General features: G+C 53.9%; 3 protein-coding genes across 6 annotated transcripts; all 3 read left to right on the top strand.

Moving 5' to 3' along the window:
* Positions 1-4819: 4819 nt before the first annotated feature.
* Positions 4820-19982, top strand: VEZF1 (vascular endothelial zinc finger 1). Of its 3 annotated transcripts, none has more exons than XM_048324646.1 (7): positions 4822-5024; positions 10336-11033; positions 11762-11825; positions 12808-12991; positions 14431-14655; positions 16733-16777; positions 17126-19982. In XM_048324646.1, the coding sequence occupies exons 1-7, from the start codon at positions 4992-4994 to the stop codon at positions 17551-17553; spliced, it is 1677 nt and encodes a 558-aa protein (XP_048180603.1). In that variant the 5' UTR covers positions 4822-4991; the 3' UTR covers positions 17554-19982. The 3 variants fall into 3 exon arrangements, with proteins under 3 accessions (XP_048180605.1, XP_048180603.1, XP_048180604.1); XM_048324647.1 differs by lacking the exon at positions 4822-5024 and adding an exon at positions 5981-6317; XM_048324648.1 differs by lacking the exon at positions 16733-16777 and having other exon boundaries at positions 4820-5024.
* A 4134-nt stretch (positions 19983-24116) lies between these two features.
* On the top strand, positions 24117-45959 carry CUEDC1 (CUE domain containing 1). 2 transcript variants are annotated; one of them, XR_007207718.1, is made up of 12 exons: positions 24117-24218; positions 36330-36792; positions 37299-37426; positions 38256-38382; positions 39776-39959; positions 40721-40804; positions 41465-41554; positions 42011-42104; positions 42273-42331; positions 42644-42714; positions 42936-43466; positions 44196-45959. XR_007207718.1 is itself a non-coding variant. In XM_048324667.1 (11 exons), the coding sequence occupies exons 2-10, from the start codon at positions 36502-36504 to the stop codon at positions 42709-42711; spliced, it is 1125 nt and encodes a 374-aa protein (XP_048180624.1). In that variant the 5' UTR covers positions 24117-24218; positions 36330-36501; the 3' UTR covers positions 42712-42714; positions 42936-45959. The 2 variants fall into 2 exon arrangements, 1 of the variants encoding a protein (XP_048180624.1); XM_048324667.1 differs by having other exon boundaries at positions 42936-45959.
* Positions 45960-47492: 1533 nt separating this feature from the next.
* MRPS23 (mitochondrial ribosomal protein S23) lies at positions 47493-49749 on the top strand. The gene is made up of 5 exons (XM_048324669.1): positions 47493-47631; positions 47742-47909; positions 48555-48632; positions 48742-48865; positions 49330-49749. Exons 1-5 carry the CDS (start codon positions 47588-47590, stop codon positions 49486-49488), a joined length of 573 nt encoding a protein of 190 aa, XP_048180626.1. The 5' UTR covers positions 47493-47587; the 3' UTR covers positions 49489-49749.
* Positions 49750-60586: the final 10837 nt, after the last annotated feature.

Here is a 60586-nt window from a genome sequence, read left to right as displayed (position 1 = left end):
GCCGCAGGGCTAAACATAGCCCAGGGCTCGCTGTCCCTCCCCGCCGGAAGCTCCGAGCGTCTCCTGCCCGGCCACGGCGTGTGCTGGGCCCCGACGGGGCGTCCGAGGCGCGGGGGAAGGCGGCCAGCCCCGTGCCCAGCCGGGGAAGGCGAAGCTCAGGCTGCCGGGAAGCGGGAATCCGCCTGCTGCGGCACCCCGGGGACAGGAGACACTGATGGATTCGCAGGGGTGGCAACGATTAGGGAGGATGAGGAAATCCCAGGAAGGCAGGAAGGGTTTCCCATGGCAGGTGCGGCAGCGTGGCCGAGGGGGGACAGGGGGTGCAGGAGGTGCAGCAGGGAAGAAAGAGTTCGGGAGCACTGCAGGGAAGGGAGTGACCATTGCCGGGCAGTTTGCCATGGGAGTGCTTTCACCAGGGGATGCTTAAAGCATGGAGTAACCGTGAGGCTTTTCCTGCCTGGAGGGAGCACGGGCATGGCCCGGCCCTCGGGGAGCCCTGGGATGGTGAGTGTGTGGTGGGAGCTGACACCCAGCTCCGGACAGACCCAGAAGTGTCCCTGCTGTCACAGCCGTGTGTGGCCCTGGCACCACAACCCCACTGCCCTGGGCATCCCTCTGGCTTCTCCAGCTTCCCTCCCTCCCTCCTCCTGACACATCACTGCAGCAAAGCACCTCAGAGTTGGGGGCTAAAACCAGGAAAGCAGAGCAGGGAGCAGCACTCAGCCATCCCTGCTCAGTCCCACTGACAACGCTCCTTCCCCTGCAGCAGCTCCTCGCTGCTTCCCCACTGATCGCAGTCCTGCCTCTCAGCGCTTCAGCCGAGCTGGCTGGTAATTTCCTGCATTCTATTTCCCTCCTTTGAAAAGTGGAGCGATCTTTCAGATGCACTAATTACGAGAAGGCTCCGGAGCTCTCGGCAGCGGCAGCGCACCCGCCGAGCCCCGGGGCCGGCTGGCGTGGTGGCCCTGGCATGGCACGGGCAGGGCAGGGCAGGGCATCACTGCCATCCACGAGGGTGGGATGGAGGCCGTGACTGTGGGCAGCCATCTGGCAAGAACTTTCCCTTTCCCTTTCCCTTTCCCTTTTCCTTTCCCTTTCCCTTTCCATTTCCCTTTCCCATTCCTTTTCCCTTTCCTTTTCTGTTCCCATTTCCATTTCCCTCTGCCTAGTAAATGGGTTGCCTGTCCCTGCAGCACCTTCCACCCTCATTTTCCTGCAGGTCAGAGATGCTCATCCAGCAGGTTCTGGGCAGTGGGAGACCGTGGGATGCTCTTCTGAGGCTGCTGGATCATCCCACGGTTCCTCCCAGCAGGAACACTCTGCTTGCACACCTGCTTCCCGCAATGCAATTCACTGTCTCTGTTTAGTGTCCCTGATCGCTTTGAGAGGGAATTGAGGCTGCAAAGAGAGAAACCAGAGAAGACAGAACTTGGGAAGCAGCTGAAGGGAAATTGCCTGTGGGGAGCACATTCTCAGTACCACCAGCGCAGCTTATTTACACTCTCGAGGGCTCTCCAGCCCCACAGAGCTGTGAGATTCAAAGCCCGCTGTGTCACTCAGAGCATGAACAGAAAGGGGTTCCTCTAAAGCTGCAATACTTGACCACAGTTTCTATTCTAAGTGATGCAAGCACACGCTGGCCCAGCAGAAGCGGAGCAGGGACTGTCAGCAGGGGCTGGGGCACGCGTCGTGCTGGCATTGGCAGAGCACGGCTGTGGCACCGAGGGGCAGCTCCGGTGCTGGCCTGTCCCTGGGAGGCTCCTCACAACCAGCCTCGGCACCGGCACTGGAGGCAGGAGACACCCAGCAGCATTCCCTTCTTTCCTAACAATGTGGGAAGTGCCAAGGCAGAAGGAGGGAAGATTTGAGCTTGAAAAGGCAGAAAAGCGCAGCCTCGGGACGGTGGTAAATGGGCCACACGGTTCCCAGTGCCCTAGAAATTCCCTGTGCGCCGCACAGCAGGGTGGCTGCTGATGCTATCGCTGTCCCAGCTCCATGACTAAGGGAGCTGGAAGGTATAAATTAAATAACACAACACTTCAAGCCGCCTGTTATGTGGGTTTGTCCTAAGCAGTGCTGCTTTAATTAAGATGGAGAGCTTACAAATCTAACCTTTGTTTATTCTGCTTTGGGGCATATATAATGTAAATATGTGTTTTCAAACACTGCGGCTTTTTAGACTTCCAGTTATAATTCTGGGTAAAGGAAAGTTCGTCAGGTTTGGCACAGACTTGCCCTTTCTAAATAGAGCTCCTGCGAGTCCTTCCCCCCGGGGACTCCCAGCGCCTCGGCTCGCTCTGCTCCCAACCCAGCTCTTGGCTGCGGGATGTGTCGGGGTAAGAGAGGGGCTGGGAGGGCCCAGCCGGGCACTGCCGAGAGGGAAGTGGGTTCCAACTCCATTTCCCTCTCGTCTGGCTTAGCTGTGAGTCTCGCAGGTTTTGTTCCTGTATCCCCTCTTGGTCCTTTAGCTGTGAAAACAAGAACAGAGTTTAGCCGGCTACGTGCTCGTCGGGATTTCTCCGATGAGTCAGTGATACGCTTGGGTAGTTTTCTTAGCCTTTAATTGAAGTGAGTGTGAGCCCTTAACAAAGAGCTCTCCCAAGTCTCCCTTAATAAGCGTTAACAAAAATAACTGAGCGACCGGGAGGGAAATAACCAGGGGCGGCAGTGGTGTCCCCTCTCCTCAAACGTGGGGTTCCTCCGGGCTCTCCTGGGGGCAGTGCCGGGGTCGGAACGCAGGGCAGCACAGGGACACCCTCCGGCTCAGCACACGGGGTGCCGTGGGGGTGATCCAGCTGGTCCCACACCACGGCTGGGAAAAACATTTGGGATGAGCAGAGACCATCTCCAGGCGAGCTGGGCTGGTGGAGTGCTGCACTGGCAACCCCCTTTGGCTCCTTTTTCTGGTCTGTTTTTCTCAGTTTGGAGCTTCTGCAGAGCAAGGGCAACGTTTTGCAGTTTCCAGTGCTGTGCATCAGCATAGAGCTCTACTGTGGTGCAGACAGGGGAGTCAAAACCAAGCAGGCTCCAAATTCCCTGAGGCAGATGGACCCTTGGAGCTGCAGGTGCTCCCAAGCAGGCTGGGCCACTCCAGGCAGCCAAGCCCCTGGGCACGTAGTCACAAACTTCCCTCTGGGGTCACAAGACTCAGAAACTTTTTTGTTTCAAATGCAAACACGTTTTGACATAACCACTTGACTCTGGCGCCGGAGTTTCAAGGAAAAAGCCTGAGAGGCGTGAAAGAACCGCAGGCATCTCTCAGAACAGAACAACGACTGTTTTGCAACGCTCTCGGAAGGTGAAGAAACGCCTCGGGAGGGCCGAGGACCAGCCCTGCAGGAGCCAGGTGACCTGCCCAACGCTGCTCAAAGCCACAGCTGAGCCGGCGGGCTGCGACCCCCGCTGAGTGTCCCCTGGTCCCTGCTCTGTCCCCACTGTCCCTCCTCCCTGCTGCGCTGGGTTTCCCCGAGCTGCGGCTTCAGGACCGGCCTTTGCATTATCTGTAACAGGAGACAAGAAAAACCACCCGGGTGTCCCACACGGGAGGAAGTCACAGGGGCCAAATTTAGCCCTGCACGCTGCAGCCAGGGCGCCTCGGCTGCTTCTTCCCACTCCCAGTGCCGCCGAGGCCTCGGATGCTCAGCAGGGATCTGAGCCTGAGCAAAGAGGATTGACCAGAGCTGGGAGAAAATAAAAAATAAAGTGCTGTAAGCCTGTTCTCATCTCCCGAGTGCCAGGGAAGGCGAGGGGAGGTCGGGATTAAAACCCCCCTCCTGTGACAGTGTTAAACCTGCCACACTCAGGTGTCAAAGAAATGCTGCGTGTCCCTCAGATACCCCCTGAGGCAGGGCACAGATGTCCCCTGCATCCTTTCCTGTCCTGGGAGCACCAGGGAGGTGCACGGAGCCGTCCCTGGGCCCCGTCCTGCTGCCTGTCAGGGACGTGCTTGATGTATGTAAACACATAATTAACGGTACGTATGTATTTAATTGCTCGTGGCTACGATTTGCATGCGTGTGCTGCGCCGAAGATGCCTCAGGTACGGGCGAATCCACTCAGCCGGACCGGTGGAGGTGTGCGGGGCTGCGCAGGGTCACCGCATCGCCCGAGACCCCGCGGGCGGCAGGGCCGGAGGACACGGCCCGGCCCGGGGGAGGCTGCTGGGGCCCCGGGCTGCGGGACGGTGACGGGCCCGGCCCTCCTGGAGCCCGGCCAGGCGGGGTGCGAAGCAGGGCCGGCCCGGGGAGGCGGTAGCAGCCCTGGAGGGATGAGGGTGAGCCCGGGTGGGCTGAGGGCGAGCCTGACTGTGCCGAGGCGGTGGCGGCGCCGGGCGACCCCTGGGGCGACCTCGAGTTCACACCCCCCCCCCTCCGCCTCCGGCGCTGCCGCCCGCCCGCACCCGCGGGCGAAGCCGCCCCCCGCCGCCCCCGCGGCTCCCTCCCTCCCTCCCGGCGCGGCAGGCGGGGGCGGCGGGCGGGCGGGGAGGGGAGAAGGGGCGGGCGGGCGGCTCGGCGGCCCCGGGGCCGGGCCGGGGCGGGCGGCGGCGGCGGCCCCGGACACCTCGGCCGCTCCTCCATCTTCTCTCGCCACAGCTCGGCTTCCCCAGCCCGGGACCGGCCCATTGCCAGCCCCGCGGGGGGGGCGGCCGGCCCGCCGCGCCGCCCCGGCCCCGCCGCCCGCGCCGCCGCCCCGCCGCGCCGCCCCGGGCCCGCCGCCCGCCCCGCGGCGAGGGGAGCGGCGGGGGCGGCGCCGCGGCCGCCCGGGCCATCGCCGCCCCGCCGGGGCGCCGCGCCGCCGCCTCCCCCCTCTGGGCCGCAGTGGTGCAGCCCGAGGTTAGCGGAAGCGGCCGCTCGGCGCTGCCATGTTGAGCCGCCGCCGCCGCCGCCGCTTTGTTGTCGGCTCCATGTAGCTGCGGCCCGGGGGAGGGAGCGACGGGGGGACCGCCCGCCGCAGCCGCCGCCGCCGCCGCCCGGGGCCGCGCCGCCCCCGCCATGGAGGCCAACTGGACCGCGTTCCTCTTTCAGGTGAGGCCCCCGCGGCGGCGGCGCTGCCCGCGCCCCCCCTCTCTCCCTCCCTCCCTCCCTCACGGCCGCGGCCCCGCCGGTCCCCGCCGGGCCGGGCTGTCACTCAGCGCGGCCGCCCGGCCCCCGCCCGCCCCCGGCCCGGCCCGGCCCGGCCCGACCCGGCCCGCCGGGCAGCGCCTCACCGGCCCCGCGGCTCCGCTTCTCCCTCCTTCCCTCCTGCACTTTCTCCCTCCGCCGCCGCCCCGCAGCGCGCTCCCTTCCCGCTTTCATTGCAAACCACCGATATTCATAGTTATATTTTATTTTTATTTTCCCACCGTAAAACATGAGCTCGCGCTTTTTGGGTTTTTTTGTTTGTATTTTTTTTTATGTTTGCTTGTTTTTCTCTCTCCCCCCCCCCCCCCCGCCCAAAAAGAAAAACAACAACAACAGAAAAAAAAACCCCAACCAAAAAAAAAAAAAAAAAAAGAGCAACCCCAAGCTTCCACCGGGCTCCAACAAAACCCCGATGGAACAAACGCCGTGTCTGGGAGAATAAATTAATCCCTCTTTAAACAGCCTGACTCAGGGCCGGCTGACGAGGGAGCTTGTTTTCTTTTAAAATAGGACGCGAGCGGGCCGGATTTCTGTAAAAACTGGCGAAATCCTAACGGGAATGGGGAGGAATAGGGACGGTGGAGCGTGCAACCCCTCCCTTTGCTAACTGAGTCACAATTTTCCCCCTTTCTGTCGGTGAAAGACTGACTTAAAAACACCGCTGTTTATGTAATTCCGAAGAAAATCCAATGTACCAGAAAAAAAACTAAAAAAAAAAAAAAAATTCCTCGCCTGGCTTTTGTGAGGCTCGCGAGCCCTTTCACGCCAGATTGTTTTCTCCTGCTTTTTTTTTGAGCTGGAAAGCATAAAATGTGTGATTGCAGCAGCAGCAGCGGGGGGGGGGGGGGGGAAAGAGCCCAGCACATCACCTTTCTCAAGGTAAAATAATCCTCTTTGCACATTCCCGGTCGCGGCCGCTCGCTTTCTCACTGTCCTCCTCGGAATTAAACCCGAACCCAACCCGTGACACGAGTTTGAAAACCTGAGTTGAATGAATAAATCCGCCAAGAGCGAGCACCATTCCTTTAGAGAGGAAAAATTCGTCCCTTGCAAGTACCAAGGGATGAGTCACTCGCTCGGGTTCTCTGCCTCCGAAAACACGCCGGGAATGTTCCGGGGAGCCGGTACCGGGAGCTGGGCTCTGGGTTTTCCGCCTTTTCGTGATGGATGCGGGTGATGCCATCGAGTTTGGCTGAGGTCTGGTGAATTATTTCTCACTCTAGTGGGCAGTTGTGATTCGCACGTAGGAAACTTCACGCTAAGAAGTTAATCTCCTTAGTTGAGGGCCATCTCCCTCCGAGCCGGGGCTGGTTTAGTGCCTTGCTGCCTCCCAGCTGAGTGTTTTCCAGGGGAAATTTTTCCTAGGCTGGCAGGACTGTATTGCAGCAGGCTGAGAAATGCCAAGTAATGCTTTCAAGTACGTGTCCAGCTCCTCGCTGTTCCTCCGTGTTTTTTTGAAGGTGCTGAGTTTTGAAGTAGTGATGTCACACGCTGATTTAGGAGTCGGCTTTGCTGCTTTTAATTAAGGAGTCAGCAGTTCACTTTCCGAACGTGCGACTCGGAAGCATCTTCATAAAACTGTGACGTGGAAATTTTCCTCTGATTTTTTTTTTTTCCTCCCTAAATAATAAAGCTTTCAGAGCTTATGATAAATGCTGAATATTGTTTCTTGAGTGGTTTTGTTAAAATCAGTGATGTGGGGTGTGAGCATGCCAATGCACCCAGCAGAAAGCAGCACTGAGGTAGTCCTGATGTGACTTTCGTTTTTCTTCTTCCCATTCCCACAGCAGCATGTCAGCCCTGATCCAGCTGATTAGTTAAAACTAGTTAAAAAGCGTGGATTTAAAAGCCTCTCCCTAGTGTCAGTTAAATAACAAATGGAAGTGGCTGAATATTCACACTCATTCTTCCTGGGGGGAGTGTTAAACCAAGTGTGTGTTCCAGCTGGGACAGGATTCCTAAGGGACAGCTTAATATGTGGAATATAAAGTTGTAATTTTTAGCCAAATGTTTTTAGAGGAGGGTTCAACGTTTTAATTTTAGTCCTGTAGCAGTGGGCTGTGCGACTGTAAATCGCTCCTTCCAAATAAAGTTGTTTGATTGTTTTTAGGTGGCATCTTGATGAACTGTATCCCTTTCTAAAGAAACAGTCATGCTACTGAATAAGCAGTTCTTGTTTGGATCTTCTTAGTCCCCAAAATGCATAGTTTGAAAACCACTTTTAGTATCTGCTTGGGAAGTGAAAGTTGTATCTGTTAATGTGAGGAGGACTCATCCATCAGACGGAGTGTTCAAGATATGACTCATGCTAATTTGTTGCTCTCACATTAAGGCTGGAGTACAAAAATATTTTAGCCTCTGGCATTGGAAGTTCACAATGCCACATCCTACACTCCGGGTCACGAATTGCAGGGTTTTTTTGTTTACTGCCCCCCCAGGAGAGAAGGAATTAGTGACAGAACAAGGGGATTTTGCACGAGAGCCTGTCCCAGGCCATCAAAATATCCCCAGATTGTTGACGTGACGTTAATGCTGGGTCAAGTAAAACCATGGTTGGAGCCTGGATAACTGCGCCTGCCAGAGGCGTGCAGCAGGTGCTGGCTTCCCTTCTCCAACAGGGAGTTAAAAAAAAATGCTGCCTGATCCTTTTTTAAAAGGCTTTAACGGCCCTTGGAAACTGAGGAACACGGCTCGTGGCAGAGGGGCTGCGAGGAGCACGGCACTGCTAATAACGCCGGCTCCCTGGGAACCAAGATAAGCAGACTTACATAAGCAGCAGCACCATAGCCTGTAGCTTTGTGGATATACATTGTTTTATGTCTGCTGTCTCCATCGGATCTGTAGGAATAAGTGCATCATTACCTTGAAGTGCTGACCATTCTTTGAGGCTTAAAAATATCCATAAACTGCCCAAGTTTGAACCTTGTCCAAAGGATTTGGGCTCTCCATTATCCGATCTGCTAGCTCTGCCTTTGAAATTGTATCTCTGGAACTATCATTAGGTGCTCTGCAGTGTCTTCTGGTGCAGTTTAACATTGTTTAACGCTGATTTGAAGTTGTAAAACATTTCAGGTTTTTTTTTAAGTTAAAATTGTGTTGAAGTGCACAACTTGCTCAGTATTGTGCTGTCAGTGTGTATCATGCAGACTCTATTTTCATGCAATGCAGAAGTGTCAAAACCTCTTTAAAAATATGGAAAATAAATAGTTTAAAAATCCACAATTGTCACTGAAGTCAGGGAAAAGTTTAATGGAGCTGCTGGAGCTTGTGCCATGCCCTGATTTAGTAGCGTCGCCTCCAGGAGAGTTCTGGATCCAGCTCTTCGGCAATCGCTCCCTAAAATAAACCAGCCCCTTGGGCTGTTGTTTGAGGTGGCTGCTGTGGCCAGGCAGGTGTGGTAATATCCAGCCTACCTGTTGCATCCCAAGCTTCGGCACAGATGGATCTAAAATGCAGATACTGATGGACAGCCTGGCCTGGCTCCTAATGATTCCCACAAGTTTTGTCTCCTGTTAATGTTCGGAGTCCAGGCTTTCTCCTGTAAACTGTTTTCCTGTCAGATAGACTTGGAGTGTTCGGGAGCTTGTATTCCTTCCCACGTGGGTTAGTGTTGGTATCCACCCATGGCTTTTATCCAAAGATCACCAGCATCACGCTCCCAAAAAGTGAGATTGGAGTGATGCAGGGCTTGTGTGGGGCAGGAGCTGCCCTGCAGCAAGGGAGAGATGCTCTGGGGGGGGCTGTAGTCCGTGCTGCAATCCAGACAGGCAAAGCATCCAGGGTACAACTAGGAAAAAGGCCCAAAGTGAGCTTCTAGAAATACTGGCTTGTCCAAAGGACGCGTTGAAATGGATCCCCAAGGGAAGAGCATTAGCCTGAGTGCACTTCCTAGCACTGTCATCCCCAACAGATGTAAAAGTAGATAGGTCGGGGTCGTGCACCAGCACAGTGTTTTATTCAGCTCTCGCAGCTTTGAGTCATGTTATTTTGTGAGGAAAGCCATAGGAAAGGAGTCCTGGAAGGCTGCAGTACTGATCTAATGGGAATGCAAGTTTCCCCAAACTCAGCTTCAGGCCTGGCACGCTGCGTTAATAACGAGCCTGATTTAAAACTGGTCTGATGAGACCAAGGCACATCTTGAATACAGATGCACTTAAACTGGCTTAAGGTGCTGGAGTGATTTATTTTAATGCTCCATTAGGCTGAATTGGTCTGTGTGGTTTCTAAACCACATTAAAATTGTATCTGCCAGGGTTTTGTCCCAGTCTGACTGGATGAGTTTTAATAACAGTGTTTCTGCCTTAGAATAACCACGCGTGGTGCAGCACAGCCCGTGGCAGGCAAGCTGCAGCTCAGCTGAGCGGTGCTGGCTGCAGGCCCCCCCTTCCCTTCCCTGTAGCTTCTGCCACTGATTCTGTAGTGCAAAGTTAGTTGGTATTGGCTGCTTTCAAACAGCTTTCAGGGTTTATCCCAAACACCCCCGAACCGTGTTCTCCAGCATCTCTAGACATCTCCCAGTGTGTATCGATCAGCTTCTCTTCCCAGCACAAAGTAGCTGCTGACAAAGAGAAAAAGGCCGTGCCGCTATTCTTGTTAGTTCCAGATGCAGAGAGCACAGTGGTCAGTGGATAAATGCATCAGGAACCTGCTAAATATAGAGATGTGGCTTTAGACAGCTCCCGATTCCAGTTGCTTTGGTTTCAGTGCTGGCACAGGGGTATGAACACACTGTTTAAATAAGACGCCTTATCACATCCTGGCTCTCTGTGGCTGCAGTTCAATTCACTAAGCTCGGCTTAAAGGTGAGGCATTATTTTGCAACTCCTGTCAGCACCTTCATCCTCTCCAGAGATAGTCCTGAGATGCCATCTGATACGATCATTAGCAAAATGAGTTATCTGTTATGTAAAGATGAAATGCTGTTACTAAAAGATCTGACAAGCACCTAGTCTTCCATGAAAAGTTGCCCTCCAGAAACTTAATAATTCTTAATAATTGTTGCACTGTGTCCTACACTTACCACAGGACCTGCACAGCCAGGGCATTTACAGCGTGAGCGGTTTATCTTGTCCAAAACCAGTGTTATGTAACCTTCTCCTGTTGTTCCTTCCATGGCTTTTGGTCTAGAATGTGCTTCCCTGTCGTTTGTAAATGTTCTCACCAGGCCAGAGTGAGCACCCATCCAGAGAATTTAAGTGTGAATGTTTGGTTTTAGGCACACGAAGCCTCCCATCACCAACAGCAGGCAGCACAGAACAGTTTGTTGCCTCTCCTGAGCTCTGCTGTTGAGCCGCCCGATCAGAAGCCGATTCTGCCCTTACCAATAACGCAGAAACCTCAGCCTGCACCAGAAACATTAAAGGATGCTATTGTTGGGATTAAAAAGGAAAAACCTAAAACCTCCTTTGTGTGCACTTACTGCAGCAAAGCTTTCAGGGACAGCTACCATTTGAGGCGTCACGAGTCCTGCCACACAGGGATAAAGTTAGTGTCACGGCCAAAGAAAACTCCCACCACAATGGTGCCCCTTATCTCGACCATCGCTGGTGACAACAGCCGGAGTTCACTGGTTTCGACTATCGCAGGCATCCTGTCCACAGTCACTACGTCTTCCTCTGCCACCAACCCCAGCAGCAGCGCCGGCGCCACGGCGATGGCAGTGACGCAGACAGTGAAGAAGCCCAGCAAGCCCGTGAAGAAGAACCATGCTTGTGAGATGTGTGGAAAGGCCTTCAGGGACGTCTACCACCTCAACCGGCACAAGCTGTCCCACTCCGATGAGAAACCCTTTGAATGTCCCATTTGCAATCAGCGCTTCAAGAGAAAGGATCGCATGACCTACCACGTGAGGTCTCACGAAGGTGGCATCACGAAACCCTACACCTGTGGTGTTTGTGGAAAAGGCTTCTCAAGGTACCATGTAGCAAATCCCAGGCATGCTCCACTGTTGGCTTTTCATGAGCAAGGAGAGGGTTAAGCTATCGTAGTGAGGGGCTGGGAGAACCAAACCTCTGAGGAGATTGGTGAGGAGATGAGGAGCCTTGTCTGCCTTTAGGGTGAGGGAATCTCCATCTGAGCAAGGTCAGCAGTGGCCAGAAGTGGTCCCTTTTTTACGAGAGTTGTTTGAAATGGTTTCTTGACCTCATCCAGGTCCCGTAAGACATGTGTCTGTGTCACTGGGGATGTGCACAGAGCCCCTTTACCAGCCTTTGCCATGGTCTGTGTCCGAATGCAGCAGGGCAGGTAAACTGTCACCTGATCTTACGGCAGGGTGGAGAGCACTGACAGAGCACAGGGGGGCTTGCATTGCTGCCGGCCCTGTTTGTACCTGTGCTTGCAACAGAGAAAACTTCAACCTTTAGAGCTGTTGCGCTCTCACCTTTACACAAGGTGTGACCAAACGTGCCATTTTCAGGTGTGTGAGGAGAACAGAGTTAAGTTTTAAACTGCAGGTTGTTTTTAAGCTGTGAGGTGTTGCAGGTGAAGCTCGTGGTAGGTGAGGGGAAGGGATTTATCCTGGCTGTCAGAGGGATGGGGGCTGCAGGGAGCAACCAGCGCGGTGTCAGCACTGCTAACCAAGGTGTCCTGACTTTGTGTTTGTAACTGTGTGCACTTTTCTCCTGTTCCTCTCTTTCTTGCAGGCCTGATCATTTAAGCTGTCACGTTAAACATGTTCACTCAACAGAGAGACCCTTCAAATGCCAAGTAAGGGCTAAAATGGTTTATTAAGAACAATACCTTATTGTGTCAGTACAGCTCAGGTGAATCTTTCCAGAACCATATTTGCTCCTGGACTTTTGAAAAGCAAGTTTAGGAATAAAGCCACATCCTCTACCTCACCACAGCGCTGGAGTTACGGTGGAACTTTAGAAAGATGCTGTGGCTGCTTTTTTAGGAAGATTAGAGGGTTTTTGTTTTCTTGGAGAACAGCGTAGTTGCTCTGTTTTACCATATGCTTAACTTAGTAGTAAATTGTAGCAGCATCCTCAGCTCAGTGCTCATTTCTGGGGTAGTGTGTGCAGTGTGTTTCTCAGCATGTTCAAATCAAATCTCTTTCTCAGCACATCTATTTAAAATGGGTGGGAATGGTTGATTCTGGATCTGTTATTTTGCTGGAAGGGGAAAGCAAGTTGTCATAAGTTGATGACTGAGTCTAGGAAAAATAATTTGATTGCCCTTGAACAATTAACTGTTTTGCTTGGAATATCCATGCTTATTCCAACCTGTGTTTTAGTGACTCATCTTATTAAACAAAAGCCTTGGGTAAAAAGAATAGCGTTAGGAAAAGGTTTTGTTTCCTTGTTCTGGATGGGAACAGAAGTACTTGAGCAGTGTAAGGTACCAAGTTCATATTTGTACAGTAAAATTATATTAGAAACCAACTTTGCCTGTTGTAGGCATTTTTTATAAGCTCCCTCTTGCATTGGTGGGTAAGGCAACCCGCTGTTTTTAGAAAGTTCAAATAGTACAGAGTATGATTTTTGTCCTGATTGCCTCAGAAATGAGTTCCATTCTCAGTCTCTGCTGAGCAGTTTGGTTTCTCTATAAATACGGGTAAAACTTAATGTTGTCAATGCACTTAGGATACCGTTAGGACCTGCAAGGTAACGTGGGCTCCCAGTGGGCCTGTAGGTGATGCTGTACTGCTCTGTCTGCACCTCAAGTGTAACTGTTGTCCTTCATCTAGACGTGCACTGCTGCCTTTGCCACCAAAGACAGACTGCGGACACACATGGTGCGCCATGAAGGAAAGGTATCGTGTAATATCTGTGGTAAACTTCTGAGTGCAGCATATATCACCAGCCACTTAAAGACACACGGGCAGAGCCAAAGTATCAACTGTAATACCTGTAAACAAGGCATCAATAAAAGTAGGTGAACGTTTTACAAACATTTCTAATAACAGTGTGTTTGCGAAGGGAATTGCCTTTGATGACATTAAAATTCAGCTATGTGTCTGTCAGTTTGGGTGACAAAAAAGTAGATATTTAGTAACAGAATCTGCTTCAGCTCAAGAATTGGCATGTGTGGAGTTGGTTTGCTGCTACACTGTGCTCTTATCCCTTAGGAATGCCCTGCAGTTCATGACAGTGACCAATCTCTTGAAGAAAAGAGTTCCAAAATTTTCTCACCTTTTAAGTTTAGTACTACCTCCTGAACTGTGCAGGCCTAAAAGTCCAACAGATAGTTTGGTGATTTTAGACTATTTAAGAACTGCTAAGACCTGCCAGGTTTCAGGTCTGAAGCCTCATCTAAAGCTCATCAAAATCAGGAGAAAGATTTCTCTTCTTTCTCTGGGTTTTGACCCTGGGGCTCAGTGTTTCCTCCCTCAAGCTGTAGCTGACAGGAAAAGGATTTAAATCCAGCCCTGATATGTTTTAGGCATCGATGGCATCTGACTGGTGGTGTGCAGGAGGTCAGATGAGATGTTTGTAATAGCTCCTTCTAGCCTTAAACTCTGTGGAAGTGCTGCGGTCTGGGCCTGGGAGTGCCTAGCAAGCAAATGAAGACTTGACTTTCAAATTTTCCCTATTAAAATACCTGTAACTTAAGTTAACCCACATGGTTAGTAATATAAAACGGGTTTTCAGAGGAATCAAGAGGCAGAAGTAAGGAATGTCTTTGGAAACTGTGTCCTTAAAGCCTTTTAAACTGTATTAATTTACAACATCTTTGCAGTTCCTGTTACTCCTGGATAATCTGAAGGTACTGGGAATGTCTGAAATGCCTGATTGTTGAGCTTAGTAAGAAATTTGGATGTGAAGTATTTTTCAAGGTATAAGGTTACAACTCTGGCTTCCCAAGCCAGTTTGGTGGTGCTAAGCCAGTTCACATGAGGCATTTAGAGCAGTTGTTAGACGTGGAAATGATGAGCTGTGCTGTGGCCAGAGAGTAGTGACAGGCTGTTCTGTGATGTAAAGGTAAACTGAAATTTTTAAGTCATACTTGCAATAAGAAGTAAAAAGGCTTTTCTATTTTTCATTTTTAAGCTGGAGCTAAAGTTTAGAGAAAGTAGAATCAGCTTGAGTTATAGAGGACTCATTGGAGTTTTTAACTTCATTCTTCCTAAATACAAATACATTTTTGGCAGTTAAAGTAGATGTTCTTGACTTACATTTGGGTTTTTAGCTCTTGGAAAAGTAGTTTTATAAAGCACAGAATTAATGATATTGTTTTAAACACCTCTGTGGTTTCGTTCTTGGAATCCTGTGAGATTCCACATGCTCTTTGTAGAAGTTGCCTTTGTTATCTCAGCAGAAAGCAGAGTAACTTTTCAAGGTGAATTTGTGTTCTTACTTGATTGGCATAGCATGCATGAGTGAAGAGACCAGCAACCAGAAACAGCAACAGCAGCAGCAGCAACAGCAACAACAACAGCAGCAGCAGCAGCAGCAGCAGCAACAACAACAACAACAGCAACAACAGCAGCAGCAGCAGCAACAGCAGCAGCAGCAGCAACACGTAACAAGTTGGCCTGGAAAGCAGGTAGAGACCCTGAGATTGTGGGAAGAGGCCGTCAAAGCAAGGAAGAAAGGTAAAACAAACCAATATTGACGCATTTGGGTTTGTGAGGTAGTGGAGTTTACAGTCATTTGGGGAGTTTAAGGTGTCAGGAGGGATGTCTTACATGACAGTTTCATTCTTAGAAGTCACAGCTAAGAAAGAACAGGAGGAAACAGGCCCCAGATCAGGCTGTTAAATGACTTGCTCATGACTTGCTCCCTTGGTCTCTGTGCTTGCCTGTGTCCTTGGAGCCATCAGTTACAGAGGGGAGCTTGTGTCTGCTCCAGGGCAGGAGTGTGGGCTTTGACTTGCATGTGGCTTTTAGCTGTCTTGGTGCATATTTGCCCTTGTTCACTTGTGTGCACACACATACACACACCCCCTGTCCTTGCATCAGCACCAGTGTGCACCTGTGTGCTTTCTGTGTCCTGTTCATCTTCTCTCTCCCAATTTATTCCATCTGCTCTATCATCATATAACTGTATAGTTTTCTAGACTTCAGATAAGTTTCTTTCTCTGTTGCTTTTTTTTTATTACAAAATGAGCTAATCGGTGATCCTTTTCTCATCAGTGCTGGCTCACTGCTCACCTCTACCTGTGCTGCTGTAATTGAAGTGGAATTGCTGTTGTTGGTCATTGTGTCAGTTTGTAGAGAACAGATTGCTTCCGTTCAGTGGTTTTAGGATATAGTAGTTTAAACTCTTCTGTTTCTGCTGCTTATTTGTTTCACAACAGTTTGATTACTAATGCCCATCATGTGACTTCATGGATTACATGTTTTAGAAGTTCTTAGTGACCACTGCTTATTGTTTTTCACTGGCTGTTTTTAGGAATGTTTTTGACTCACCTTATTTTTTTCTCTTCTCCTAACCTTCCTTTCAGTTTCTTCAATCTGTTTTTGTTTTCTAGGTTCTTGTTTGTGTTTTAGGCTGCTTGCTTCCTTTCCCCTTGTTATGCCAGTAATTGAATTCTGTGATCAGACAGTACAGAAACAGCTTATTCATGTTAAAATGTAGTGATAACAGAAACATTACGTATCATCAGGCCACTAAATAGATAAAGGAAATGGTGTCAGATTTAGGAAATCACTGAGAATTTTTTTCTGCTTGTTCTTCCCTGTGTCTTGTTTCCTTTTCCTTTCTTATTGAGAATGTTGAATATGCTTTAACTTAATAGTGTTTTGGGGCAGGATGGGGAGTGAGGGAGGTGGGTGGGTAGCAGTGGTGTCAGACTGGTGCTTTTAGCTTAACTGAATTGGGGAAGGAGCATGGGTGGGATGTGTCTTTGGGTGTGACTATGCTTGAAGGTGAAGTTAGACCAGTCAGTGCCATGCCTGAGCTGCTCTTTCCATGCTGGTTCTCCTGTGCTAGTTCCACTTGTGGTGGCTTTACAACACTAGATGGGATTTTTTTTAGTCTAGTACAATTTATTTTCACAATTTTTTTTTTTTTTTTTTTTTTACTCTTTCCCTTCCTCTCCACCCCTCCTAGCTATGGACTTTGAAGAACCAACAGTAACCCTTGAATGGGGCTAATGTTGCTTTCAAAGTTACATTTGCATTGCCCCAGTGGCAAAGTGGACTCTTTGCTCCTGGCTTACCTCTGACACGTGGGTGTAACTGAGCTTGGGGTCCTGCCCTGCAATTGTGGAATCGGACACGGCTTAGTAACGTTGTTGTAGAGCGTATTTTCCCCGGTTTCTTTAGCAGCCAGCCCTGCCCTGTTCCCTGTTTCCGGAGCCTCCCGGTGTGGGTAGCCGGCAGGTGGTGCTGATGGATGTGGAGTGATTCCCGTCCCCCCCGCGTCCCCCCGGCCGGCCCCGCTCCCCAGCCCCGGCCTCCTGGGTCTCCCTTGCTCTGCACTTCAGTCCTGCTTGCTGCAAACCCACCCCAAAACCCCCCAAACCAACATGGTGTGGAGCTGTAGCTTATGTGAAAGCTGAGGAGCTGATGGGGGTTGAGGGATGTGCTGCCGGGGTAGCCTTGAAGTAGAGGTACTGTGAGCAGTGGAGCAGTTTAGTAGCAATAATTAAGACTGAAATAAGCAGGTAAATATTGAAACGAGCTTTGCTTATCAGTCCCTAATAATGACTTTTTAAAACCTTCACAGAATGTCAGTTCACCTTTGAGAAGGCTATAGAGTACGTACCATTCGGTATGTACACTCTCTCCTCTATTTCTACTGTTCCTCTTGGGAGGATTTTTTTGATTGTACAATACTGTTTTTATGAACATGGAAAACCTCTTGCTAAGACAACCTCACTTGACTTCTCAGGAAAAAATACTGAATTGAAATGACCTGCATGAGAGTTTGTATTTCCTGTAGGCTATAGAATGTTAACAGTTTTAACTTACTAATAATACCTAAAGAAAATTATTCCAGAATTTGTACCTGTTCTTGTTTGGTTTTTGGGTTTTTTGTTTTGTTTTGTTTTGTTTAAATCTTGTCCATGGTTTTTTTATGTGTTAAAAACTTTTTGTCTTTTTTATGTCTCATTTTTAGAAGCTGCTAACTTGTGCCAAACCTCCACTGCTGCTACTACGCCTGTGACTCTTACTACTCCATTCAATATAACGTCCTCTGTGGCTTCTGGGACTATCACAAACCCAGTCACAGTGGCAGCTGCAATGAGCATGAGAAGTCCAGTAAATGTATCAAGTGCAGTTAATATATCCAGTCCGATGAACTTAGGGCATCCTGTAACTATAACCAGTCCTCTGTCCATGACCTCTCCATTAACGCTCACCACCCCGGTGAACCTGCCCACCCCGGTAACCGCTCCAGTGAACATAGCGCACCCCGTCACCATCACGTCCCCCATGAACCTGCCCACCCCCATGACGCTGGCTGGTCCCCTCAACATAGCCATGAGACCAGTGGAGAGCATGCCTTTCCTGCCCCAGGCCTTGCCCACCTCTCCTCCCTGGTAAACAAGTTCTAAACAGTATTAAAAAGGATTAAAATGGAATCCTTACCAGCAGTTCTTTTTTGGGTTTTGTTTGGTTGGGGTTTTTTTGTTTTGTTTTGTTTTGTTTTGTTCTGTTGGGTTTTTTGTTTTGTTTTGTTTTAGTTAATAATAAATTCAGACTAAGACACTGGGGCAACACCATCAGAGACCACAATAGCATCTTCCCCTTGATTTGGCTCACATGGTTCAGGCTTGAGTTTCACTGGAGCACTTCATTTAAATTAAGTTTTACCTTGTAGCTGACTGATGCTGAATTAGAACAGATACTTATTTGCCAGAGTTTAAAAAAAAAAAAAAAAAGAAAAAAAAAAAGAAAAAAAAGGTAATTAAAAAAAACAGTTTTATGTTTTATCCCCTCAAATTATAACTTAGAAAATTATTTTAATCTGAACACTAGCAAAGACCCCTCTGTATCTGTGACAGGGTGGATGGCTCATTTTAACCTGCCAGGCAAGTCCACTGTTTCTGAGCTAGTGTAGAACCTTTGTCTGTGTTGATGTTTTTTTTTTTTTTTATTTTTTTTAATGAGTAAATGCATTACAATGTTGTCATTAAAAAAAAAAATGCATTTTTGGAGAAAATATGCATTTTACCTTTGGGAATATGGTAATTTCAGGCAGCATTCCCTATGGGAAAGGTGATACCAGCTCTGATATGCAAAGCATATGATAACTTATCATTCTAACTTCAACATATAATAGGGATTGTGACCTGATATTTGGAGATGTAAATATTACCCAACATATTACCCTAAGGGAATAGAGCATTGTAGTCAACATTTTTTTAAAAAAACCTGTTATTGTTTGGTGAGAAACAGCCATGGCTGACAGAAGAGGAGTCGAAATGTATGTAAACATGGTCTCTGAACAGTCAGACCCCCATGGGACTCTTATCTAGGAGCAAAAGGAGTGCTTGGAAACTTAAGGAAAATTGCTTTAAGCTGGAAGATTCTGGAGGCCCTGGGTGTGATTTTTATGCCCTCTGCCTCCCAATCAGAGCCTGCTGGTGTTTCAGCAGGGGACAGACGTGTTAGTTGTTCACTAGAAGTTTTGTCTTATATTAAATTGTATACAGTTTTTATTCTAACCACTAACTAGGTAGGATGCCCCTCCAGGACAAGCAGAGAACGTCTTTTAATTTCTCCCCTATTTCTTAATCAAGTGTTGTGCAAATCTGTTCAACTTTGTAAATATTTGCAAACATCATCATTTTTACGTTATTCTTCTATTGTGTTAACACATTTCTATCAATTTGTGGGAGTTCTGGGGTGCTGAGCTGTCCAGCCCAGAACTGCTCATAAATGGTCACACATGTTTAAGCTACATGTGCTTTTTTTTCTTAACCTGTTTATCTGTACATAAAGTAGAAAGCAAAGTCTAGGGAAACAGATATACTTTTTAGACTATCATGTCACATATTCACATTTTTAAAACTTTGTTTAAAAAAAACAAACCACCCTAAACCCAAGACTCTACATTAAATAAAAAAAAAAAAAAAGAGGAAAAAAAAAAAAGAAATTACAGTTGAGATGTTTTTATCTTTATGAAGTTGAGAGCTCTGGAGATTAGCGTGTGCATTTTCACAGAGTGCTAGCAGGACTGACCAGTCACACTGGACTGCTTCCGTTCCTCCCCGGCCGTGTCCGTGCGAGCAGTGATTGCCAGGCTGCTGGCTCAGGTGACAGGTATCTGTATCCTTACGTGAAACTGTTCTAGGGGCTTGGACTACATAGTAAAACAAAAACAAACAAAAAAAAATAATAGAGCTTAGTGTAAAATAATTTTATAAATGATCTTTTGTACTTTAGGACATCAAATTGTACAACTTTTGTATATATAAAAGCTTAGGAACTTTCTGTTTAGCAGAAAGGAAACACATTCCTACACTTTTAATGTATATGTTTGTTATAATGTCCATGTAAACATATGCCCTATGTTTGTGCCTTTTAATTAGTTTGTCTCAATAAACAAAAATGTAGAGAAGAATATGTAGCTATGACTTTGTTACCACTGTTCTCACTCCAGGTGTGTAGAGGTCTTTGTTTTGGCCCTGTGTAGAGCCCGGCGTGCATGGCCGGCCCGCCAGCGCATGTCCCCAGCCCCGCTCCCCCGGCCCCGCTGCCACCACCACCACACCGTCCTGCATGTTGGGACCTGTAGTTCCCCAGCCATCTCTGTCACCCCTGGCCACCACACCACCTCGCACCAGTTTCCCAAAGTAGGTATAGCCTTCTGGGTCCGGGTAACCACAGTGATGACCCTTAGATGAAATTTGGGTATCCCTGAGCTTACAAAAAAAAAAAAAAGAGAAAAGCATTAAAAGCCAGTATGAAAATGTGTACTAGAAGTGGTTATCTATGAATTACTTACAATAAACAGGTGTGAGACTTAATTGTATGTTGTCAATTACTGCAGTATTGACAGTGGGTCCCTTGTACAGCCAGCTGTTATTTTTATCCCAGCAGTGTAGCAGTAGAATAAACACCGGCAAGGAAATTTTTCACCGTGACAGAGGCTTCCCAAACCACTAACCACGGTGCTCTTAGCGTGGCGTAGGAAAAGGGCTGTTTCCTTTCTATTTTATGTTGGTTCTGCTCGACTGTACCTGGTTTATGTCCACAAAGCTGCATTAGCTAATTGTCGACCTGTTTCATTTGTACTTGGGTAAACATTTGCTTTGTACCGTGTATTAATGGGTCCGAGGTGTGCTCCTCCGCTGTCTCAGTGCGGACATTGACTTCGCTCTGTAACGCCATCCTTCCAAATACATTAAGCTGTTTTTCTGACAAACAAAAGCTACCTGGTCAAGTGGTTTATACGACGTGCATGCTCCCTGCTAATCGATGTCCGTGCCGGTGCCGGCGCGGCCGGGGATCCGCTGGCACCTCGCAGCGCCGCCGAGTTAAGGCTCTAAGAAAATGGTGGATGTGAAGAACAGATGCTCCTGTTACACCGAGTTAGTTTCTATGCAGCTGATGCGCTTAGCCTAGTTTATTTCATGGAAACTTTTAAGCTGGATCAAATCCAACATCCAGGGAAGCCTATTGCTGCCGCTGGTTCGAGTGGGGTTTATATCGAGCCCATTCAGGTCTCCGATTGCAAGGAGTTCAATAGGGGGTTTATTTTTTTTCCTTCTGAAGTTTCCGTAAGCATTCAGTGTGAGGTGAATGGCTTAGCACCGGCTGAGAGTTTGAAAGTTGAATTTTGCCTTGGAAGGATATGTGCCGTGGAAAGTCAGAGCAGTCAGATGGAGGGCACGGGAAGGCGTCCTCCGGGCAAGGAGAGCCGCGGGGAAGCGGCCACGAGGACGTAAGTATTCCAGCACAGCCACCCATGCTGCCAGAAATGGTGCACATGGTATAAAGGGGCAGTTCTTCTCTTTATTTGGAACACCCCAGCACTTCCAGAGAGTATTTGAGGTGAAGGGAAATTTGGGATTCAACCTTTTTTCAAAGAGTTACACCTGAGTATTGTAAATTGGGCAGGTTCTGTTCAGTCAAGATGGATCAGAGAGAAACACGTTTTAGTCTCAGTATACGAGTTTAATTCTATTAGCCCTTGTTCACAAATAAAACATTTTTTTTCCCCTCTTACAACAATTTTTTTCCTTAGAGAGGCAGAAGAAAGAAGTATTTAATGTGTTTGCATTTGTCCACAAGAGGTTTAAAGAAAACCACCCAGACCCCAGTAAGCTGTTGAGCTGCAGCAATCCCAGGTTACATAAAGGGGCCGGGGCTGCCGAGGATTAGCCGGGGCATTCCGGGTGCTGATAAGCCTCCAAGTTCTCCTCGCTCTTCCCTCACTTTTATTTTACAAACAGCCACTCTGAGCCGTATCCTGAAAACTGCCTGGGGTTCATTTTCAAGGCTGTCGGGGTTAGATTCCCACCAAAGAGAGAAAATTGGAATTTAAAGGACCCTCAGGTTTTTAAAGCATCGAGCAGTGTGGTAGTTTTTATCTCAAGGTCCCTGTACAGGAGGTGAGTTTTTGAGAAATGAACGACAGTTTCTCACTGCTGGGCCCTTCCAAAAACTCCTGCCCTGCTTCACTGGTAGCTTAGTTTATCCATCTCAAAAATAGATTTAACAGTATTTTCAAAAGGCAGCTATTAAAAGCACTTCAAGTTTTTAAATGCCATTGAGGTTTCAGTGCTTAAGTGGACCTTTTAACCAGTGCTTTTTAGGAGAAAAAGTGTAAAAATAAATCTCTTTGTCCGTCAGAGAATAAAATAAATTAAACCTGATCCCCTTCTACGTATTTGTATAATTCAGCATGTTTATATTTCTTGCTTATCTTTGGATTGTTCGCTCACAGCTCCCAGCGCAGCAGCCAAGGGATGTCAGAGGAACTACATGCTAATTTTTATGTCAAGAATAGCTTTCACCTTTAAAGGCACACAGCTCAGTGGCTGTTTTCTAATTACAAAAGGAATGCCAAAGCTTCTCCCGCGAATCCATTTTACAGCTGTGTTCAGATTGGACTGTCAGCCCCTGGTTAAAATTGAGTGCTGAGGTCCTGACCTAGAAACAAACCTTTTTTGGTATTGGTTTGGAAAGAGTATTTCAGTGCTGGAGGAGCTGAGCTAGGCTGTCCAGCCAGCTCCCTCCACGCGCCTGGCCACAGCCTCGCACCGTTTCATCCGACTCTGCATCACCCCGAAGCCAAAACCAGGACCACTGGGCAAGCCAGGCTTATGATTCTTAAAAATAATAGATATTTTTGTTGTCGTTCTTCAGGTTTCTGGGCTAGTCTAGTGGAATGTGTCCCTGCTCTTGGTGAGGTCTTAGAATGAGATGAGCTTTGAGGTTCCCTTCCAGCCCAAACCATTCCATGTTTCTATGATTTTTAGAAGTCCCAGCTTTTCCTTTAGGGAAGCATCAGGGTTTTTTAGAAACCAGACGTTTGGCATCTGCAGTCACTGGTTGTGTCAGAGCACAGACGTGTGCTTTCCTTGCAGAGCCTTTACAATCACTGCCTCGCAAACCGACCCATTTAGTAAAAAATAGGGCATTTTCAGGATGCGTGAAACATTTTGTTTTCCAGAGAAGTCAGAAATATTCCATTCACCTTTTCACCCAGTTGTTCTCACCAGCTGTCATGACAAAACCATTTCTGTTCTGTGTTTTCTGTGCAAGGTTTGTTTTCCAGGGAATTACCAGTTTTGTTGGAATTGGCTGAATTAAATTCACTATTTTAATTCTTCATAGTTGTGTATTTCTATGCCCATTTCTTTTTACCTCCTAGCATCATTAGCAGCTAAGACCCATATCAAAGGGATGTAAAATTGCCTGTTTTCCCTGAAACAAGCCTGGATTAGGAGGAGATTGCAGCCACCAAAGCTCACTGCAAGGCGCTGTGCCTCGGAAGAGTCTGATCTGCGCTAACTTGGGGAAGAGAATGATGTGGCACATGTTCGGTACGTGCTGAAAACCGAAGGTTTGCCTCCAGTATTTCCACTCTTGCTCTGTTCCCTGTCAGAGCCTTCCAGATCTTTACCCAGGATCGCTCAGCTCCCAGACACAGATGAAACGATGGAATGGGACAAATCTCAGCACGAAGAGCTGTCCCGTGAGAGCTCTGGACCATTCCACACATGTGCTCAGGCTCCAGCACCCACAGCTGTGCACCCAAGCAGTCTCTGGCTGTGGCAGGGTGCTGGGGGAGGCCGTGGTGCCCAGAGGTGTGGAGTTCTTCCCGCAGCACGCCTGGAAGGTTTGGAGAGCCACGAGGGAAGTGGAGGCTCTGACCTGCTGCCGTTCGCGGTCTTTGGTCTCTGTGGAACGGGAAGTGTTTGCCCAGTGTAAACGGGCTCCTGTAATTTGTAAGACGAGATCGCTTCCCGTCCTGAGCTGTCAGCCAGAGCGTGCTGTACGGGGACGGCTGTTTTCTGTCTGCTCCAAGTGATGCTTGGTTATAACCCGTCTGGGATGTTCAGCTGTGGGGCAGCAGTGCTGTCTCCTCTTCCTTACCACGGGACTGGAGGTCCGGGCTCCAGGAGCCTGGGACACTCCAAAGGTGTGGAAGAGGCTGAGAGCCAGCCTGGAGAGCTGGGATCCGTCCGTCCGTCCATCCATCCATCCATCCATCCATCCAGGGGATGCTGCTCCCTCCACACTGGCCCCCAGGCCACTCAGGGCCGGAGGTGCCGACCCCAGGGCTGGAGGCGTTGGGGAAGCCTGGGGACAACGGGGGGACCCCGACCAGGGCTGTCTCACCTCGGCTGGCGGCGGGGCGCGGGCGGTGCCGCCCCTCGATGCCGCCGGCCGGGCCGAATCGAGCTCCGCGCGCCGCAAGGGGGGACTCCGGCCCGGGGGGGACACAGCAGTCCCGGGGGGGACACAGCAGTCCCGGGGGAGACACAGCAGTCCCGGGGGGACACAGCAGTCCCGCGGGGCCCCGCGCACCCCCGCCCCCTCAGCCTCTCGGCGCGGCCCCGCTCGGCCCCGCTCCCCGCGCCCCCCCGGCCCGGCCCGGCCCCGGCCCCGGCCCCGCCGCGCCGCCCCCCGCTGCCGGGCACGGCCGCCCCCGCCCGCCCGCCACGTACGTCTCCCGTCCCGGCTCCTTTCCATGGTTCCCGGCGTGACTGGAGCCGCCCGCCGCCGCCCCCGCAGCGCGGCGCCGACCGCCGGTAAGGGGGGGCGGGCCGGGGCTCTTTGTGCGCCGGGCCGGGCCGGGCCGAGCCGAGCCGGGCTGGGCTGAGCTGGGCTGGGGCGGGCGGTGCCGCTCGGCCTGCGCGGGTCGGGCCCGGAGCCGCGCGGGCCCCACCGGGGCTGGGGGGGAGCGGGGGCGCCGCCGGCTCGGCCTCCACCGGGGCCCGGGCGGAGCGGCGGCGGGGCCGGGGCCGGGGCCGGGGCCGGGGCCGGGGCCGGGGCCGGGGCCGCGCCTGTTGCGGCCGCTCGGCCGCCCCTCCGGAGCCGGGCCGGAGCGGAGCGCTGGGGGCCGCAGCCCCGGCACGGCCCCGCCGCTGCTCCGGCTGCTCGGCTCCGCCGCGGGCCTGCGCCGGGCTCGGGAGGGTCCCGCGTGCGAAGCCCGTGGGCCGGCGTGGGGCCAAGGGTGCCTTCCCCGCGTGGGGCCGGGCGCGGGCCGGCAGACTCGGCCGTGGGGCAGCACCCGCGTCCCGCTCAGCCCCGGAGCATCGCCGGTCCCCGAGCGTGACCCCTCCGTGCGCTGCGGGTTTGGTGGCTTCCTGCTGCTGGACATCGTCCCTGTCCCCTCCGCCGCCTTCATGGAGCAGCACACCTCACGCCCCACCATCCCCGCCATCCCTGCCATCCCTGCCGGATGGGTCATGGCTTGCTGCAGGAATTGGCGGGGCCCTGGGTTGCCACAGCAGTGGTGGTCACCTCCTGGGTGACCAGGGTCATTTGTGAGCCCCCGATCGGGTGCCCAGCTCAGCCACATATCACATCCTCCATAAGGATGGAGGGCACCATCCTGCCAGGCTGATCCTCGCCTGGGGTTCCCATCCAGCGCCAAAATTGCTGCCAGTGGGTTGTGGACAGACAGCAATGGAGAAGGAGTCAAGTGCAAGTCACCACTCAGAGCAGTGCTCTCCTGCACTGTCTCTCAGGCGGGTTGGAAAGGCTCTTTTTTTATTATTTTCTTAAAAAGCAGTGGAGTCGCACCTCCTCCTCACACCTCCTGCTGCTGCTGCCACTGACAACAAACACGGGGGCTGGAGCCGTAAGGATTTCCACGAGAGAACCACCATCCTGGGCTGACCCCGGAGGCTGCCGCTGGGGCTTTGCTGGCGGGGCTGCCCCGCGGCTGGGGAAGCTGTGGCTTTCCACACATCCTCCTCCTCCTCCTCCATCTCTAAGAACACAGGCTGAAGCGGCATCTGCTCCGCTGAGAAGCTTTTTGTGGTTTTCACAGAGGTTTTCCTGTGGAAGTGCTCAGCAGGAGTGCAGCACTGGGGCAATGAGACCCCAGGGGAGCCCTCTGGGAGTGGAGATTGGCTGGTGCTGGTGGTGGTGGTGGTAGTGGGAAGCTTTTGGTGGTTGTCATAGCAGAGGAGACCCTGCCATCACCTCCTGGTAGTTGTGCACTTGTGGCCTTACCCACAGGTGGGTGGTTGGTTATCCAACCACCCTGTGGTGAGGATGTGCCTCATGCTGGCAGAGCCTTGTGCACCAGTCCCTGGCTGTCAACAGCCCATCCCTGGTGTCAGAGCATCTGATAGCCAAAATTGTTTCCGTCAAAGGTGCCCATCCTCTTCCCAGCCACAGAGTTCCTGGGAAGGCTTTGACTTTTCCAGCATTTTATTGAAAATGAGCTTTCAAATGAGAAAAAAACGAACAAAGCACACCGACACCTGACCGTGTTGGTGGCGTGGCCGAGCAGCTTTGCCATGGCATCTGTGCTGTGGTTCCCTGAGCCCTGGGAACAGCAGCATGATAGTGAGTGCTGGTGCTTATCTGCCTGCAGCAACACCCTCTGTGGGGGCACAGATAACCAGACATGCTGTGGCTGCTGGCATTCAGAGTGGGATAGCCAGGAGGGGATCCGGAGGGCCATTCATGGTCAGGGTCTGTGCTGTGAGGGTAAAATCCTGGAGTGGGACCTGTGGGGAGGGGGCTGCTGCCCTAACCCTGTGGGTGCACTCGCCTGTGGGGTGCTTGTGGTCAGAGCCGGGAGGCTTTGGGGCAGCACAAGGTGATGGTGGGGATGGTAATTGATAACTGTAAAATACGGAAAAAAAATTGAAATAATAGCACAGAGCTCCTCACAGGTGTGTGAGGTAGAGATGGGTCCCTCTGTGCCGTGGCTGTGGTGGCAACATCTCTGTCACCATGGCCAGGGTGATGGAGGGACACTGGCTGGATCCTCACTGCTGCTCGGTGGCACTGGGCTTGCAGCAATGGTGTGGGGACCAGGGTTTGGCTATTCTGCCAGTTCCCTGGGGTCAGCACGGGCGCTGGGTGGGCACAGCAGCGAGCGAGACGGTCCCTGAATGGAGAGAGAAGTTGGAAGGACAAAGCCACCCACCCAGTTGGGTGGAAAGCTGGCTGAAAATAACAGGAAATGAGAACAGGGGGAACATCTGGGTCCAGCTCTTGCACCACTTCCGACGGGCGCGGAGCAGCTGCTGCCTCTGGGCGACAAGCGGCTGCGGCTCCACTCCTCCGTCAAGCAGCCTCACCAGCGGCGTGTCCCCACCGCTGGAACCGCGGGTGTCCCCGCGCGTCGGCCACCAGCCACCCGCTCGCCCTGCCCCGGGGTGCCCCGGTGCTGGCGGTGCCGGGGGGACAGGCTGCGGTGCCCCGTCCGCGGTGCCCCCGGCCCGCCCCGCCGGCCGCCTTTGATGCGGGTGAGTGGCAGGTCCATTGTGGCCCCTTTGTGCCTCCCTCGGTTCTCCAGGTCTGCACAAAACCTGCCATGGAAACCAGAGCCAGCCGCTGCCCCAGGAAACCCGCAGGCGCAATTAGGTAATGCAAATAGGAATGCAAATTCCTGCCTCGACTTCCAGGGCTCGCAGAGTTGTCCCTGGGCCACCGATGTCCCCAGGCCACTGATGTGCCCAGGCCACTCGAGTCCCCCCCATCTGTGGGGATGGGGAAGGTGTTGGGGCAGGGCCTGACAGGCAGAGAGAGGGGGAGTGAGCTGCTTTTGGGGTGCCTCACGCCCTTTTCCGTCTCCCCGTGCTCAGTGGCAGCAGAACCGGGGCATCTCGACCCGTGCTGAGCTGTGACTCATAGGTGACAATATGACATTGATATTTTTTCCATCCTCTCTGTTGCTCAGCGACAAACAAACAAACAAGTGTGTCTTAAAACCCAGAGTAACTGCCTTGCAGGAGCTGTCCCCCGGCTGGTCCCTGGGGTCTGCCGGGATCTCCGGGGGTTGTTTTGGGGAGGTAGAGCTGTCTCACACCCCTGCTCAGAGGGTGTGAGCCTGGCAGAGGGAAGGCAGGCTGCCTATGCAGTGATGAGGACCCTCCTCACCAAAGCACACCGAGAATAGATGGGAAAGGAGATGACATCCACCCACAATTAACTCCAGGAAGCACAAACTCTTCAGGTCTTCCTTTCTAGGTGGCATTTACAAGCACTGGAGACTCTGGCTCTTCCTCAGGTCCCCAGAGCAGTGTGTGTGTGGAGTGGGGATAATGGGGCTGAGGAAGATGGAGAGTGGAGCAGTTAAGGGCGGATGCTGATCTGAGCTATTCCCCTCCCTGGAAGGAAGCAGTAAGGTTTTCTTTTCCATCTGCTGGAGGAGCCATAACTCAGAGCCAGGAGCCAAGGTTGGCACGTGGAAGGCATCATCCACAGCAATAATCCTGTGTGGGGAATGGCAGATCCTTTATGCCCTGATCTGGGCCTAGTCTACAGCTGTGCTGCTTAAAACCGAGCCTTGTTGATGGCTTTTATTTTTCCAAGCTACAGCCCCTGGGTGCTTTGCTATCGGTGGCTGGAGTGGTGTGGGATGTGCATTCCCATTAGTGGTACTTTTTTGCAGCCTGCTTTTATTGCTGGGAAATGAGCTCTGACTCCTGGAAGTGGTATTTCTTCCTTCTGCCTGACAGCTGGTCGATCCCTGCCCTCGCTCTCTCTTCCCCAGGGAAGGCACACGCAGATGGGCACACAAACACTCCGGGATGGAGCCTGGCCGCTGTCCTTGGCGTAGGAAAGCAGGGCTGAGCGGGGGAAAATAGGGAGATAGCCTCCAGAAAATGGAGAGAACGGTGGCTGGAGCTCTGCTGATGGAGATGGGTCACTGGGATCATGTGCTGGGGCTGTAAGGCAGCAGTGGGGATGGGGGACAGTCTTTGGGGAGGATTCCCAGCTCCTGGAGCCTAAACTGTTACTTCTGAAATCCTGGTGGCTTTTAACCTCCCTGGCTGGTGATTACCACGATCAGTGCAAATCAGCTGGGATGGGATGTACCTGAATTAGTAATGCAAACTTAAAAATAATGAAAGAGAAGCAAGATGGGATTTTGAAGAATGTGACCCGTTGTGGTGGCTGGGTCCAGCACGTGGCAAACGGGCAAGGAGCAGAGCCACTGCTCAGGGCCTGGTCCCTTTGCCACCCAGAACACGGCTGTGCTGGTGCAGGGGTGACTCTGCTGCTGAGGAGACTGAGAGCTTCTCTGAGCCTTGGCCTGGCTTCAAATCCAGGTTAGTGTCCCGTGTAATTTCTGTGATGTGCTGTGACGGAGCAATCTCAACATTCCTCCTTTCAGGGCTTTTCTCCACCCCACAGTCCGGGTTGTGCCGGGATGGAGCAGCCTGTGCTGGTTGGCAGGAGGGGTCTGATGTAGGGCCTTAATTAAATACCTGTCCCTGGTGAGGTGTAGCCTTTCAAGCAGGTTCTCCTCCGCTGAGCAATGTCACCCGGCACGAGGGAGGACAAAAGCCTGGCGCAATTACAGTGTGACACCGTGTCCCAGGACAACGAGGGTACAGCAGCACTGGATTGTTGGCTCGGCACTTTCCCGGGATAGCTTGCATCAGCCATATGGCTTAGTGACTCATAAAAAAACCGTCCTCTGTTTGTGACTTAATTAGTCCCTTTCTTCCCTGGCTCTTGGCTCGCAGTGGTGAGCACGGTGCTGAGAGGCTCTGTGGGATGAGCGGGGCTGCGGCCGGTCCTGCCCTCACAGGCTCATCCTGGGTGCCAGAGGTGGCTGACCACAGGGTGGCCGGTGCATGCCAGGTGGACATCAGGCAGTGACACTTTGTGCCATGTATTACTGCCATGCTGTGGTGCAAGGGGCTGGGAGTGGGGGAAGCGAGGCGGGAAGCCCTTGTTCTGTCCCTGGGGACCCCAGAGGCTGTGGACACAGTGAGGGAGGTGCAGGACCTTCCCACCACGCACATGGTGTGGAAACCCAGGGCCTTTCGTTCTCCCTGGTTGTGGTTGGGTCTCCCAGGGAAGGGGGATCACAGCAGCCACTCTGTGATCACCTTTAAATCTTCCCAGCAGCCCCTCTGCCCAGGGGCCTGTCCTGGTGAATAATTCACCGTGTGCCGGCAGGGAGAGTTTTACTCCACTAATTTTGTTTCCATAGAAACTCGTGCGGTCTGTGCTCCAGAGCTTCGGGTGAATCAATACAGGATTTTTCCTTTGCACAGTGAGTGCCGGCCCTTAAACCCTGATGGCAGGAGAGCAGCCACCGGAGATGCTGGAGGCTGCGCCTGGTCTGCACCGCCTGTCCCTGCCTGTCCCTGCCTGTCCCTGCCTGTCCCTGCCTGTCCCTGCCTTTGTGGGATGCCCAGGGCCAAATCCTGCAGAGATGCTCTGCACCAGCCTGGGGCAGAGTCAGCCCAGCCTGATCCAGTATGTTCCTGCTATGCAGAGAGATGGAGGGGAAGGAACTGCCTTTACTCAGGCTTTTTCTTCCTTTTTCCCTCCCATCCTTTAATTTCTGTGACTCTTGACCTATAATGGCAAATTAGCAATTGGAATCAGCCACACTAATTATCCAGGGAGCGGGGTTGGCCCTGCCCCCAGCCTGGGTTCATGTTCCCCCACTCCCCTTTATCACTCACTGCCCAAACCTAACCCAAAAATTGCCCAGCAGCGAGTCCTCCACATGCCCTGCCCTGAGCCCAGTCCCCAGGGAATGCCACACACCTTTGTCTCCACAGGAATTTTTATTTTCTTTCACTCCCAGCTGCTTCCCGGCGCTTTTGTGCCGAGCTGGGAGCACAAAGGGAGAAGAGGGATAAGCAGTTAAGGATGGGTTTGCGTGACATATGGCGCTAGGGCTTTGCATGGCGACTGTGGCCAGCGCCGGGGGGACACCAGCGGCCACAGGGGTGCCTGGGCTTCCCTCCTGCCAGCCTTGGGATGGGTAAACTGAGGCAGAAAGTTTGGGATGGGCGCAGGGCCGTCCTGTGGGACGGAGGCAGTGCTGGCATCCGGCCGTGGCGCGGTCGTGTGCGCCGTTCCAAAGCTCTGAGCCGATCGTTCAGCTGGGCCGTGTGTGTTTGATGTCGGCGGTGAAAGCCAGGGGAGGAAAGGTCACCGACTCCAGCCACCTCCTGGAATAATCTTATATCAGCCTCTCTGCTTTGGGCAGCCTCTTGGATCTAATTTATTACATATTGGTGCAAGATAGAGTTGAACAGAGTCGCAGTTAAACCGTACAAAGAGATGCTGGGTCACTTTAATCGCTCACACTTGCTTGACCTATTTTTTTTTTAATCCCTTCCTGGAAACCTTATTTCATGTTTGAATTCCCTCAACTATTTTAGGAATGTCGTCCTACCAAGATCAAATTACCTTCAATGAAACCAGTGCAAGGCGGCCTCGCAAGGCAGGCGACTTTTGGATGAGGATCTAGTGCTACCTCATTAATGTGGGCTTAGTTTGGGGCGGGGGCTGTGGTCCTGCCGTGGAAAACGTGTGAAAGCCAGGGATTAGCGCTGCACAATGCCGAGGGGCAGGGGGGTGGCTCTGCCTCGCTTGGCACAGGGGACTGGGGGCACCAGGACCCCCTGGCAGCCCTGCAGATCCCGCTGCATCCCAGCACTGGCAGGGGGAAGGTGGGTGCTCTGGGTGCTGTGTGAGGGGTCCCCGGTGCAGCCCTGCCTGGCTCTGTGGTCCCAGCTGAGTGTGTCCCCCCCAGTTTTATCAGAGTGTTGTTGTTTTAGGATCCAGCTGGGTGCTGTGGAGGGCCGAAATCTGGTCGGCTCACAAAGGGCTCCTATAAATCTGTCCATGAGGAGGGCATGGCCGGCCGTGGTGGGAGAGCAGTGGGTGCCCCGAGGCAGCGGCAGCCACTGCAGCTCTGAAACGTGGATATTGAGTGTTCAGAGTGCTGCCGTGTCCATGGGCTCCCCAGTAAAGCAGTCGGTGGAGAGCGCCTGGGCAGGAATGCTGACGGTGCCGCGTTGGGCTTGGGATCACTCCATGGCTCTCCTGGTTCCTCCGCACTTGCTGTGGAGCCAAGAGGGGAATTTCCTGTTGCAGAGAGGTACGTGCTGCACAGGTTCCCAAGCAGGGCTTACTTGTGCTCGCCTCCCTGATTGCTTTTGCTTTTGCTTTTGCTTTTGAAAAGGGCTTAAACCCAGCCATTTTAATATGCGGTAGAACAAGTATTAAAGTAGATCCTCAGGTGCTTATTTGTTTCCATGAAAAAGGATTTGCTCGGAGCAATTTTCCCAGGCTGCGGGCCCAGGAGGGGTGCACAGCATCCCCTGAGGCAGAGAGGAAGGTGACAAGAGGATTTAGGAGAGACTGGTAGGGACCCATCCTGCACATCCTTGGCATGTTTGGTGGTAGAGAATAACAATTTCTGTTCCTGATCATTTACTTTTCATCCCAATTTCAGTCCTGTTATAATCACACCTGTAGCTGCCAAGCAGTCACGTTCCCAGACTTCTCGTTCCCACATTGAGCAATCTCTTTGCAGGGGCCTGGCTGCAGCAGAACTCAGCACATCTGCTCTGGACAGAGCCATTATTTCTGGTTTAACATCCCTAAGTTTTGAGACTTCTTCCAAGAGTCTTCCCTCCAGAAACTGGGGGGGCTGTCAGCTGTTGTCTCCAAATAATCCTGTGCATGGAAAGGCTTCTGCACATCTGCTGTGCATCCCCAGCTGAGGCACCAGAGGCCTGGGCTTGCAGCCACCACGGGATGAGTGGCCTGAGGGTTGGGGAGTGCAGGGCTGGAGGGACCCAGCAGTCGGTGGTGTCACCCCCATGCTGGCTGCAGGGCGGGGTCCCAGCTCCAGCGTGTTTTCAGGGGTGATCTATGAACACAGCGTGGCAATAGCAGGGGAGAAGGGGCTGGGCAGTGTTTGAGCAATCCCATCTGCTGTCTGAGCTGCAGCAGACACTGGGGAAGGGAATATTCTCGTTTGCACTTGGTGCCAAGGCTCTTCCCTGAGCAGAGAGGGCTGCAAGCGATCAGTCCCAGTGCTTTTCCAGCTGCTGGCTCCTCCGGTTGGGCTGTGCTCCTCGCAGAGCCGAGCAACTGCTGCTTCCAGCACGACATTACCGGTCTGACCGACCCCCGGGATTATCCAGCTGCTCTTCCCAGGCAGCTGAGGGCTGGCAGCCTCCTCTTTACACCGTGCCTGCTCCCAGAGCTTCCCCTCGGGCCATCCCTCCATGGGAAGAGCCCATTTCTGGGAGGTACCGAGTGCCTGCTCAGGGGCTGGGTGAGAGCAGCCATGCCCAGGAGGGATGCCAGGAGCACAGGAGGATGTGCCTCCCAGGCTGTGAGCATTATCCCTCCCCAGGAGCCTGACTGAGGCGTTCTCCTGGCTCTGGTCTCGTTCTTGGCTCTGGTGAGGGTGGATCTGAATTGTGCAAGTCATTGGCAGCTTGGGTGGGAGAAGAGCAGGGTGAACCCCTGGGCGGGCAGAGGGGACCTGCCTCCCAAAGCCAGCTTGTGTTTGGTTGTATTTTGTGGTTTTGAGGGGTGACCTAAGGGCAGGAGCTGCAGCCAAAGGTGTGCCAATGCCTGAGAACAGTGTGCAGTGAGACAGCAGTCATGCAGGTGTGTGGGAAAGTGTCCTGTGCTGTCCTGGCTACGCAGTGACACCAAAACACAGCATTTTCAGTGCCAGCCCTGTCCCAGGGCATGAAAGCACTTGGATAAAAGCTGGTGTGGATGTGGCATCCTGGCAGCCCTTCCTAACCCAGTGCTGGCTCTGTGCCTGGCCCCAGCCTGGCACTGGGATGTCACATGGCACTTTCTCCGTGGTACAGGTCAGTGCCAGCACAGCCACCACTGCTGGATGTGGAGGCGGCTCAGCTGGGGTGAGCCAGGACAGGAGGATTTATCCTGTGCTGCCAGGGCTGGTGGGGCACGGGGATGGTGCCAGGCACACCAGTGTCCCCGCTGCTGACTGGCTGCTCTCTGTGACCTGTGGGACAGGGACACATGGACCAGGAGCTTGCAAAGCCTTTAAGCTCCTCCTGTGATGGAACAGCAGAAGGGCGAAGGATTATGCCTGTGCCTGGGTTTGGTGAATGAATAACAGCATTCAGGGTCCTTTTCGCAGGATAACAGGGCAGGAGCTATTGTCAGACAGGGAGAAAGTTGATCAGGCAGCAGCCATAAGAGTCATCACAGCCTCACTCTGCAAATGGGGCACGAGGGGAAGAGGAGCCCAGCCCGTGCCCCAAGTGCGCCTGTGCCCGCACGTGGGCTGCAGACACCAACTTCTTCTTTCCTTTTTGGGAAATCCAAAGGATTTTGCTTTTCCTGGCATCTTCCCAGGCCCTCACTGACATCACAGAAATAAGGGCCAGGAACATGTTGAGCCCCTTCCCCAGCTGTCACAGAGGTCTGGCTGCTGTCCCCACTGCTCACCTGAAGACGCTGCTGCAGACATGCAGGAACTGGGGAGGATCCTCGGAATACAGCTACCTGTTGATCTTTTAAATCAACTCCTGCCAACAGGACCACTTGCTTTTCCCTGGATTTTAACTCATGCTGATGTGGTGATTTGCACTTCTCTGGATGAGCAGCAGGACTTTGAAAAAAATAGGTTTAAAAGCCTTCAGGGCACATGAACTGCCCTGGTCTGTGCCACAGCACCTGCAGCACCTTCAGCTGCACCTTCGCAGCAGCCCCTGCCAGCCCCAAATTCCGGGTGTATCTCAGGGCAGGGAATGTCCCAACACATTCCCTTGGGACTGTTTGAAGCCAGATGTGCAGCAGAGCCTTTCTGGTGTATAAATGTCTTGTTCCCATCCCTAATTTTGTTGGTCTTCTGACCAGAAGATTTCCGTGGCTCTGCACGTTGCTGTGCTCAATCACACTACCCAGCACTTCCAGGGAGTTGTCCCTCTCGTGCAGTGTTGACTAACACCTCCCCAGAGTCAGTGTTGGCAACAGGAGCCCAAAGGGCTCGCAGGGGGATTGCCAGTGCCTGGCACAGCCATGGCCCTCGTGGTTACAGAGGAGATGTTAAATACACACTCAAAGGTCAAATGCTGGGACACAGAGATTCCCCAGCCACAGGTACTTTGGTTACTTTATAGAGATCTGGGGATTTCCAGCCTGATTTTGAGGGCTGATTTTGCTGTTTGAGGTTTATGGGCTGGCACAGCATTGCTGAGCCAACAGTTCTCCACAGAAACTCTCATGCCCATATGTGCATTGTGTGTGTGTTTGCAGTGTATCCAGTATAAGCTGTGTCCCCGTGGGTGTCCAGGCTCGTTCTCCATCCTCTTGGAGTAGCCAAATCTCGTAAGGAGGTGTGTACCCTGTGAATGTGTTACAACTCAATTTAATACGTGACTAAACCAGCCATGCAATATTGCAATTAAAGTATAATTCCAGAGGTGTGAACAATGCCGGCTCTTTGCTGGGAATGAGTCAGGGGAGCGTAGGAGGAACCAAGCAGCAGTGTTTTATTAATTGACTCCAGCGGATTTATTTGTCCTCAGTGAATAGAGCCGGGCAGAGCTGTCGGAATTGTTCCTGCTTCACTCGCACAGTGCTGCTCCATGCCTGGCTCCTGGCAAGCTGGAGCAGATCCTGGGGACTGAGAATTACTGGGATGGAGACAGTTCCTGGCTGAGTGACCAGTTAAATGGATATTATTAGTGAGCAGGAGCAAGCTGGGGGCTCCCAGTGCTGTTTGGAAATGGCCCCTTGTGCCCGACAGCAATTCTCCTGCTTCTTTTGTACGGGTCCTGTCCTGCGTGGGAGCAAATGCCACGGGAAGGTGGCACTGGATGGCCCCGGCACCATCCTCAGCCCGGGGACCGAGGTGCAGCAACTGATTGGGTGCTGGTGTTTGCACGGGGCTGCTGTTGTAGTGCATCCAAATGCAAATGCTTCCAGGATTACAAAAAAGCCAGGGAAGGAGAGCAGAGCGTGCCTGGAGCAGGAATCATCCCCGTGATTCCTCTGGTACCAAGCCAGAGCAGTGCTGTCCCTGGGGATGAAGTTGGGGGTTAAGGAGCGTGGCAAAAAGTGAACTTCTCCCCAAGTTCCTGCTGAGCTCTCCATGTTTTACAAGTGTGTTTCACTCTCAGCAGCCTCTGGGAGCCCCTGGAAACCCCTTGGAGCAGCTCAGGGCTGTGGGCTGGCACAGGGGCCGAGCACTGGGGACATGGCTGTCACACACGGTCTTGCTGGGCAGGGGAGAGCCTGGGTGACCTTCAGAGGTGACTGCTCCTCTTAATGGCTTGGAATCTGATTATGCCATTTTGCTAAGAAATGTGCTTGGCACGTTCTTCTGCATTAAATACCATTTAGGGACAGTTATCCTGACCTCTCTGCCTGCTGCTTAGGAAAAAGCCTTTGAAAATGATATTATGGATCAAAAGTGTTCCTGGGGTAATTCTGTTTCAAACAGTGGAGTTAATCCAGAACTGAATTTGGCCCTGCATTTTCAAACGAGAAGCAGTAGCTGTATAATCTGTTTATGGTTTTAAAGTGAATGTTAATCTTGGATTTGTTGGCTTTTCCAAAGGGTCGATTTGCCGTGCTGCAGAGCATTTTAGCCCCCTGCTCTGACACTCTCTGAGCCGACTCCATGTTTTATTTTAAAGAGTGATTTTGCTGTGTTTATAAATACGTGCCAAACCTGGAAACGTTAAATCTGGGCAGCCTTCAGCAGTGGAAGTAATGCCATTTTTCTTGCCTTGCATTTTGTTGGTACAGCTCCCGGCATGGCACATCCACCTTCCGGCGTGCCGCGCCCGCTGCGGGGGATGGCACAGTCCCGCAGGGATGGGTGGGATGGAACCGAATGTCCCCTGTTGAGACGGGGGAGCCTCTGCGTGCTGTCCCGTGGGTGACTTTGTCCCGTGTCCCCTCCGCAGGTGGGAGGATGCTGCCGTGCGCCGGGGGCTGACGCGCGGAGCCGCCGGCCGCGGGGAGCGGGAGCCCCGCCGCCCACCCATGGTCCCGGCTGGCAGGAGGGGCAGCCCCCCGTGAGGAGGGGCACGGGCACAGCCGGGACCGTGGGCGCCGAGCCCCCGCAGCCGCCCCGCCATGACGAGCCTCTTCCGCCGGAGCAGCAGCAACGGCGGCTCCCGCGGCGGCTCCTCCGCCCAGGAGCTCAACAACAGCCGCCCCGCCAGGCAGGTGCGGCGCCTGGAGTTCAACCAGGCCATGGAGGACTTCAAGACCATGTTCCCCAACATGGACTACGACATAATCGAGTGTGTCTTGAGAGCCAACAACGGCGCCGTGGACGCCACCATCGACCAGCTCCTGCAGATGAACCTGGACGGCAGCGGCTGTGACGACAGCTCGGACTCGGAGGACAGCATCCCCCCCGAGGTAACCTGCGTGGAGATCCTCTGCTGGGCTCTGGCTTCCACAGCCGGGTCACCGTGAGTGGGCACCTCAGTCTCATCCTGCCTCCTCCTGCCTCCTCCTGCCTGGGCACAGTGCTGCTCGACTGCTGCAGGCAGGCAGAGGTTTGAGTGCCCGGTTCAGCCAGGCTGCTGCACTCAAGATTGTCTTGGGCAGAGCTTCAGGCTGAAGCCAAAGTGCTCTCCCACCTCTCTCTCATCCCAAAACCCAACAGAGACCCTTCTGCTGCTGTCAGAAAGACTCCCCAGGGTTGTGTGCATCCAAAGATAGCACCTTCTTCCCTTGAAAGCAGCACCTTCAAACTCCACCAAACCCTGCTGGGTGCAGGAGGTCCAGTGCCAGGAGGTTGCCCGTCCTCTCTGCAGCAGCATTCAGCCCGTGCCATCCCTGCTTTGCTGCTGCACGTGGGGCCCTGGCCCGCTGCGGAGCATTTCCCTGTCCTGCCCTCACCCCATCCTCTCACCCTGCAGATCTTGGAGCGGACCCTGGAGCCGGACAGCTCAGACGAGGAGCCTCCTCCTGTGTACTCCCCTCCCGCCTACGAGAGCCAGGCCTTGGGCAGCCGCTACCCCCGTGCACCGCCCACCCCCCCGCCCAGGTGAGCCCCAGCCCCGCACAGCTCCCGCTCCTGGGGCACCCTGTGCCAGCACACGGGGGGCAAGCTGCCCTCAGCTGGCCCTGGCACACCGTCTGGCCCCAGTTCGTTATAGGGTCGAGTGAGACAAAGCCAAGGGAGATGAATGAAGCTCACAGCTGGCTCAAAAATCCCTGTGAGGGCTTAAAACACGAACAGCTGAGGGGCCGGAAAGCCGCTCCGGCAGCATGTGGAATGGCAAAAATCAGCTCCTGGGGGCGGGGAGCGCTCGCCTCTACTGGAAAACACCAGGTGCTGGGTGGCCGGGCCCCGCGCCGGCTCCTCACCGCACACCTCGGCTGGCTTCACTTGTCCCCTGGCAGCACCGCTCTGGCTGTAGGTGTGGGGCTGGGGGACAGCAAGTGTGAGCCCCGGGCACCTGTGTGCCAGCCCCTGCCCTCTGTGCAGGCTGGGTGTGGCATCTGGTGAGAGGCATTTGTCAGTTCCGTAAGCAAATCCCTGCAGTGCTGGGGCTCCACCGGGCTGGGTTTTGGGAGTCTGAGTGAAACAAGGAGGAGAAGGAAAGCCCAGCGTGCAGAGTTGCAGGGCAAGGCTTGAAATGCAGCTCCCAAAGATTCCAAACGCTTTAGGAAAGCCTTTTGCTCTCCAGAGCTGATGCTAACGCTGCACATTCGGGGATGTGCTGGGGTTTCCTGGTTCCCGGGACCACTGGTGGAGCTGGGCAGGCTCTGCTGTGCCAGGCACTGCTGTGCCAGGCCCTGTGCCCAGCTGCCATGGCAGGTGTTGGTGGGTTTCTCCCTCGCCAGAGGTGCTGCCTGTGCTTGCCCCGCAGGACGGACGTGCCAGGCCCTGGCAGCGCCGCGGCGCCCGCGCACTACAGGAACTGGAACCCGCCGCTCCTGGGCAACCTCCCCGAGGACTTCCTGCGCATCCTGCCCCAGCAGACGGCCGGCACACAGGTGAGGCTCGGCCACCCCTTCCAGCCTGGCTCCGTGAGGTGGTGTGGAGCACCATCCCAGTCCTCAGCCACCCTGAGCTTGCAGCATCAGCACTCTGGAAGCATCTGGGTACCAGGTGTGCACTAAACCGAAAGTTTTGGAGCGTGTCCTGTTCAAGAGACTGAAGTGGGCAAGGTGTCAAAGATCTCTCAGCGAGGCTTTGGTTTTTTTCCTGCCATTATCCCAGTGATTAGTGCCAGAAATGCCACTTGCCAGAAGCACCTTATATTTTCAATTATTTGAAAATCTTGCCCACTGCCCTGGTGAGGTGCAGCAGGACCAGTAATGCTCCTAAGGAGAGCAGCACTGCCAGGGCACTTGAGGGCTGCTGCAGTGGAATTTGGGTGGGAAACCTAGTGCAAGCCAGTAGATTTGCCCCTGGGAAATCAGAGTCCACGTGTACTCCATGGTGGTTTTAAGCCACAAGGTTTGCGTGCCAGCAGCATCCCACGGGGAACAAACAGCCCCAACACATGCTGGGCACCCAGCTCAACTCCAGGCAAGCCACAGTTTGGGGCATCCCTTGGCCTTTTGCTAACACAGGAACCCCTAAATGGGTCCAGCACCCTCCTGCCATGATGAGGGGCTGGGGGGCCTGCAGGCACCCTGTTCCTCCCTCCCTTTTCGTCTCCAAAGGCAGCCTGCCACGTTTTCATGAATGATTGCCCTGCAAGTTGAGCTTCATGGGCTCTATTACCTTTCTGGGAATAGGAGCATGCCAATTCATTTGGGCTCAGGGGGAGGAGAAGAGCAGCTGCCCTTTTCTTTCCCCAGTAATTGTGTGCTTTTGCTTTTTATGGCTCTCTGGGAGCAGCTACAAATCAGATAAATCTTGTAGGCAGGGATGAGGCTGTGCTGCAGCGTGCGGCTGTGCTGCTCCCCAGGTGCGAGGCGTCACGTGCCTCGTGCAGGGATGTTTGTCAGCGGGACATTGCAGACTCTGCTCTTTGGAGAAGGGAGATAAAGCAGCGATGCTGCTGAGACCCTTCTCTTACCTCCACACCAGGTTCTGCCGTGGCACAACCACATCCTTTAGAGTTAATCTGTGCCAGCCTGTGCTCTGCAAAAGGAGCTCCAAAAGTTTGACCCATGGGATGTCCATCCCCTCCGCCCTGTCCCCCTTCCCAAGGGGCAGAGGCGGTGGTGCCCTGTCCCCCTTTGTCCTTTTTGAGGGCAGTGCCCTGGGCTGTGGGGCAGAGGAGAGAGGGACCCCTCTGGGGAGCAGCAGTCGGTGGCCATCGGGGCTGGGGGAGCTGCGCTGTAACAGAGGGGCAGAAGGCCGAGCTCAGCCCGAGGTGCTGCTGCAGGGACCCCCGAGATCACCACCCAACCTGTGCCATGTTTGCCTCCGCAGGGCTCCCACGGCTGCCGGCAGCCTGTGCCACGGGGGCTCGTCCCTCGGGGCCAGGGCTCCCTGGAGCAGGAGCGGCGGTGGAAGCAGTACCTAGAGGACGAGCGCATCGCGCTCTTCCTGCAGAACGAAGAGTTCATGAAGGAGCTCCAGAGGAACCGGGATTTCCTCCTTGCCCTGGAGAGAGGTGAAAAGTGCCTTCAGAAACTTCTGCTTTTTGGGTGTGTACCCTGCTGTGACACTGGCTGCTGGCAGCACTGCCCTGCCCGTGGGATCAGGGCTTGTGCCAAAGCAGAGCCAGTGCAGGATGGGGCCAGGCTGGTGGTCCGAGCTGCCCACATGCCCAGACTCCTGCTCTCCTCCCCCTGCCCACCCCTCTGCAGCACGTGTGGCAGAGCCCAGCAGAATCCATAGCAAGGGGCTTTGAAAATGCCCCCTGAGCCCTCCACAGCTGTGCACCCTCTCCAGGTGCTGGCAGGCCTGAATTGGAGAGCAGTTTTGCCATGATTGCTCCTTCCCTGTCACTACACTCCTTCCCAGTGAGCTGGTTGTTCGTCCAGTGCCACAGGAAGGGCTTGGGTGTGGATGGTTTTACTGCCACTGAGCACAGAGCTGCCCTTCCCTCCTTCTGAGCCTTCTGGCCAAGGGCCCAGCTCCCTCAGAGGTGTCGCTGGTGCTTTGCAGGGTCCTGGCAGCACCATCACTGCAGGTGGCAGGAAAACCACGGGTGTGCTCGTCATGTGCTTGTGGTGGGTGGGCAGTTCCTCTGCTGCTGCGGGCTCCCACCGAAGTGCTTGTGGTCGCTGTGCTGAAGCAAAGCCCCAGCTCCCTCCCTTGCCACCAGCCTGTCCCTCGGCAGCCACGGGGCCGTGAGGGGAGAGGGGAGTGGAGCCATGTGCTCTGCCTCGAGGGTCTGATCGAGCGGGCGCTGCGTTTTTTCTTTTTCAGATCGATTGAAATACGAGTCCAAAAAATCCAAGTCGACCAGTGTTGCTGTCAGCAACGACTTTGGTTTCTCCTCCGTTTTATCAGGTAACTTCCAAGACACACGGGAGCATTGTCTCTCCGCAGCAGGATCCCCCACAGCCCCTGCATTCCCATCCCTCTGCCCAGCTGCCTCCAGAGTGCCTGTGGAGGGAGGAAACTGGCTGATCCCTCCCTGCTGCCCTCCCAGCACGGGAGAGGAGCTGGTGGGTGATGGGGATGGGTGCTCCTGCCCTCCCCACGTGGAGGTGCTCCTGCATCCTGCCTCCATCCATCCCTGCCCTCCCATGGCCGAGCTGGAGCAGAGGATTGTGCCTGGAGGCATAATGACTGTTCCCGGGTAATCCTGATTAACCTCGGGAGCAGAGCAGCTGCCCAGAGTCAGAATTAGAGCTGGTGTCTGTCGATGGCCCTGTGCAGGGTCGGGCGAGTCGCAGGGGCTGGGCAGCCTGGCAGGGCTCCAGCTGGGCTCACGGACCCGGGGAACAGGGACGTGGCTCTGCGGGTCTCTGGTCCTTGTCTCTGCACCCCCGGTCCCAGGGGTTGTGTCCCCATCCAGAGCCAGCCCCACGTGCCAGTGCTCTCGTCCCACCTGCTCTCTCCCAGCTCTGCCCTTTGCTGGTGCTGGAACTGGGTCATGGGAGTGACTTGTCCTGAGCCCCCCCTCACCATACACGCACTCCTGGTGACCAGGTGTTTGCCTTCCAGGTGACGTAGCTCCCTCTGTAACCAACGAGGCCGGCGGTGCCGTGTCCGACGATGCCTTATTCCGAGACAAATTGAAACACATGGGAAAATGTGAGTCGCTGTGCAGGCCCCGTGCTGGCAGCGGGATGCCTGGCAGGGCTGGAGGGCAGCTGGGAGTGGGGTGGGCAGGGGGAGATGGCAGCAGTACCTGGCACTCTCCCAAACTCATCCTTTTCTCTGGGAAGTCACAGCCTGCTTTTGCCACCACAAACTAGACCGAGATCCTTGGGCAGCCTGAGCTGGGCTGCAGGCAGGGGTGACAGTGGGAGGGGTGGGTGAGGAAGACCGTGAAAACCCCAGCAAAAGGGTAAAAGACCAGCACCTCCTGCCAGGGACCAAGGTGTCCCTGTCTCCCTCTCCGAATCTGGCAAACCCAGGGCATCACCACAGGGTGCCAGGGTGTGGGTGGCTCTCACACCCCTGGCCCTGCCCATCTCCTTCCCATTGCCCGTGGCAGCTTTGGGAAGGGTTTTTGGGTGAGACCCTCACCTGGCTGCTTCCTTCCAGCCACACGCAAGAAGCTGTTTGAACTCGCCAGAGCCTTCTCTGAGAAGACAAAGATGAGGAAATCAAAAAGAAAACACTTGCTGAAGCACCAGGTGTATCCTGAAAGGGGCTGGGGAGCTGTGGGGCAGGGGGGCCTCACTTGGGTGCTCCTGGGGGTTCCCCAAGGGCAGCTCTGTGGCTGGAGTGTGGGCTGGGAAGGGCGATGGTGGTGCCACGGCCACATCCTGGCTCCACAGCCGGTTTTCCTTAGCGGAGGGCGCAGGATGGGGACGGCGGCTTCCACGGCAAATCTTCTCGACGATGTGGAAGGACATGCCTATGGTAAGGAATGCTGTGCTGGGTGTGCTGTGCTGGCTGCCGTGGTGCCTGGCCCCAGATCACCCCAGGGCTGGCTCAGGTGTGAGCGCCCGGCAGAAATGCTCCTGTGGGCCAAAACCTCCATCCAGTGTTCTCAGGCGAGTTCTGGTAGAAACTCCCCAAGTCCCACTGGGAATTCTCTCTCTGAGCAAGGAAATCCCTGCCCTGGGGAAAGCTGGGCTGCCTCCCCTGGGGCTCCTCCTGGAGCTGGGACTGAGGTGCAGTGGTGTCCTGGTGTGGAGGTGGCTACAGCCCCCGCCTGCCTCTGCCTTTCAGATGAAGATTTCCAAGCACGGCGGCAGCAGCTCCAGGAGGAGGAGGAGACGCCGAAGGAAGGGCAGTAAACGGTGAGAGGCACCTGGGGATGGATGATAACTTCTGTGTGAATGATCCAGCCTGGCTGGAGGAGGGGCCACGTGCTTTGGGCTGTGTCCAGAGTGTGTCCTGGTGGGGACAGGCCCCATCAGTGGCCATGGGTGCCATGGCTGAGAGAGCCCCTGGTGCTGTCACTGTGTGGCTGAGGCTGAGCACATGCTGTTCTCCTTCCCTCCCCTTCCCCTCCCTGCAGGTCCCAGCACTGGGGTTTCTTGCTGGCACAGGATGTGCACGAGGCTTCATCAGGAGATGGCTGGAAAAGGAAAAACCCACCCAACAAATCACCCAGATTTTGGCTGTTCCCCCTCTGCTGCTGTACTCCTCTGAAGTACAAGTATTGAAGTGAGGCACAATGTTTTCTTACCAGTGGTTTGAAAACAACTTTTCCTATTCAGCAAATCAGCCAAAAAGGAAAAAAAAAAAAGGAAAAAAAGCAGGCAGCTGCTGCGAGCGGCTGCGGAGGAGCCAGTGGAGCTCGGGCTGGGGAAGAGCAGCCCCGCCTGCTCTCTCGGCCCGGGCGGCGGCGCAGGAGGAATGAAATCAGTCGTACTAACGAGGATCCATTCACACGTGGGGTCTGCTTGGCCGGAGCACTCCTGAACATATCTGTAGTGGTCTGATGTAACTTTACTCTGCGCACACCGGAACAAAAACCACGTGAGAAAGGGAAGCTAACAGCCGTTGTCTATTATTGCTAGGAGTAATGAGCAGAGATTCAGATCAGGTAATAGTCAAATAATATAAATTGTTTATAAAGGAAAGGCCTTCTTTTCCTAGGCGTTTCACTTTGAATTAAACCTTTGCCTTCGGCATTGCTACAACTGCCTTGAAGTTGGGACGCTTTGTGCCGCCACAGGGCAGCACCAAGGGCTGGATTTCACACCGGTTTAACCCTCACTGATGGAGCAGGACATGTCTCGCCGGGTGTGGGGTGCTGGGGGTGGTCCTGGAGCCTGGGAGCTCCAGGGATGCCCCCGCTGTAGGTAAGAGGCAAAGCCCAAGCCGGGGGTTGGCAGGGCTGGTGGAGGTGTTTTCAGCACGAGAGGCTGTACAGGGGCTTGGGGGCACTGCTGGGTTTGGTGCGGGGCAGGAGCAGAGCCCCTTCCTCGTTCTCGCAGCACCGGAATCCTGCAGCTCGGGGAGATGCTGTCAGGCTAAAAATAATTACATAAACAAATTCCTCCGCTGTGTAAGTAATGAGTGACGAGCGTAAAGTCAGAATTCGCTCCCGCCAGCACATTTTCTTCTCCTTTATCGGCACAACGTTCCCTGCCAAATGCAGGAGGTGGCTCTAGACGTGCCTGTTTCACTCTCTGGCTCCCGCCAACCAGCACAAATGTTGCAGGATTGGAGCTGCGAAGGCGGCAGACGCAGAAGCCCCAGCCATCAAACACTCACGCAAGTGTTTTCCCTGCCTCTCCGCAGGGTTTGGTAACAAAAGTCCCCATTGCAGGCGCTGGCTCCCGACAGGCTCCTCTTCAATCCCAACGGAGCTCGCGTGCCTTTGAAGTGGACGCCAAGATTTCCTCCCCCGCGAGCGCTGCAGCTGCTGCACCTGTTGAGCGCTGCTGTCGTCCCCTCGCAGCCATGGTGGGGATCGGGGGCATCCCGTGAGCTTCACTTTCTCCTGGCTCCTGGCCAGGGGCAGGGCTGCTTCCAGGTGTCCGGGGCTGCAGGGTCTGGTCTGGGTGATGTCTCCATAGCACAGACGGGGCTCTCCCGCAGCACCAGTACTCAGACAAGTTCTGGGGTGCCAAGGACCAGGGCAGGATGCACTGGGCTTGGAGCACCCTGGGATGCCAGCAAGCTTTGGGTTCCTAAAATCAAAGCATCAAAATTCCCACCCCACCCAGCCCATACCAGTTTCGGTGTCCACTCCTTTGGATTGAGGAGCGTGTCCTGAGTCCTGGCAGCCCAGTGAGTGACAGGTTAGGGCCATCCCAACCACGCTGGCTGTCCCACACCATGGGCAGCACCCCTGCTCCTGATAGTGTGCCTGGCTGCCAGGAGGTGCTGGAAGGGCACAGGATGTCCTGGGCTGCTCTGCCCTGCCCAGGGTAGGATGTGGGTCTGGAGGAGCACCTGCCTCAGGGTGCAAGGGGCTAAGGGTGAATTGGGGAACGGAAAATCCTTTAGTCCCTGGGTGGGACTTTCATTCTGAGGGTGGTGGAGAGAAGGAGGGGCTCCTTCCCTACCCTCTGCTGGCCCTGGGGGCCGTAGGAGGCTGCCGTTACTCCTTCCCAGCTCTGCATATTTGGAAGAAAATCAAACTTGGAAGCGGATCAGCTTGTCACCGTTCCAGCTCCTCTTAGCTACCGAGGGCTTCAGTCCCAGCGAAGTTTCCATGAGCGCAGGAAGCACCAACGGGCGGGAAGGGAATTCTGCTCTCCCAGACGAGGAGGTGCTGGCAGGAGGGCTGGCCCGGCCCCGGCTCTCGCAGCACCTGCCGTGCAGGGTTTGAGGACGGGCTGGGTCGTGCCGTGGCTGCGGGGATGGGCTGAGCTCTCCTGGGAGGCTGGCACAGGGCCACAGCTCAGTCCTGCTGCACCGCTGGCTTCAGCAGCAGCCGGGGAAAAGAGGGGACACTGTCCCTCCTCTCAGCCTGCTCGTTAAGTGACACGTCCCAAGTCACCTCTGTAACCCAGCCAAGGTTTGCTGGTGGAGCAGTCCCGGACCAGCAGCTGCCTCTGCCTTCTGCCTGAGCACATCCCCGAGGTGCCCGGCACCCTCTGCTCCCACTGAGCCTTGAGAAAGGGACAGCAAGGAAGGGTGGCCGGGGGCTGTGAGCTGGCACAGGGCCCTGGGCACGTCTTGGCCACCACCACCCAACAAGTTGCCCTTAAACATCCCAGGCCAGGCACAGCCTCTGGATGATGTCACTCTGTAGCCGTGTCAAAATATCTTGGAGGCACAAAGTATCATTTTAATGGAGAGGGAGAGGGGTTGTTTATGTGTCCTGTAAAAAACAAAAAGTCAGGTCTAAGGAGTGGAAAGGCCACAAACCCGGCTTGGGAGCCAAAATGCATTTCTTACATAAAAATGTACAACTCTCAGTGATGTTTGTATCATTTCTCTACAAAAAGGTTTAAAAAGAACAAAACAAACTGATCTGTGATGTTTGTGAGTGTGGCTATTTTAGAATTTATTTCCATACGTGATTTTTTTCTTAAAGATGTTTAATAGTAATTCCTATAATAAAGTCCTGTTGTACTCTTAACACTGTATATTTTTTAACACTGTGTATTTTTCTACTCTTTACAGGGGGAAGAAGAAAGAAAGGGGGCTGGGGAGGGAAGGGGCAGCTCTAGCCCAGCTCCAGCTGTGCCCCTCAGATGCAAATGCCCCAAATCTGCCCTGGTTTGCTGCCTCCCTGCTCCTGATGGGGCTGGATTTGTGTCCAGTGATTTCCTCAAGAATCCAGTGACCCATCACTGGGGAAGCAGTTCCTGCTGTGGGCAGCCCTGAGGGGCAGTGGCAGGGCCGGGGGGCACACGGAGCATCCCCCTCACTTGCAGGGATGGGACAGAATCCACCTGTCCTGTGCCAGCTCTCCGGGAGCAGCTTTCATTTCCTGTCAGGATTGGAGCTTCCCAGTCTCAAGTGTGGCTTGGAAACCTTCCGTGTGAAAGAAGAGCCTGGAAAAAGTCACGGCATTCTCGCCTTAAATATCAAAAGCATGGAAATGCTGGAGAAACCCTGGCTGCTGCCTTGGTGCCGCAGGGAGCGCGGCGGGGAGCCAGGGCTTCCCGAAGGGCTGCAGAGCCCAGTCCTTGGAGCAGCTCAGATGCAGCCCTGGAGCAGTCCCAGCCACTCCCTTTGGAATTCCTCTCCTCCACAGGGACGGGGTTTTGCTCTCAGACCAGCGTTTTAAGGAAGGCAGCGGCTGAGAACAGCGCAGGGCTGGAAAGTGGTCAGCTGAGGATGGGGCTGGAGATGTGCGAGCCCGGGGATACCTGCTGGCTGCCAGTCTGCCGTGGAAATTTACTGCCCCCTTCCTTCGCCAGGCTGGAAGATGGAAGCAGAGATGTGTTTTCCTTCCCTTCAGCTCATTCCCAAGCTAAGGGCTGCACCTAGTGCCCAGGGCTGCTCCCAGCCGGGAAAGGCTGCCCGCAGCAAGGCTGTTCACACCGGGCCTGGGGGGAGCCGCTGGATTTTATAAACCGAGGTTAAAAGCACACGGCGGGACCCTGCTGTGGCCACGCCGTGTCTGCTGCAGCCTCCTGAGCCCGGCGGGCAGGGCTGGGGCTGTCCGGGGCGGGCTCCGGCCACGGGGCAGCCCCGGACAGGGCCTGTGCACACCCCACTGTCCACTCGCCGAAAGTGCTGGACTTGGTGAACCTCGAGGTCTTTTCCAACCTTGATGATTCTATGACAAGGATCACCGAGGCTGCCAGAACTCCAGCAGCGTTCGGACAGCGCTCTGAGGGGTGCCCAGGGCGGGGCTGTTGGGGTGTCTGTGCAGGGACACGAGCGGGGCTCGACCGTCGCTGTGGGTCCAGCTCGGGATGTGCCACGATCCCGTGAATCCGTGACATGGCGGCAGCAGCCAACAGGAGACGAGGCTCCCGCGAGCCCCGGGACTGCTGGCGCTGCCGGGGCTGGGGCTGAGGGTGCCGGGGCACGGCCGGGACGGCGCCGGGGCGGCCTTAAACCGACGGGGCGATCCGCCCGCGCCGCCGCTCGGCCAGCGGCTGCCGCCGCCTGCGCACCTCCTCCCGCTGCCGCTCGGCACTCGGCCGCGCGCCCTGGCGGCCGCTCCGGTTCCGGTTCCGGTTCCGGCTGCGGCTGTGGGGCAGCACCGGGCCGGGCTCGGGGCGCTCCGGGGGCCCGTTTGGCGGGGCCGCCATGGCCGGGAGCCGCACGCAGAAGATCGGGAGCGTGTTCAGCCGGTGCGGGGAGGAGGGTTCATCCGGGGCGGGGGCCGGGGGATGCCGGCGGTCCTGGTTCTCCCGTGAGCGCGGCGTCCTGAGCACCCCCCGCCGCCGCTTGTCCCCCACAGGGCGCGGAACCTGGTGCGCATCGGGATCATGGAGAAGCCGCTGTGGCTGGACGTGTACGCCGCGTTCCCGCCGCTGCGGGAGCCCCTGTACCGAGTGCCGCGGCCGCGCTACGGGCGGGTCACGGACGCGATCCCGCCCATCCTCTACCGGGAGGACCGAGAGCGAGCGTGAGTCCGGCCCGGGCGCCGCCTATGGGCCTGTGCCCCTCCGGCCCTGCGGGCAGCGCAGAGGGCTGTCCCCGGTGTCACCGGGAGGGGACGATCCGCGTTGTCCCTCGGGGAGCGCTCCCGAATCAGCGGCAGCCTTCGCTTCGTGGTTCGCGGGGCTGTTTGAAGTCAATGGGGTGGGGTTTGTGCTGTTCCCTGTGTGTGCAGTGGCTGCTGGAGGCTCCTCTGCGGTGGGAAGGGCAGATCCCTGTCGGGCACGGAGCTCCAGGCTGGGTTACCCCGCTGAGAGGGAGCTGCTCCGACGCGCTGCTGCTGCTGCTGCTGCTGCTGGTGCTGGTGGTGGTGGTGCTGATTAACTGGGCTTTATTAATACAGTAAAAAAGCTGGAACAAACTTCTGCAGAATCCCAGACTGGTTTGGGTTGAAAGGGACCCTCAAACTCATTCAGTCCCACCTTCCACTATGCCAGGCTGCTCCAAACCCTGTCCAGCCTGGCCTTGGACACTTCCAGGTGTTCATAAAGGTTCTTGTGAAAAGGAGAAATAGTGTGAATGCTCTTACTGCCCACTAAATTAACTGACTGTGCTGTTGTCTATTTACTCTTGATTTAGCTGCAAAAACCAAACTCTTTCCTTTTCTGACCAGGAGATTTTACAAAGTTTATGGCAATGGCCCAAGACCTTTTGACCTGACACGGTTAAACTTCAAATCTACTTGCCAGAGGTAAGATGATAATTAAACCAGGAATATTTCTGAGACTGTCCCTTTCTCCCTGTCCATCAGTGAACCAGAACATTACTTGTGAGTGTAAAAAAGCAATTTTGCAATCCAGGTTCATTGAGAAATACAATGAACTGAAGGAAGAAGGGAAGATTGAAGAGGAGAAATTGTTTGAAGAAACAGGAAAAGCCCTTTTGGCCAGTGGGATCATTTTACAGAGAAGAGGAACAGATAAAGTGAGTATTAAATATCCACAGAGTTGCTTGGCTGGTGGATGGAGAAAACTCCACTCCCAGGCCCTTAACGGTGCGTTGGTCTGAATTAAATCTGCAGCAAGGCAGTCACACACTTTGCTCTTGGCCATGAATGTGTCTGGCCAAGGTTAAGGGACTTGTGGGTCAGGAAAGATCTTGTTCTGGTGATGAAATGGATAATCATTCAAACAGTCCATGGTGTATCTGTATAAACCTTTTGGAACTTTGTATGTTTGTTGTGGCATTGTGAATTTTCCCATCTTTTAGCTCAAGGTCAGCAGCCTCTCTGGGAGTATCCTGCCCTAGTGACACTGTGTTGTACCTTCATAATAATCTCAGCATGAATTAAACTTTTTCTGGGCACACAGAGGGCCATTGCTCTCCTCAGGCACCCTTCAGAAGCTTTTCCCACCCTGTTTTATGTGTTTTTCTGTCCTTCCCTGCAGGTAGCACAGCAGGAGCAGCAGGATGCTGCATCCAGGGATCCTGCCCTGCACCTGCAGCTCCAAACTGTGCTGGAGGAGCTGCAGGAGAAGAGGAAGGACGGGGAGGAGCAGCCACCAGAGCTGGCAGGGACACAGAAGGAGAATCCCTCTCCCTCCTGACAGCCCTGCTGTCCTGTGTCACCTGCCAGGAACCAACCCCCACCCCTTGTTTTGGGACATTTCCCTCAGGGAACACACCTGAGCATCCTGGTGCCCTCCAGGCTTGTGCATGTGACACATCCTCCCCTCTGTCCAGCTCCACATTGACAGAGTCACAGATAACTCTATTTTTTTTTTAGGGTTCATGATGGTTTTCTGAAGTCAGGTTAGAAAATATGAGTGAAAAAGTGGAAAATTAAAACATTTTCTTTAAAAATTGGAGGTTCTGCCTGTTCAGGTGTCTCATTTGCAGTAGCAAAGATGTTTCCTGCTGTGGGAATGACAGATCCTGTTTGATGTGTTCCAGCAGCTGTCTGAAGTGTCATCTTTTTATAGCTGATTGGGGAAAGGTGCTATTTATAGAAATGGCATCATATGCTCTTCCCATTCCATCATTTGCTTAAATCCAGAGCGGGATGAAGTGTGGCAGTACCAGATAATTGGGAGCTTTGCAGGTTTTTAGTGACTCCTAATGAAATTGGTCACCTTTGAAGTGTGAAAATGGGATGTTCCAGCTGCTTGCTGAGGGAAAGGTGATGCTGCTTAGGAAACAGTCACTGGAAATTTGGCATGAGAAAAACATAAGGAAATAACAACCAATCTTCCTGGGATTAGGAGGGAGTTCTTCCCATGCCTGCAAATCCAGTGGCTGGCTGATCTTTCATTAAACATTTTGGCTTGGGCTGTGTGAAAGACAAACACTGTTTGTTTTGTCTCTTTTCATTTGTGATTTTTTTGTGTTTTTCTTCTGTCTGTTATTCTTTAAAATACCAAACTGCCACCCCCTTCCCAGCAGGTGTAAATGATGTCCAATCTCTCCCTCCCTGCCCAGTTCAGTGCTGCTGCTGCTGTGTGTGATGCAGGAAAGCTCAGTGGCAGGGAAAAGCAGGATGTAAAAATGCTCGTGGTTTGGCTTCTGTGGTTAAACTTTATTCCTAGTTCTGCACTGTAGCTCAAGAGGAGTGCAGGTTTTCTTACAAAGAGCAAAAATCCCTCTGTTTTAGCAGTGATCCATTTCCAGACTGAGCAATAACATGGAATTTAGAGCCCTCACAGAGCCTCGGGCTGTGCCCTGAACGAGTTGCTGTGCAGAGCAGGTGAGGAGAAAGCTGGAATTCGTTTTATTTTGTGTTGAAAAAAGTCAGGGGGGTGGCTCTGGGGGCAGATCCCTCCCAGCGGGACCGGCCTCCCTAAGTGGGCTCAGCTGGGAGCCCTTGGATTTGCCCTCAGGCACAGCTGAGGCCTGGGAGGGGTGGACTGAGAGACCCCTCAGGCGTTTTTCCTCCCCTTTAACACCTGGGAAGTTGATGGTGACCAGCTGCAAGCCATTAATTACCATGACCACAGGCGATGACCACAGGTGAGAGGGTTATAGGGTGATTGCCTCGTGCCCACGGAGCCCAACCACGATTCGGGAAGTGCAGAAAGCCTTGGATTTGTGGAGCAGCCCCGTGCTGGGAGGGTGCAGCGGTGCTTCGGCTCCTGCTCGAGCAGTTGTGCCCTTCACTGGCGGGTGCACCCCGTTGTTCCCAGGCAGGTATGTGGCCAAATGTGCGGGAGAACCTGGAACTCTGTAAGGGATCCTCTGTTTTCAGTGGAGGGGAGAGAGAGGGGGAGGAAGGAGTCTTCCCATGGTGTGAATGTGGGAATTCCCTCTTGGAAGCTCCAGGGCAGAGCCAGCCCTGGGCCGGGCAGTGGCAGGCCGTGGTTGGAATGTTCAGCGCCGCGGATTTGTTGTGTCTGGTGGGTGCCGGGGAACCCACGGGATAAGGGATGCGAGCCGGAGTGTTTGGCGCAATTAACATAAAACCAATTAAACCCAGTGAGTTCGAACAGCGTTTGACGGGCTGGGAGGGAGATGCCGGTGGTCGGGACCTGCTGGAACTCAGGCACTTTAATTAAGAGGTTCTGGGCAGCAGCCGGGGGCCGATTCGGCGCTCCCGGGGCGTTTCCCCGGCAGCAGCAGGCGGTGTGAGGGGTTGGTGCGCAGCCCCGGCCCCCGGCGCTCCCCGCTAGGTGGGAGCCGCGCTCCGCGCTCCCGGTGCCGAGCGGCGGCCGCGGCCCCTCCCCGAGCCCCGCCCGGCAAGGGGGGCACGGCAGCACCGCCGGGCTCCCGCAGGAGAGGGAGAGAGTCCGAGCTTGCGCCAGAGAGTATTGGAGAAAGCATCGCGGCTTCCCCTGGGAGCCGGGGGAAGCACCGAGGGAATTGCGGTGATGGAGAGCCCCGGGGTGCGGGGATTCCTGCCCTGGAGAAGGCAGAGTTTGCTCCTGGGCTTTGCAGGGCTGTGACCCTCTCACTTGCCCTCCGCAAGGACGGCTCCTGCGGTCCGGTAGCGGTCCCACAGCCGGCGAAGCCCCGGCTGCCATCGGAACGCTCGGTGGCTGCTCGGAGAGAGGCGGTCGCTGCCATCCCACATCCCGTCCCAGAGTGTGACCTTTCCTGGGCGAAATTCCTGACCTTCCTCCCGCGGGGCGAGTGCTGCGTGCGGCAGCTCCTCTCGCTGATCGCCAGGCTATTTTAAGTGACAGTAAATGCCGAAGTATTAGTTACACGGTGCCTTAATTCCTGAGCCATCAAAGACGAGACAAGCGCCGGCAGTGACACCTTCCTCAGCTCTGACTGCCAGGCTGAAGGTTTTCCAAGGCCAGTTCCTAAAAACGTGGGCTTCACCTGAAAGTTTTAGGGTGAAGAACTGCCTGCCCTCCAGCAGAATGCAGGTACATTGGTGCAATGGATGAGTGGAGGAGTCTGCTGGCGGTGATGCAGCATTCCTTAGACCGATGTTTTTTCCCAAACAGTGCCAGTGCAGGATGTGTCCTGCTGGAACGAGCACCTCCAGGCCCACAGATCAGGGCTGCAGAGCCGGGCTCTGAGCTTGGGCACTGTTTAAGCCCACAGGCAGCTGCCCCCAGAGCCGTGCTCAGCCCCTTCACGTGCTCCTGGGCAATGGATTATCCGCTGGTATGTGTTGATGGCAGGGGAACTAAGGATTTAGTAGGATCAGGTCTAATGTCTGGAGCAGCCAAAATAATTCATCAGCTTTGCTGGAAAAACAGGTGATCTGACCTTGCCAATGCCAAGCTTCCTCGAGGCAGATAATAAAGGGTTTAATGTTTAAAGAAGGCTCCACGTAAGATATAAAATTATTGGTATTGCTACTCTGTAGAATCCTCTGGGATTTGCCTCTGCCCAGCCCTGCCTGCACACACACATTTGGTCTTCAAACCTGCCCTGTTTTGAGCTTTGGAATATTCCAGAGATCTGTATCTGTTAGAAAAATGGATGTGGAATCAGAGCAGGGTGCTGGCTCTGATGTGCTGTGTTTCCACACTGAAGAGGGGATGGCGTAGAGGTGGCTCGTGCTTTGCAAGACCTGGGCAGTGTTGGTTCTGCCACCTGCCTGGTTCTAAATTAGAGCTTTTTAATGGTTTGGGATTGGTGCTCTTTGCAGTGTTTTTCTGTGCAGCCCCAGCAATGTCCATGGCACAGTAATTCCTGGCCCAAGAATTCTGGGATGTGTAAGATGCAGGACAAAACCCCTGGGGAGGGTGAGAACAAACCAGTGAGAACAGCGGGTTGAGCTCAGCAGTGGCTGAAGAAGCTGCTGCTGTTTTACCAGTAAATGTTAAGTACTGGCAGGACCTGACCCCCTTGTTGGTCAGTTCTGACCCAGTGACGGCAGCCACGGCCAGTTTGGCCAGGTCAGCTGGTGGGGCTGAGTCCCTGAGGGATCCCAGCTGCGGGGCGAGTTCACTCTCGGGCACTGCAGTGCATTTAATGAACATTTTGACAATCCTTCCAGGAAGGCCGGGCTGTGCTGTGTCCCACAGCTCAGTCTGGCTGCGAGGGGCCCACTCTGGAGCGTGAGGGCTTTGCTGGCAGAAAGGGATGTGTCGCCCCAAGAAACCCCTGTGGCCCCATCCCGATGAGCTCTTGCCTCGGTGTCTGCAGTGGCGCTGCTCCCCTGGGGCCAGTGTCACTCCATCAGAGCCAGTTGCTCCCCCAGCTGCTCCCCCGAGCCAGGGATCTGAAATCTCCCGTGGACACAGCAGTGATTTGGGATGTCCCCCACTGCTTCGAGGCCCGGAGCATCAGCGATGCTGGAGGGGTCCCCGCAGGAGCCCGGTGGCTCAGCTGCCCTTGTCTCTGTCTGTCCCTGTGCTGCTGCTGCCTCTCTGCATATTGCAGGCTCATTCTGATGTGCGCTAATGTTATTATCCTCCAGAAATTGAAATCAAGTCTGAACCTATAATGTTTCACTGGGAGGGAATTGGGGTTATATATTCCTGTGTACAGCAGCATTCTATTTCAGTCATAGCATTTAATTATGATTGGTGTGTTAGTGCCCACCAGAGCATAACAAATTGTCATTATGTTATTCTGCTGAGTCTAATTTAATTGGCAAGTTGTCACAAAAGCAATTATCCATCATTTATTTTGTTGCCATAACCACATCTTGGAGAGCACCTGCTGTCTGAAGTGGAAAGGCTCTGCAGTCTCTTGGTCCTGGATTTCTTCCACTTGCCTGACACAAAGACACCATTTCCTCTTATTTAAAAATATGTTTCTCATTTCCCAGCGTGGGCTCGTGTGCAGGGCTGGAAATGCCAGAGGAAATGCTGTGTGCAGGTAGTGCCCTGTTGGGACATCCTGGGGCTGGTGTGACCCATGGTCCCCTCTGGACACCTTGGAGCCCACCCAGGGCAGTGTCTGGGGGTGGTGGTCAGGTGTGGGAATCTCTCCTCTTCTGGAGAGCTGGGATGAACTAAGGAGAGAAAGGAAAGCTTGAAATGAGGCACTCCCTGCCTGGAGTAAATAAAGCTCGTGGCTTCTTGCAGCTCATTTTGGGGAAAAAGGGAGAGGGGGGAAAAAAGGCCCCTGAACTGCTGGTGGTTTATTTTGGTGTATAAGTGGACAGAGGTGGGTTGAGTGTGCACAGAGGTGTTTGGAGGAGCAGGAGGGCTGCAGGGTCTCAGCCCTGGCGCTCGGAGCCTGGCTCGTTCTGGAGCTGCTCAGTTATGGAACAAGCACCCGATGTTTGACATCGGTGGTGTCCATCACCAGACTGCTCCCACCCCGGCCGTGTGCTGCTGAGGGCAGCCCCGCTGGCTGGCATGGCACAGGGCACCCTGTGGCACCTCAGCTCCCCTGCCTGCCGTTCCCTGGCTCCCAGAGCTGCTGGAATCCGTCCCAGTGCCAGGCAACCTGGGCTGCTCTCCACTGAGCAAGTTTCAGATAAGGCATCTGGGCTCCCAGAGAGATTAGAAGGCTGGCGAGGGAAGATTAGTGGTTTCTCATAATCCCAACAGGCAAAGCAATATCAGACTTCCCGAGACCAACCCCAAACTGCTGATTTTCTCCTTCCTGAGATGGCACGTGGCTGTGACCTGTTCGCTTTTCAGATTTTGGAGATTGCATCCCAAAATCCTGCAAGGCTAATGCAGACTCATGAACTCAAAGCCTGTGACTCACTGTGATAAATGAGTAAATAAATGAAAATCTGTTCTGATGTCTGTATTTCTGTGAGTTACTCCCCTCTCCGCCCTGTCTGTAATCTCTTCCCCTCTGGTAGTTCTGATTAGCTGCTAATGGGGAAAGATGATTTTGTAGTTAAAGCACAGAGAGAGGGTTTTGTTCCTAGTTCTGCTTTTTTTTTTTTTTTAATTTTCCCTTCCATGCCTTGATTTCCCAATCTGTGGGCCCAGATACTGTTGATTTAAGATGGATGGTGTAAAGTTAAATTAATCCGTATTTGCAAGCCAATTTGTTTCAAAAGGAAGGTACAGTGACTTGGAAAGGAGGAATCATAAATTTTCCCTCCTGGTGTTCTTGAAGTTGAGCGCTGTCCTTGTCTCGTTTCCCAGCAGTGACATCCCGGTGTTGACCAAGCACTTTGCTCACAGTCACCAGGAGAAAGTCTGGGGGTCTGCAGGTGTCCCTCCTGTGCCTCTCTGGTCACTTCCCAGTGCTGGAGCTTCCCCCTCTTCCCTGGGCTGGCTGTCATTTAATCCAGCAGCGGCTCTCAGCAGAGCCTGGGAGCTGCTGGGGCAGGTGAAGGGTGCAGGGTTAAACTTGCAGCGATGCCAGCAGATATTTGTGTGTCTGATTTATGGGTGAAATTCCCCGGGATGGAGGAGGCATCGTGAGACGGCTGAGTGTGATAAATAACTCATTGTAATGTATTATTTAGCAAATTATAATGAAAAGCAGAAAATACACAGAGGGGAGCAGACAAATGCGTTCCCCAGTTGGCAACTTACTGATGGTTTAGAGCCAGGAAACGGATATTTAAGAGGGTTTGGGAATTTCCATGGCTTCCCCTACAGATAAATCACCCTTCTCCAGGTGTATTTATTGGGTGCCCTGCTGCTGGGTTTGATGCTGGGGGAGGAAATCACTCCAAGAGCTGGGGAGAGGAGGGGACCCGAGCTCCTTGTCCTGCCATAACCAGCAAGAGCTGTTACCCACTTGTTCCCCAGGAGGGAAATCACCTCGATTCCCTTGATCCTGAATCCTAGAGCTCCTGGATGCTGGCAGGAGGGACGGGGACGGTCCCAGAGCAGCGCGTTTGTGCTCGGAGTGAGGCAGGAGCGCTGTGCTGCCTCTCCGGAGCATCCACCCGGGCGTGTGTCCCTGTGGGTCGAACCCCAGGTTTCCCGGGCAGTGTTTTCCCAGCCCGCTGGCTCTCCAGGTTTCCCGGGCAGTGTTTTCCCAGCCCCCTGGCTCTCCAGGTTTCCCGGGCAGTGTTTTCCCAGCCCGCTGGCTCTCCAGGTTTCCCGGGCAGTGTTTTCCCAGCCCGCTGGCTCTCCAGGTTTCCCGGGCAGTGTTTTCCCAGCCCCCTGGCTCTCCAGGTTTCCCGGGCAGTGTTTTCCCGGCTCGCCGGTGCCGGCCCCGCTCCGGCGCGGTGGCACCAGGGGGTGCTGCCTGATCGCGCTCGGCGCTGCCACCGGCACAGCAGCGAGAAGGTGACTCGGGTTTACCTGTTTGTTGTTTTTTTCATTATTATTTCAGTGTGGTTGCTCCCATCTCCTCCCCGGCCGTGACAGTGCTGTGGCGGGGGGTTTCCCGTGGCTGCGTGCGATGCTCTCTCTGCTCCGTGCTGTTGAGATATTTAAAAATCTGTGGTTTAGTGAGGGGAAAACATCCCTGTGTGGATGACGTGTGCCTGCCGGCCTGGGACCACGGCAGGGCTTCTGGCTGGCTCAGACCCCTCCACTGGAGACATCCCGGGAGGTCCCCGCTGGGCTTTTCCTTGCAGGGAGCAGCTGCCCTTGGCCCCGTTATCCCTTGGGTCTGCAGGAAGCCCCAGACGCTTTTCCAGCCGATCTGGAGATGCCTTGGCAGGAGCCAGCGCGGGGTTTGAGCGCTGAACTTCCAGCCGGTGCCCAGCCTGGGGCTGCCAAGGTCTCCTTTGGGCCGGGGCCGCCGGATCAGCGCGATCTGTGGATTGCCAGGGCCGGCGTTATCGGCAGCACAGATAGTGTAGGGGCCTTCAGTTGTACAGAGAGGAGGAGATAAGACACTTGGAAAGAACTTGACTGGGTGACTAAGATAAATTTACTGTACTACAGGAAATCGAAATGTGAAATAAAGATCTCAAACAACTGAAATATTTAAAAAGATACAGAAGTTGGGCACGCGTGAGAGCCATTCCGAGCGAGCCGGCTCCCGCCGGGACCGTCCCTTATCAATCCATCACCGGCCTGGCTGAATTTTATAAAAGATAATAGGGTGGAGGGAGAATTGAAATAGAAACTATCCATTACCGGCGGCTGAATGACAGGTTCTCTGTGCAAAATAAGATCATAATTAACAGGAGGGAGGCTGAAAGTTTTCTGCTTTCTGCTGCTGTTTGTTGTCCTTGCTGGCTCTGCGGGGCAGGGTGGGCACACGGGGGGCCCTGGGGGAGTGTCCACAGTGCCACAGCCTCTCCTCCAGGTACTTTCCGTGTGCCTTTATTGAGAGCCTCTCCAAAACAACAGTTTTAAGAAATGTGCTCGATTTTGCAGTTCCTTGGGTTAAAAAGGTTGCTTGGGCTCCACCTTCTGCTGGTGATGGCTCTTTATTTTCTCAACACAGGACCCCAAAAATACAGCCGAGATGACCAGCCCCACTCTGTGGGACACAGGGAGGATTGGAAAAGTCACATCTTCTTAACCCCTTTCTTTGCTCTGCTCCAACCCCCATTTGCAATTTCTCATGATTAAATCCTCATGAACATCAGCAGGAGCCAGGTTATGTTCCCTGCCTTTAAAATGTCCTTCAAACCATAAAGGCTCGGCTGAAAACGTTTCCCAATGTTTTTCCTCCTGGCTCATTTAATTGGGAAGTAGCGGCAGGAGCGCTGCTGCCGTTACACCCAGTATTGAGCAATGTGAAATTGCAAGGCAAGGAGAGGAATTAGTGGAGCACTTGGAGTTGCAATGAGCATAGATTGGGTGGATTGGAATGCTGGGAAGCTGTGAGCAGGCATGGAAGGAAGCCTGACAGGGAAATCATCTATAAAGGCTAATGGAAGACCTGAGAGAAAGGGAATAGCAAACCTCAGGCTTGTGATGCTGGGAAGGAAATCATCCTCATTTGCCTGTGTTTAGTAACCCGAGACGTAATTAATGACATGAGAAGGGACATTTGAAGGAATGTATCTTGTGCCTGTTTCAAAAGGGTTCCTCCCTGTGTGTGCTGTGTTATCCTACAGCTGGAGGCTGGGCTCCAGAACCTGCTGCAGGTTTGGGCAGCACACAGAGCAAACTAAATCTCCATCTTCCCGGGGTTTTGCCTCCCCTGTGGTGTCACAGGAGTTCAGAGGGTGTCAGGCAGATCAGTGAGAGAAAGCTGGGTCAGTCCATGACCTTTGCTCCTCCCTTCCAGGGAGGAATCCAGATGGTTCCAGAGGGTTGGAACTAGATGATCTTTAATGTCTCTTTCAACCCAAACCATTCGGTGATTCTGTGACCTTGAAGCAGAGCAGTGATGGGGTCCCAGCCTGTCTGGTGCTCCACGAGGTGATGTGTGAATACAGCCCGCCATCTGCCCGTCGCTGAGAGGGCCCAACAGGTTGTCATGCAAAACGCTGGAAATGGCTCATTTCTGAGATGAGATGACTTAAAAATGCCCAAGGTAGAGGAAATGGATACATCATTATTGCTATCTCCATCTCTGCCATCACCCTGTGCTGGAATGTGCTCCAGGACTCGGGGATCAGTGCAGATGTGTGGGGGGAGCTGCCGAGCTGCCCGGTGGCCTTCAGGTTTGGAAATGAGGCAGACAGAGCTGGTGCTGCTCCGGCACGTTAATTGGGTGGTAACCTTTGCATAACCTTCAGAAAACCTTTGGCTGTGTGAATCCACAGCCCAGGGCACGCGTCCTCCCGGGATGCGCGGAGCATCACTTGGGGTTTAGGTCCTTGGACTGGGGGAGATGCAGAGACCTGTCCCACCCAAAAACTTGTGTGACCCCTAAACTGTGCTTCCACATAATGGTCTGGTTCAGTTCTGCTTCCCGGCAGAGCCGGGGCTGGGCAGGGAGACCCCCGTTCTCCCCCAGCGCTGCGCTGGGGCTGAGCGCTCTGCTTTGCGGAGGGCGCAGCTGCGGCTGCCCAGCCCGGAGCGCTGCTGTGGCAGGAGCCTCGGGCCCCCCCGGCTGAGGATGCCCCGCTCCGGCAGCCCCGGGGGTGCGGCCCCCGCCCCTCCTCGCCCTGGAATCAATCCCAGCGCCGCCGCCGCCAGATTGCCTTGTCCGTTCCAATGATCTTTAACTCCGCTTTTCCCCGAGCAATCAGAAGCATTTTCTCTTCGTCCAGGTGGTCTTTTCCCATTTTGCTCTCTGCAGTCCCAGCACCCAGGACAGTCACATCTCATCACGCCTTTTCTCGAGCCATTTGTACCTCCAGGTTTTTCTGTTGCCATCAATTTAGTGGCAGCCTCCTGCTCTGCTCCCCCCGTGCCAACCGCAGCTTCTGTGGGGATGAAACTCAACCTTCAGAGCCTCAGCAGAAGCAAATGCAAATCCCCTGCAGCCCGTGCCCACCTGCTTTTCATGCAGATGGGAGGGCGGCTCCCCAGCTTCTTTTGGGAGAGTCAGTCCCTTAAAAAAACTTTTTGCTAGAGAGACTGTTAGAAAGCAGAGGAAAATGTGGATTTTTAGGAGTGGCTTAGTGGCTGCTGAGGAAGTAAAGACTGTAAACCTGCAGTAATACTGCTTTCCCAAAGGTTGGATAATAATAGTTATAAATGGATATTAGGAAGGAATTCTCCCTGTGAGGGTGGGCAGGCCCTGGCACAGGGTGCCCAGAGCAGCTGTGGCTGCCCCTGGATCCCTGGGAGTGTCCAAGGCCAGGCTGGATGGGGCTTGGAGCAGCCTGGGATAGTGGAAGGGGTGGCACTGGATGAGCTTTAAGGTCCTTTTCAACCTAAACCATTCTATGATTATATGATAATGATAATATGTTACATTAAATATCAGGCAGCATCCTTTGGCTGCCTTTCCAACTCCTCGTGTTCTGCCCTGCACACTCCCTCCTGCTCACCTCTAAGCACGGTGTTCCTGCTCATCCCTGTGTGCTGGAGGTGATCTCTGTCCCCTCCCCATCCCAGGGGAAGATATCCCAGAGCCCCTTCTGCTCCCAGCCCCTTCTGAGGTCCATGTGAATTAAAACAACAGCTTTTTTTTGGTCCTCAGCTTGTCCAGGCTTCACCCTGGACTAGAAATCGTTCAGCAGGAGATTGCAAAACACAGGATTGTCTGTGCTGTGTATCAATAAAAAAGAAAAATATAAGGATATGGGAATAAAAGGTCACTTAATTGGGAGTGCACCCTGTCTCCCTGCACTGAGCATCGACTCAGCAAAACACTTTAAGTGTGTGATTAAATATAAACTCTCTCTTCAGCCCCTCGCTGTTCAGTGGAGCAGTTTAGCAAGTGCTGAGGCATTTGCTGAGCAGGGCTTTGCTGTCTCCCTGTTTTTCCTTGGGCAGAAGAATTAAACACACGTCAGTATCACCTATTAATAAGGCAGCAAGTAGCCACAGCAGCCCTTGTGCAGCGCAATCGAGCTCA

The sequence above is a fragment of the Corvus hawaiiensis genome, chromosome 20 (genome assembly GCF_020740725.1).
Source record: "Corvus hawaiiensis isolate bCorHaw1 chromosome 20, bCorHaw1.pri.cur, whole genome shotgun sequence".
NCBI classification, from domain to species: Eukaryota; Metazoa; Chordata; class Aves; order Passeriformes; family Corvidae; genus Corvus; species Corvus hawaiiensis.
Note: the sequence above shows the minus strand (reverse complement) of the source record. Positions and strands in the feature narration are given on the sequence as shown.

Coding starts and splice junctions, on each gene's coding strand:
- VEZF1 (XM_048324646.1), top strand. CDS start 4,992: ATGGAGGCCAACTGGACCGCGTTCCTCTTTCAG. Junction 11,034..11,761: donor TGTGGAAAAGGCTTCTCAAG/GTACCATGTAGC, acceptor TCTTTCTTGCAG/GCCTGATCATTTAAGCTGTC. Junction 11,826..12,807: donor AGAGACCCTTCAAATGCCAA/GTAAGGGCTAAA, acceptor TCCTTCATCTAG/ACGTGCACTGCTGCCTTTGC.
- CUEDC1 (XM_048324667.1), top strand. CDS start 36,502: ATGACGAGCCTCTTCCGCCGGAGCAGCAGCAACGGCGGCTCCCGCGGC. Junction 39,960..40,720: donor CCTCCTTGCCCTGGAGAGAG/GTGAAAAGTGCC, acceptor TTTCTTTTTCAG/ATCGATTGAAATACGAGTCC. Junction 41,555..42,010: donor ATTGAAACACATGGGAAAAT/GTGAGTCGCTGT, acceptor GCTTCCTTCCAG/CCACACGCAAGAAGCTGTTT.
- MRPS23 (XM_048324669.1), top strand. CDS start 47,588: ATGGCCGGGAGCCGCACGCAGAAGATCGGGAGCGTGTTCAGCCG. Junction 47,632..47,741: donor ATCGGGAGCGTGTTCAGCCG/GTGCGGGGAGGA, acceptor TGTCCCCCACAG/GGCGCGGAACCTGGTGCGCA. Junction 47,910..48,554: donor CGGGAGGACCGAGAGCGAGC/GTGAGTCCGGCC, acceptor TTTTCTGACCAG/GAGATTTTACAAAGTTTATG.